The 72,089-nt window shown below is 45.2% G+C and overlaps 2 protein-coding genes and 1 pseudogene across 2 annotated transcripts; 2 read left to right on the top strand and 1 right to left on the bottom strand.

Moving 5' to 3' along the window:
- The first annotated feature begins 2,324 nt into the window (after window positions 1–2,324).
- Window positions 2,325–4,481, top strand: LOC147961153 (uncharacterized; annotated as a pseudogene).
- A 1,147-nt stretch (window positions 4,482–5,628) lies between these two features.
- On the top strand, window positions 5,629–6,192 carry LOC147961152 (uncharacterized). Its single transcript, XM_087533696.1, has one exon. It carries the CDS (start codon window positions 5,629–5,631, stop codon window positions 6,190–6,192), a length of 564 nt encoding a protein of 187 aa, XP_087389822.1.
- An 18,920-nt stretch (window positions 6,193–25,112) lies between these two features.
- On the bottom strand, window positions 25,113–53,223 carry LOC125523917 (BEACH domain-containing protein B-like). The gene is made up of 40 exons (XM_048688982.2): window positions 52,889–53,223; window positions 51,927–51,990; window positions 50,652–50,856; window positions 47,520–47,693; window positions 46,982–47,302; window positions 45,569–45,788; window positions 44,714–44,767; window positions 43,953–44,357; window positions 43,177–43,495; window positions 42,603–43,064; window positions 42,356–42,514; window positions 42,095–42,244; window positions 41,860–42,015; window positions 41,707–41,748; window positions 41,264–41,608; window positions 40,630–40,803; window positions 39,374–39,534; window positions 38,660–38,948; window positions 37,816–38,233; window positions 37,402–37,735; window positions 37,087–37,275; window positions 35,348–35,591; window positions 35,036–35,239; window positions 34,746–34,967; window positions 34,478–34,654; window positions 34,282–34,394; window positions 32,495–32,938; window positions 32,214–32,424; window positions 31,703–31,924; window positions 30,773–31,228; window positions 30,407–30,697; window positions 29,879–30,331; window positions 29,749–29,795; window positions 29,555–29,648; window positions 29,141–29,347; window positions 28,522–28,647; window positions 28,068–28,439; window positions 27,748–27,979; window positions 26,090–26,854; window positions 25,113–25,610 (listed from the first exon to the last, which is right to left on the bottom strand). Exons 1-39 carry the CDS (start codon window positions 53,032–53,034, stop codon window positions 26,157–26,159), a joined length of 9,600 nt encoding a protein of 3,199 aa, XP_048544939.2. The 5' UTR covers window positions 53,035–53,223; the 3' UTR covers window positions 25,113–25,610; window positions 26,090–26,156.
- Between the last annotated feature and the right edge of the window lie 18,866 nt (window positions 53,224–72,089).

Genomic DNA, 72,089 nt, shown 5'->3' with positions numbered 1-72,089 from the left:
ATTGGAGGCGGAGCTTTGCGCGTGCATGGAAGGGATATTGTTGGCGATTCAATGGAGCGATCTTCCTATACTGCTGGAGATGGATTCTCTGGAGGCCGTGGCTATGATTTCATGTGACATCGTCGACCGCTCCGTCTACGCTTCCATCATGGAGATTAAGCACTTAATGTCCCTTAGACAGACTCGTATATCTCATATTGTTAGATCTCAGAACAAGGCTAGTGATTGTTTAGCAGGTTTTGCTAGAACCCAAGGTAGAACCATGACCTGGCTAGGGGCTGGTCCGGTTGAGTTGATGGAGATTGCTTCTCTTGATTGTAAGGACATCTTGATTGAGTAATGCAAGTTATTTATCCCGCAAAAAAAGAAAAAGGAAATGCTGGAAGAAAAAAAGACATGTCAATATGGTGAGAGAGAGGGAACATGCCCACATGGTTGGGCCCCTCACCCCACTGCGTCCCCACGAAGGGGTGCTCCCGCGGGTGGTCCATCGAACATTATGGCGGTTGGAATCGCAGTAGTCGTTTCAGAAAATGAAAACAAGTGGGTTTCGTGATCGGCACGTCATTTTCCCTAAATACCTACACTGGACATGTCGTGTTGCGAATTTATATATCTAGATCGTGGATTGAAAGTTCAAACACATGAAAAGAAAACAACACGGAGAAATATGGAGATCTGCACTATGGTGATTAGCTAATAGACACTTGTAGTGCATTGCGCCCTCCTAACTTTGACATGACTAAACTGCACGAGAAAGTGATAAAAGGCTCAGTTCATCGTGGCTAACTTTTTGTGAACCGTAACAAGAATTCAATAGACATATTGACCCCCTTTAAAGAAAAAGGAAAAGAAAATCATTTTAGAAAAGTTTTAGTCGGTGCGCACGATCTGGCGCCTCCCCTCCTCCCCTGTTCGGCGTGCGGGCCAGCCTGGTCGGGCCGTGCTTCCCTTGGTCTCCGGTTCTGTACAGGAGGCGCTCGTGGTGGCGGGATCTAGTTCGGGCGAAATCCCTGGCCGGCCATGACCGGCCGCGCCGACGGCGACGCCTAAGGGTGTCGTCCCCCTCCTTGAAGGCGTCGGTATGGACTGATCTCCTCACTTCCCAGGCCCGACCCTGATGGGGGGCAGGGGGCAGGCCGTCCCGGGCCCCCGAAAGAGTGGGGCCCCAACGTTTGTGTGTTATTTTCACACCTGGCCACTTGGCATGTGTGACTTGGCAACCCTGCGGGAGGGACCCACAGGCGTGTGCGTGTGTGAGTCGCGTGAGCTTATAAGCTGGCCGCCTGTGGCTGTTGTGGTGTGTGTGATGTAACCAGCTCAACCTCTCACCCAATCCTTCCTCTGGAAGTAAAGTTCTTCTTCCTCTCCAAGTGTCTCTCTCACGCTGCCCTCACCCCTCTCGATCCCTTCTCCCCTCGTTCGTTACAGTTGGTACTCAGAGCCAAAAGCGCCCCAAATTTTTTTCTCCCCGTCGAGCTGGTTGAAGATCGGTAACATCCACCGCGCCGGTGTGTGCTGCTCCGGCAAGCGCACCCGAAATCCATCGCGGGGTTCGATCTCTCCCAAGTGAGACGACAGCTCCCTCCAAAGCTTCAGCGGCGACGCGTCAGGTGTTGGCCGCCATGGACGAGAGCAACAGCAACATCACCAAGATGCTCAAGTCTCTCCTCGCCAAGATGGACGAGCAGAAGGCGATCCACGACAAGCAGATCGAGATTCAGGCTGCCTTCAACGCACAGATCTCGCAGGACGTGCGTGGACTCGCCTGATAGATCGATCTAACCCAGGCCGACGTCGGCGCGACCCGCAAGACGGTGGAGGGCTCTGCATCGCCGTCGGGCTCGGTCACCACCGTGCTTCACCAGCCCGCCGCTCCGCAACAACAACCACCACCGCCCCCGCCGCCTCCTCACTTGCCGCGCATGGCCGCCGAACCAGGCCGCCCTGCGACCGCGCACGCGCGCCTCGGTGACCATCGCCCTCTGTTGGTTCCAGTGGCTCCTCAGGGCGGATTCGCCGCTCCGTCTGTTGTTCCCTCTCCAACAGCAGGCTACTACGACAACGACTACCACAAGCCACCGAAGCACGATTTCCCTCGGTTCGATGGCTCCGCCCCGTACCTGTGGCTGGATCGCTGTCTGGCGTACTTCGAGCTTTACAAGGTCGCACCACACAACTGGGTGGCCACCGCGGCGCTGTACATCGAAGGCCAAGCCGCGCACTGGCTGCAGGAATTTCGTCAAACACATCGCGGCATCACCTGGGAAGTGTTCACGTCCGCTGTGCTGGAGGAGTTTAGTGCCGACGAGTTTGAGGTGGTCATGCACAAGCTGCTGCAGCTTCCCCAGCCTGCCACTGTCGCCGAGTCTCGCGCGGCGTTCGACGAGCAAATGTACCATCTGCTTGCGCTCGACCCGTCCATCAACACCAAGTTCTTCGTCACCCAGTTCATCCTGGGCTTGAACGACGAGCTACGCGCCCCGGTTCGGCTTCAGGCGCCCTCGAGCATCACCAGGGTGTCGGTGTTGGCGTGCATTCAAGAGGAGGAATTGGGTACGACGCGTGCACGCCCACGCATCACGCCAGCGGGACGGCCTCCACCGGCGACGACTCCTCCACAACCACGGGCGGCCGCGCCCAACCGCGCCCCCACGGACGACTACGCACGCGAGCGGCAACTTCGTGACTACCGCCGTGCTAATAACCTGTGCTTCAAGTGCGGCGACCGCTACTCGCGTGAGCACCGGTGCGCCCAGCCCGCCCAGCTGCTCACCATCAGTATCGGCGATCACGAAGAGGTGCTCTCCGACGACACCATCCACGCCCTGCAACTGCTCGACGACCCCGGACCAGCCGTGCAGCCACCCGCTCCTGCTGGGGACGCCCCCGAGTGCTACCTCCTCTCGTCGCACGCCCTGGACGGCACGGACTCGGCGACTACGATCCGTCTAGTGCGCTGGTGGGCAACCAGATCATGTTGCTTCTACTCGATTCTGGCAGTTCGCACAACTTCGTCAAGAAGTCCTTTGTCGATCGCCTCAGGCTGGCGACGGAAGAGATGCCGCGGGTGGACGTGCGCGTTGCCAACGGTGACCGTCTCACCTGCAACCGTATCGTGCCCGGGCTCAAGTGGTGGATGCAGGGGCACACGTTCGCCACACCGATGCGCGAGCTGGACATTAGCGCCTACGACGGCATCCTGGGCATGGACTGGCTCGCCCAGCACAGTCCCATGACGTGTCACTGGCAGGACAAGTGGGTCAAGTTCACCCACGACGGCGAAGAGGTCACGCTCCGGGGCGTGCCCACGAAGGCATCCACCACGCTCAAGGCGATCAAACCCGACGAGTTGCGCAAGATGATCGCGGGGCAACGACATCTGGGCTATGGCCATGGTGGACACGTGCCGGCGCGCACCGCCACCATGGCGTAAGTGTGCCAGCCAGACACCGCTCGCTGATCTTCTGGAGGAGTTCGTCAACGTGTTCACGGCGCCGCATGGGCTCCCTCCACACCGCCAGTACGACCATGCCGTCACACTGGTCGAGGGCGCGGTCCCCGCGAACACGTGCCCATACCGTTACTCGCCGCTCCAGAAGGACAAGATCGAGCGCCAGGTCAAGGAAATGCTAGACGCCGGTGTGATCACGCACAGTGTGAGCCCGTACGCCGCGCCGGTCCTGCTGGTCAAGAAGAAGGACGGCACCTGGCGGTTCTGCGTCGACTATCGCCGCCTCAACGACGCGACCATCAAAAACAAGTTTCCTCTGCCCATCATCGACGAGCTGCTCGGCGAATTGGCCGGTGCTGCGGTCTTCTCCAAGCTAGACTTGCGCGCTGGCTACCATCAGATCAGGATGCGCGAGGAGGACGAGTACAATACGGCGTTCAAGACGCACCACGGACACTTCCAGTTCAGGGTCATGTCGTTCGGCCTCACGAACGCGCCGGCCACGTTCCAGTGCCTGATGAACGCCATCTTTGGTAAGTATGTGCGCAAGTTTGTGATCATCTTTCTGGATGACATTCTCGTCTTCAGTGAGACCATGGAGGAGCACCTGGAGCACCTGCGCATCGTCTTTGAGCTCCTTCGCGCACACCAGCTCTATGTCAAGGAGCCCAAGTGCACTTTCGCCGCTGATCACATCGACTACCTCGGCCACGTGATCTCCAAGGAGGGTGTGGCCACAGACAAGGAGAAAATGAGCGCGATGGAACAGTGGCCGACGCCGATGAACGCCACCGAGCTGCGCGGTTTTCTGGGCCTCACCGGCTACTACAGAAAATTCGTGCCGCACTACAGCATCATCGCCAAGCCACTAACACAGCTGCTCACCAAGAAAGGCTTCGCCTGGACGGAGCAGGCTCAAGCGGCCTTCGATCGGCTCAAGACGGCGATAGTCACCACGCCAGTGCTCGCGCTCCCGGACTTCGACAAGCGTTCTCGATCGAGACGGACACGTGCGACACGGGAGTAGGCGCGGTGCTGGTCCAGGGAGGCCACCCGGTCGCCTACTTCAGCAAGGCCCTGGGAGTGCGCAACCAGCAACTATCGACGTACGAGAAGGAGTTTCTGGCTGTGATGATGGCGATCGACAAATGGCGGTCGTACCTGCAGCGTGGCCCCTTCGACATCCTCACGGACCACAAGTCCCTCTGCAACCTGGGCGAACAGCACCTGGAGACCGAGCTGCAACGCAAGGCCATGGCAAAATTGGTGGGACTGCAATTCAGGTTTCAGTACAAGCGGGGACTGGACAACGGAGCGGCCGATGCCTTGTCGCGCGTCGGCAAGCAGCTCGACCTGGCCGCGCTTTCAACGTGCCAGCTGGCCTGGATACAGGAAGTGCTCATCTCCTACTCCACGGACCCGGATGCACAAGATCGCCTTCAGAAGCTCTCCCTGGCCAGCCCGGACGACGACGGCTACGAGCTGCATCGCGGTGTCATTCGATCGGTGCCAACGCCACGATCCGCACTAAGCTCATCGCCGCGCTCCACAACAGCGCGGTGGGTGGCCACTCCGGTGCCACGGCGACGTACCAGCGTGTGCGCAAGCATTTCGAGTGGCGCGGTCTCAAGCGCGACGTCGAGGAATTTGTGCAGCAGTGTGCGATCTGCCAGCAGGCGAAGCACGAGCACTGCAAGCCGGCAGGACTCCTGGCACCTCTTCCGGTGCTGCCCGCGCTGTAGGAGGATCTCACGATGGATTTCATGGACGGGATGCACGTGTCAGAAGGCGCGGACACAATCATGGTGGTGGTGGACCGGTTCACCAAGTTCGCCCATTTCGTTCCCCTGCGCCACCCGTTCCATGCACCGCAAGTGGCGAAGGCATTCTGGGACAATGTAGTGAAGCTCCACGGCATCCCCGCTTCGATCGTCTCCGACCGCGACAAGGTGTTCACCAGCAACCTATGGAAGCAACTGTTCGCCAGCGCGGGCACCAAATTGCTCTACTCCACCGCGTACCACCCGCAGACGGACGGCCAGAGCGAGCGCATGAACCAGTGCATGGAGATGTATCTCCGGTGCATGGTGGCACTCCCTTCAAGGCGCACTACGGGAGGGAGGCCAACCTAGGGGCAATGCCGGCCTGGCCAGGGACGAGCACGCGGCGAAGACATGGACTGGGCGGCGCACACAGAGCACATCCGCGCCCAGCTGAAGCACGCTCAGCGCCGTTTCAAGAAGCAGGCCGATCACAATCACAAGGAGCGCCAGTTCCAGGTCGACGAGCAAGTGCTGTTGAAGCTGCAGCCCTACGTGCAGCGCTCGGTCATCAGCCGGCCTTGCGCCAAGCTCGCCTTCAAATTCTTCGGCCCGTACACTGTCCTTGAGAAGATCGGTCTCATGGCGTACAAGCTGGACCTGCTGCCCGTGAGTCAGGTGCACCCTGTCTTCCACATATCCCAGCTCAAGCCATCCACACCGGACTACACGCCGGTGTACGCAGAGCTGCCGCGCGTGCTGGACCTCTTCGTGTCGTCGGCAGCACCAACGCAGCTGCTGGAACGACGCATGATGAAGCGCGGGAATGCTGCCATCGTGCAGGTCAAGGTGCGGTGGGGCGAGGGCTCGCCGGCCGCCACCACATGGGAAGATTATGAGGTTCTCCGGCAGCGTTTTCCTTCAACAGCCATTTGGAAGGACTCGGGGGCAAGTTCCCAGAAAGAAGCTCAGTCTTAAGAGGGAGAGAATGTCACACCTGGCCACTTGGCATGTGTGACTTGGCAACCCTGCGGGAGGGACCCACCGGCGTGTGCGTGTGTGAGTCGCGTGAGCTTATAAGCTGGCCGCCTGTGGCTGTTGTGGTGTGTGTGATGTAACCAGCTCAACCTCTCACCCAATCCTTCCTCTGGAAGTAAGGTTCTTATTCCTCTCCAAGTCTCTCTCTCACGCTGCCCTCACCCCTCTCGATCCCCTTCTCCCCTCGTTCGTTACAGTTATCTGTATCAGGCCCATGAGGAAAGATGATTCTAGGCAAATTTTGATGCAACAGACCTGTACATGCGGACATTAGATGTGGGCAAGTAAATCAGCGATTTGCTAAATTGGTGGAACTTCCGTTTCCCTCGCGTAGGTCCGCGCATGACGATATTAGCGATCGGCCTGGCCACATATCACGCACGACAACTCAAGTCCCCAAGTACGAGCGCGACCCTGCCGCCGACACAGCCTCCTCCCGCAGAGCTAGCCCTCCCTCGATGCTTCCTCCTCCAATGGCGGATCGAGTACTTTCATGTTCATCACCATGGAAAGGAGTAACAATACCACCGGCCCTGGCAGGCAGTTTTGAACTACAGATTGATCAGGTTAGCATCTTCCTGATGCATCATCCAACCGAGCTAGCTAGATTGATATATGATTTGTTTGTGGCAGAATTAGGAGATCTAGTGAATTAGCGGAGACGAGTAGGATGTCCTTCTGACTAATTTTTGTATGGCAATCCTTCTGACTAATTAATCTGGTTGTGTTGGGTATGGATGCATGATAGACGAGGGCAGTGGATGTCTAGACTCCATGGAATAATGATGATAGCCAAGCTAAAATTAATTGGAGGATTCATGGTCGATTCAATATAATTAGGTGGCAAAATTTATTTTTAGTGTTGCAAATTATAAACTTATCTCACCTGCGCGGAGATCTAGTGAATTAGCGGAGACGAGTAGGATGTCCTTCTGATTAATTTTTGTATGGCAATCCTTCTGACTAATTAATTTGGTTGTGTTGGGTATGGATGAAAGACGAGGGCAGTGGATGTCTAGACTCCATGGAATAATGATGATAGCCAACCTAAAATTAATTGGAGGATTCATGGTCGATTCAATATAATTAGGTGGCAAAATTTATTTTTAGTGTTGCAAATTATAAAGTTATCTCACCTGCGCGGAGAAGTTCAATTTACTTTTGTTTGCCAAAATATGATGAAATATACAATGGATGGCGTCGATGGCGGAGGACCTGCCAAAGCTCGCGTAGGTGGAGGTCGTCGTTTGGCGTCGATGGCGGAGGACTCGCCAAGGTTGACACCTTAATCTACTCTGAAGATGGACCAGTGGAAGATGGCGACGACGACACATGTGAGTGCGCTGGATCGGTTTGTGCCTCGGACCTCACAGATGGCTCGGTCGGGGTCTCCGGTTTTAGATGTTAGGCTTAGATAAGAGGTCTGGGTATATGGCCCAGCTTGCACCCCTTCATCATATGGATAGGAGTAGCGGTAGATGTTACCAAGATGGTGATTTCAGACATATTGTTGTTCTATTTTATAAGGTCCTCGAAAATAATTAATAAAATGACCGTATGCATCTTCCAGATGCACAGACCGGGATCATCCTTCTTTTTTTTATAAAAAAAATATATGCATGCTTGTGCAATCGTACGTGCTCCTTATATATCCACAAGGATTTTTTATTCCTCCCAAAAAGAACCCAAAATTTTCATCTAGCTAGATTAATCGTGAAAATAAAAAGTATAAGTCATTTACGAGCCTAATTAAGATATACTCACCCACACAGGGCCAAAAATACACGCACAAAAAACTAATTAAGCACGGGAGCAACACCTAACATGGCAGAATTTCTGACTACTTACGATCTTCATCGGATCCATGAAGACCTCTTGTAGATGGAGGAATCGCTAGATGGGCGAGGAACCTCTCCGGTGACCTCACGATCGAGGGCCATCAACAAGAGTTTTTCTTTCCTCCCGGAAAATCAGAAGTTTCCGTCTGGATTCCAGATGGCAACAGGGACGAAACCCATCGGGTTTTGTCTTTCCAAACCCATCCCCACGAGAAAATCGTAAACCCGTCCCCGTCCCCATCATCGTGCGCGGGGCTAGTTTTCTACCCGTCCCCTAAACCCATCGGGTTTCGGGGAACCCACGAGAAAATCAAAATATTTAAACAAACATAATGGCGACAAAGAATAACATTTCAGCAGTAAAACAAGCACATTTCAGCAGGATAACTTGAGCAAGTTTCAACAAAAAAAAAACAATAGTAGATGGTTCAACAGCTATATAGAGTGTATTTCAGCAGATTTAAACAACATACATAGTCTTTAACTTCTTGCGGACGTTGAAGTTGGATGGAGGCTCGGGAATTGGATTTGAAAGCTGTCTGCCTCCTCTTCCACGAAGGCCACGACCTGCTGCCCTTCCACCACCACCGCGCGTAGTTGTAGTAGAGAGAGGAATGCGGTGAGTGGCTGCAGACTTCGTCGGCGGCACCGGCGGCGGCGCCCTTTCACCTGACTTGGGACGTGAAGAGGCTACCATGGGGTTCGTCACTGGTGGCGGCGCCCTTTCTCCAGATCAGACCGGCGGCGGTGGAGAAGACGTGGGGCTCGCCGGCGCAGATCGTGGTCGGCGGATCTTGCGAGATGGGATCGAGCCAGGCGGCGGCTGGGGTCCTAGGTTTAGGGTTAGGTATTATGTGGGAAAGAGAGAGATGAGGGCTCGAGCGAGGGGGAAAGGAGCGAGCGATACTAGCCACCCAGCGAGGGGTTGGTTTGGCCTTCGACGCGGGGGGGGGGGGGGGGGGGGGGGGCTCGGTCGCTCAGGCTCGGTAGTTTTGGGTTGGGCCGCGCCGGAGCTGTGCTTGGTACAAAAAATGTATTTTGCCGGGTTTCGGGTTTGGGGACTACAGAAACGGGTGCAAACCCACGAAACGTGTCGGGTTGTATAATGTGTCCAACAACAGCCCCGCGGGGATGAAAAGACGTTCATCCCCGTCCCCTAATAGGGTAAAAACCCGCGGGGACGCGGGTTTCGAGGGCCCGTTGCCATCTTGAGTCTGGATGGATGGATCGATCGATCGAAATAACAAGAAGGCATTTACGAACAAGCACGGGACCAATAATAAGTACTCGTAGAATTTCTGATAAATTTCCAGGTGGATAGTTGCGCTACAACGAAACTGGAAGAGAAGAAAATTAAACGACAGCTCAAAGATAAATCTCGGACGGCACAATCCTAGTTAATCGCTGCATCTTGCACGGCCGCGGAGATGGATGGATCCCCGCCGTCGCCAACGTGATTAACGTCTGATCCGATATCCTCTGCGCGAGGAACCGGTCCAGCGACCACAGGAGCGACGGGGACTTTCCCCCTGACAGCTCCCTTCTCCACCTCCAGACATATCTTGGCCCAGCGTTCGAGCGCCCTCGCCTTCTCCTCGGTCCCCCAAGCACCGCGAGCTTCTCCTTCCAAGCCGAGGGCGTCGGCGGCCAGAGTGGCAGCCTTCTCCAGCACCTCGGTGCTTTTCAGCGTGAACTCCATCGTGAACTCGGCAGGAATCTGGATAGATAGGAGGGAGAGAGGAAGAGCGAGGTAGGGGATTGGTCGATGGAGAGTGAGGGAGAATATGGGGGTGGAGCTGGATTTTATAGAACTCTGAAGATCCAGAGGTTGGAGAAAATAGTGTGCCGTAGGTTTTTGCGGCTTGCCGAAAAAGGATTTCCCCCGCTTTGTATACAAAGCAATCAACCGATACATCTAACGATAGGTGCTGGGACGGAAGCAGCACAGTCACGCCCAAAAAAAAGAAAGAGAAAACAAGAGAAATTAATGCCAACAACGGTGGGTCGACAAAAAACGAAGAAGCCTCGTGGCCGCTGCACCCACCGGAGATCGTCCACCAAGCTCCGAGCCTCCGAAGCGTCGATACCAATCAACACCTCCAAGAAGAGACGCGACAAGGACGACGCTGCTGTCAAGGGTTTCCCCCGGTACGCTGTGAGGAGAGAGGAAGGGTAGCCCTGACGCCCTTCAGGAAGGTCAGGCGGTACCCACAAGCGCCACCGCGTCGGTGTCGGGCAAGCCAACAAGGATTTCTTCCGATCCCAACCTCCATCTCAGGCACTCCAGAGCTCGCCACCAAACAGATCCTCACCCTGCGTCAACCCGGTCACGAAGCTTCTCACGCCGTCTCACCATGACACCGTGAAGCATGGTCGCACAAAGAAGGAGAGGAGCTGGGACTAGGGCAGCAGTACCATCGGCACGCGGGAGGGCCCCACCTCCACCGCCGAAGACGGTAGCTGACCGGACGCAATAGCAGGGACATATCAGGCCCGTGGTCGCACAGGCCCGGCCGGGATCTCCGAGGCCCATCAAGTTCCCGCCTTCGCGCTGTAGCCGGCACGCCGTCGACGCCGCCGCCCCTGTCCAAGCCGCTCCCTGCCTCCCTGCACAGAGCGCCGCCAAGTGGAAGCACCACCACCACACGCGCCGCCAGCCCCCACCACCAGGTCGCCTGACCGCCACCGGCCGAGCCGCACCACCACCGCACGCCCGCGACGGAGAGGAACCAACATAGCCGCCGGGGGCCCAAAGCCGGACCCCAGCCGCCGCCCACGCCGCCTGCAGCCCGCGCCGCCTGCCGGACGGATCCGGCCGCCATGGCGAGGCGCACTCCACCGGGCAGCCGCCCACGCCGCGCCACGCCCGCCAGGAGGCGCGTGCCGCCACGCCGCGGTACCCCGCGTCTGCACCGTGCCCGCACCCGAAGAAGCGGCCCGCGCCGCCCCGTTGCGCCGGGGGAAGAACAGGCCCCGCCACCGCCAGCGCCGGCCCGACCGCGCCCCCAGGCGGCGGCAAGGGAGGAGGGAGGAAGAGGAGAGGAGGCTCGCGGCGAGCGGATCTGGAGGCCCTCGACAGCCGCCTCGCGGGTTGCGGCGCAGGGAGGGAAACCTAGCGGGGATAGCGTTTGTTAGAAGGAAGAGAGGGATCTGTCGGTGTGTTGTTTCCTCTTTCGGGCACGTGATTAGTTCGCTCGTTCGGGCACGCCTCACTGTCGCCACCACCGTATCGGCTGGTTTTGGCAAGCTGGCAATGGCCATATCGCATGCCTTAATGGAGTCGTGTGCATGGATGTGCATGCGGATCACATAAAGGTGAGAGCACGTGTTGGTGCAACGTAAATGTACCACTTGTGTTTACGAGTAATAATGTACGTGCAATGCAAGTTTATATTAAGTAGGATATTAGTTGCACGTTATATTAGGTAAAATATATCTGTTGCACGTTGGTATTTGGTAAGATATCAATTACTTTTTCACGGGAATGGTAGGATATTAATTACATGGCAGATTTCAAGGGATAGCGTTGAGTCAAACGTGTTTATAACCAATGGCAGTGATGGGTAATTAGAGCGTTAAACATGTTTGGTGCTCAATATTGAAGCAATTTGAACCGCTAGGTAACATGATTTGATGGTCGAGATGATTTAGATCTACCCATTTAGGTCTTTTTATATTGGTATAGATACTGTATTTGTTTGCCTGGTAACAACTGAATGTACCACTCGTATTGGTGCAACGTAAAGCTTTTAAGGATTATTCGCTTTCCACCCCTCGCCCCCCGCGTCACCTCCCGGGGCGGCTCGGGCGGAGCCTAATCCCACCGCCGCCACCTACCACCCCTTCTCTCCTCAACCCCTCGCCACCGCCGAATGACACGGCCGGGCTAAGCCCGCGCAGCGGACAACGGCGGTGGGGCTCTCCCAGCCCGTGACAGCGCGGTCCGTATGCCGGATTTGGGCGGCGGCCTTGGCTTTGTGGCGAAGGGCGGCGCGACGGCCGGGCCTGGTGACGCGCCAGTCTCCTCCATGGTAGCGGTCGGTGTGCGAGGGCGTGGCGCTCTGGTTGTCAACGCTGGTGGCTCCCCGGCTAGGTCTCCAGCTCCGTGACGGCCGGGCGATGGTGGTCCATGGGAGGGCTGGCCGCTGCCGGATCCAGCCCGACATGGTCAGGTTTGGCCGGCTAGCGGTGGTTTCTTCCTACGGCAATGCGTCCGTGTGGTGCTGTGGCTGCAGAGCAGCGTGGCGACCTCCTGTCCGTGAGGGTGGTTTTTCTTCGGGTGGTGCTCTCCGGATGCTGTGATGTGCTGGACTAGGTCGGTGTGAGACTTGCAACATTCTCTTGTGAAGCTCGTTGGCCAAATTGGAGCTGCCATGTCCTTGATGCTTTGTTCGATTGTTTGGCGTAGTTGTGGCCAGGTCGTCCGCATGTGCCCCTTGTGGGGTTTGTATCTAAGTTTTTCCCCGCTTTTCCTTTAATTAACCGAGTAACTTTCTTTTTCTTAATCAATGAAAATGACAAATCTTTTGCCTCGTTTCAGAAAAGAACAACTGCAGTGTTTTTTTTCTGCTATCTCTTGTTTGTTTTGTCGCACGTACCTTCACTAGAAGAGCAAAGCTCTTTCTTTGGATGCTAATCTCGCCCTACCCGTTCGATCACTCACATCTAGTACCCCCGCTGCGCAGTGGATCCAAGCACCTACCCCAGCTTGCCGCGCCGGGCGTGCGGTGCTTGCGCGCGTCTCTCCCTTGACGCAGTGTCGTCGGCTGTCTGCAGCTTCGCTACCCCACTACTGAAGCTCTCCAACGCACCATGGTTCCAACTTTGCCTGCCAGAAGTTTCAACACCCCTTCATAGCCTTTTGATCGACCGTCATAGCATCTGCTAGCTGCACCCATAGCTCCCGCCGCCCGTGATTTTAGCCTGCATCACACCACTCGTCGCCTCGCGGGGACATCGGCGCTGCCAATCCTAGCACCATGTGCCCCTCTGGCTAAAGTCCCAACTATACCCCTTCGTTGGTTGTAGCTTTGGTGTGGACTGTTCATAGCACTGCCATCGCTTCTCTCCCCTATCGCCTCCATCTCCGATGCGACGCCTGCTAGTGCAGCACTGCCGCCCGCTCACAAGCGCCCACCTCGAGTATTTCTCTGAGGTCGGTGGATCACCACACATGTGTTGTTGTTTCCCCCGTGGCTCAGCTAGCAACACCCAGCATGCGTCCCTAGTAGTACCATGGGGCCCAACTCACGCACAATGCAGGTGACGAGAGGCAGCTAGCCTGTAGCACAGGTAAGCCTCCCCCTCAGTGTTAAGAGTGTGTCTATGTCGTTGCTCACAGTAGGTGCTGACCAGTTCACCCTGACCAACCAATGAAGCAGATCGGAGGAATCTAAGGCTGATCGCGGGATAGGAAACCCCGATGGGCATACCACTATAGAGAAGTCATTGGCCGGAGCAGCATAGGGAAGGTCGAGGTTGGCGACAACAGGGCATAATCAATATCGTGTCATGCACGTTGATTTGGGGGGTAAGGTTGTGAGGAAAGAGATGTCCTATTGAGCGAATCCATATGGAAGGGATACGAAAGGGAGAGTGCTAGGATGTTGTTGGCAAGGACAACGAGAGAGATGTTGCACATGGTGGTGATCGATCGTTCGCTCGATCACCATACCTTTCCTTCCAAGATTTATGAAGTCAACACAGATGTGTTGCCATAGGCAAGATTATTTGTCTTCTCTCATAGAAGGAATAGTCCACATTAATCTGCATACATGGCATCAAATCTAGGGTTTGATACCTAGTGTGTTGGAGGTATGCAAGTCCCTGTGATCATCAAGCCATATGTATGACACTAACGGGGAAGTGTTCCCTTCTTTGAGGAAACATCAAATACAACATAGATGCATTGTGGACAAGTCTTATAATGAAGAATAGCTTTGGTGTTTAGCCTTTCAAATGGAAACATCGATCCTAACTTTTGACCTTGTTTTCTACACCTGCTAGTTTAGCACCGCGGCCGTTCAGAACCGCCCACCCCAGGTGTCACTCCAGGGTTGCTGCTTCACCACACACAAGTTGTTGTTTCCCATGGTGGCTTAGTTGACAAAACACAACATGTATCCCTCGTAGTACCATACGGCCTAGCTCACGAGCAGCGTAGGCGGTGAGTGGCGGCTAGCTTGGAGCACCGTGAAAGAGTGTGTCCGCGTCGTTGCTCACAGTAGGGTGTCGACCAACTCACTCTGACCACAAATTGAAGCAGATGAAGAAAACCAAGGGATGGGGGTGGCGAGATATGAAACACAGACGGGCATATGGCTATGGAGGGAGGACGTTGGCCGGGGCAGCGTAGGGAATGTCAAGGTTAGGGACAACAAAGCAAAATTGAGTCAAGTGTGTTGATTTGGGGCAGATAGCCGTGGGGGAAGAGAAGTCCTATCGAGCGAAGGGATATGGAAGGAATAAGGAAGGGATAGCGCTAGGATGTTGTGGGCAAGGCCCATGAGAGATACCTTCCAAGATTTATGAAGTTAGCGTACATGTGCTGCCATAGGCGGGATTTTATTTGTCTTCTCACACTGAAGGAATAGTCCACATTAATATGACACACATGACATCAGATCTAGGGTTTGATACCTAGTGGGTTGGAGGTACTCAAGTCCTTGCAATCATCTAGCCACATGGAATGACACTAATGGGGAAATGTTCCCCACTTTAATGAAACATCAAGTACAACATAGATGCAGTGTGGACAGGTCTTATGATGAAGATTAGCTTTGGTGTTTAGCCTTTCAAAGGGCAACAATCATCCTAACTTTTGACCTTGTTGGCGACGCGGGGACTCCAAATGATGTACAACTTGTATTCCATTAGCTGGCAGGAGATGCCGGTGCAGTGCCCTACAACAAAGATCAAAGGGAAACAAGCTCATCGATAGTCATCAAGGTTATAGCCAGGTACGCAAGCTAAGTTCGACTCCATCCATAACCTATGAGACTAAGGCATTCTAGTGTAGGTTGTGTGTGAAGAGAGCTAGGATAATGGTGGTCTCTGGATCTGAGAAATTAAATGCATATGTATCTAGCGAAAAAATGTGTAGGTGCCATTTCCAACTTTGCACTGGAAAATATGTGCAAACTATTTAGGGCTTTTGTGTTGTTTTGGCTAGGAATGATGAATTTAAGACTTGGCTTATAGGTAGTGGTGATTTTTGTAGTAGCGTTCCTAGGTAGGTGGGACGAGTGCAAGGACATGTAAGCAAACTTCAGCTTCCAGAAAAAGTTTGAGCTCTCAAAATTTCAAGTTCTATATTTGGAACTTTCATAATAATTTGAAGTTGTACATAGAAAAGGAAATGTTGGAAGAGAAAAGACATGTGGGTGCCCACGTGGGTGTCCCCGGACCCCACTGAGTTTCCGCGTAGGCATACTCCAGCCCATGGTCCCTCGGGCGCTCGCGGCAGTTGGACGCTAGAGAGTTCTTTGGGGAAAATAAGATGATTTCGTGCTCGGCACGTCATTTGCCCTAAATACCTATATTGAACATATTGCATTGAGATTTTATCTAAATCAAAAATTCAATGTCTAAACATATGAAAACAAAAAGAGCATGAATCAATATAAACATCTGAAATGTTGCGGATCATATAATAGGCACAGCTCATGTATGCCTGGTGTGCACTTATAACTTCTACATGGCTAAAATCTGTCGGGAAGTGGGAAAAGGCACAGTTCATATTGGGAATCGAAGTATGGACACATGGTCGTTTGAGTCAGATCCAAGGGGAATAATGCCCATCAAGAATTGAATGTAGACATATTTATCCACTTTCAACAAAAAAAAGGCATGATATCCTTGCTTCGTTAGATTTTGAATAACTGAGTTCGCTATCCGTGTGCGTCTACAAGAAAGTTTTCGCCTAGATGTGATGCATCGATCGAAATAAAAAGAAGTCATTTACAGGCCTAACTAGCCCCCCCCCCCCCCCCCCCCCCCCCGCACCAAACTAATTAGACACGGGAGTAACGACAAAATGGCAAGATTTCTGACCAATTTCCGATTGATCATCATCGGAATCACAAGACAAAAAGAAAGTACAAGATGAAGAGGAAAACAAGATGCAGTACTAATTAAATCTACGAAAGCACAATTCGCTATAGATAATTCCAAGAGTGGATAGCCTAGCTTAGTTAATCGCTAGATCTTGCAAGGACCTGGAGGTATCCACAAGAACATTTCATTCGTCCCCTAAAACCCAAATATTTCATCTAGCTAGATGCATCTTGAAAATAAAAAAGTAAGGCATTTACGAGCCTAATTAAGATGTACTTATACACACAGGGCCACAATACACGTACAAAAACTAATTAAGCACGGGAGCAACAACTACAATGGCAGAATTTCCGAGCAATTTCCGGATCAACCTTCATTGGACCCATGATACTCTAAACCGGGTTGGCGAGAATTTTAAGATGAACAAAAAAAAAACAATGAACAAAAAAACTGGTTGGCGAGAATTTTACGATGAGCCTGTAAACCGGAAGAAGAAAGTAGAAAAAGGAAGTACACGAAAAGTAGTTGCACTTGCGCTACAACCAAACTATATTTATTGAGTTCTCCAGGAACGACTAGCCTAGTGAGGAATCCCGGCCGTCAGGTTGGACATCTGGTCCGATCTCCTCTGCGTCAAGAACCTGTGCAGCGACCTCACAAAGTCACGATCGACAGGGACTGCCCATGGCGGCGGCCATCTACAAGAGTTGTTCTTCCTTCCTCCCGGCCGGAAAAAGATGTCATTTACGAGACTAATTAACATCTAGTCTCCCAGGGGCCACAAGAGAAGCACATAACTAATTAAGCACGGGATTGAGAAACAACAAACAACACTACTGGCAAAATTTCTGACAAATTCCTGGGTGGATCTTCATCGGATCCACGATACAAAAAGAGAGTACACGATAGTTGCGCTACAACGAAACTGGAACTGCAGAAAATTAAACGAGCTAAGATAAACCCGGGAAGATACTTGAAGAAAAGGAAAACAAGGCGACGAACTAATCAAATCTGCGACAGCACACAGTTCGCAATAGAGAATTCCAGGAGTGGCTAATCTCTAGATCTTGGCTTGCAGGGCCGCGCAGATGGAGGGATCCCCGCCGTCGCGTTTCATGCCGCCGACGTGATTGACGTCTGATGCGGTCTCATCTGCGCGAGGAACCGATCCAGCGAGCTCAGGAGCGACGAGGGCTTCCCCCCCGGCAGCGGCCTTCTCCGCCTCCGAACACATCTTGTACCAGCGTTCGATCGCCCTCGCCTTCTCCTCGTACCCCCAAGCACCGCGAGCTTCTCCATCCAAGCCGAGGGCGTCGGCGGCGAGAGCGGCAGCCTTGTCCAGCACCTCGGTGGCTGTCAGGAACTCCATCGTGAACTCAGCAAGTATCTGGATGGAGAGGAGGGAGAGAGGAAGAGCGATGTGAGGTCGGGGATTGGTGGACGTCGAGTGAGGGAGAATGTGAGGATGGAGCCGGCTTTTATAGAACTCTGAAAGGTCCTGGGGTTGGTGGGAGAAAACAGTGTGCAGCCTGTGATACGATCGCTCACTGTCGCCACCACCGTATCGGCTGGTTTTGGCAAGCTGGCAATGGCCAAATCGCATGCCTTAATGGAGTATAGGCGTGTATGAATGTGCATGAGGACCACATATATAGAGAGAGGAGAGAGCACGGGTTAATTTCCTAGCTAGAGCACCTCTTGGTGCGAGCGTGAATGCACGACTTCTAATGCTATCTCTGGTTTATTTGGTTGCATGTACCTTCACTAGAAGAGCAAAACTCTTGCTTCGGATGCTAATCTCGTCCTACCCGTTCGATCATTCACATCTAGTACCCCGCTGCCGAGCACGCCGCGCCGGGGCTCGCGCACATCTCTCCCTCATCTCAGCGCCGTCGGCTGTCTGCAGCTCCGCTACTCCACTTTTGGTGCTCCAACGGGCTGCCGTTTCAGCTTTGCCGGCCAGAGGTTGCAACACCCCCTTGATAGCATGTCGGGCGGCCATCGTAGCATCGGCCAAAGGTTCGCTCGATCACCATCCATTTCCTTCCAATATATACGAAGTCACCACAGGTGTGTTGCAATAGGTGAGGTTATTTTGTCTTCTCTCGCTGAAGGAATAGTCCACCTCAATATGACAAGTGACATCAAATCTAGGGCCCTTTTGATCATCCAACCATATCGCATGATATTAACAGGAAAATGTTCCCTTCTTTAATTAACGAAACATCAAGTACAACATAGATGCAGCGTGGACAGGTCTTAAGATCAACATTATCTTTGGTGCTTAGCCTTTCAAAGGGTAACAACTATCCTAACTTTTGACCTTGTTGCCAACGTGGGTACTCCAAATTATGTGCAACTTGTATTGTGATAACTGGCAGGAGATGTTGGTGTAGGCGCTCTGCATGGTGAAGCATGATCAATCAACACAGTGTTCTAGAGCCTAGCCCTACGGGATCGGCAACACCCTGCAACAAAGATAGAAGAGAAACAATCTCATCGATAGTCGTCAAGGTTATAGCGGGCTACACAAGCTAAGTTTGACTCCATCTTGCATCACCTACGAGAGACTAAGGCATTCTGGTGGAGGTGGTGTGTGAAGAGAGCTAGGATAATGGTGGTCTGTGTATCTGAAAAATTAAATCCATCTATCTAGCGAAAAAAGGTGGAGGTTCCATTTCCAGCTTTGCACTGGGAAATATGTGGAAATTATGTGGGGATTTGTGTTATTTTAGCTAGGAATGGCGAATCTAAGACTTGGGTTATAAGTAGGGGCGATTTGTGTGCTAGCCATTCTTTCCTAGGTAGGTTGGGTGAGTGCAAGGACTTGTAAGCAAAGTTCAACTTTCAGAATTTTTTTGAGCTCTCAGAATTTCAAATTCTATATTTGTTCAACTTCCATAGTTATTGGAAGATTTACATAGAAAAACTAAATGTTGAAAAAAAAGACATGTTGCGCTTGCCCACGTGGATGTTCCCCAACCACTGAGTTCCATGTAGGCGCGTTCCCGCGCATGGTCGCTCGTGCGCTTGTGGCAGGTAGACACCAGAGAGTCGGTTTGGGAAAAATAAGATGATTTCGTGCTCGGCACGTCATTTGCCCTAAATACCTATACTGAACATGTTGGACTGAGATTTTGTCTAGATCACAAATTCAAAGTTCAAACATTTTAAAGCAAAAAGAGCATGAAGCAATATGAACATTTGCACTGTTGCGGATCAGCTCATAGGCACGTCTCGTGTATGTCTGGCGCGCAGTTATAACTTCTACACTGGTTAAGGGAGACGTGGACAGGCAGGTTGGTAATGATATCTTCATTCGCGAGACGAGGCAAAAAACCTCTTCTGTGTTTGATCGTATCTCTGAGCAACACGACGAAGCGGCGGACCCTGCCAGGCAGGGCCGCCGGACGCCATGAATCTTGTGGCCTGGAACTGTCGAGGCTTGGGGTTGGACTCGACAGTCGGCGAATTACGTGACCTGGTACGGTCCCACAACCCAGCGGTGGTTTTCTTAAGTGAAACGAAAAAGAAATCAAGGGCTATGGACAGACTCAAATGGAGTCTGGGGTTCTGAAATGGAGTGGCGGTCGACTGTGTTGGCCGGAGCGGTGGCCTAGCCCTCTGGTGGCGGGATCATGTTCAAGTCAAAGTGAGGCCTTGGTGCCAATATTACATTGATGCGGAGGTTGAATGTGAGGGGAAACTCTGTAGGATCACTAGATTTTACGGAGAACCACGGACAGAACTAAGAAAGAAATCATGGGATGTGATACGATATCTGAGGGCACAAGATGATCTCCCATGGATTTGTTTGGGTGATTTTAATGAGGCTCTGTTTCAAACGGACCAGCGTGGGGGTAACCCAAGGAGTTTCTCGCAGATGGAAGACTTTAGAGACTTCCTCGCCGACTGCGGCTTGGCGGATCTCGGATTCTCGGGCTACCCTTTTACATGGGATAACAAGCGGGATGGTCAAGATAATATTCAGGTTCGGCTTGATCGGGCTACATGCAATGATAGGTTTTTGTCCATCTTCCCGGAGACGATGGTCAAGCATATATTGGCGGAGGAGTCGGACCACCAAGCTCTCCTGGTGCATGTGATGGAGACGGCTCCGCAGCTAGGCAGGGGAGCGGACAGACCTTTTGGTTACGAGGAGGCCTGGACTCGCCACGAAAAGTACGATGAGATGGTCACGCAAGCTTGGGAAGCGGCGAGCACTGGAGAACAGGGGCTTGGTGCGGTTTGGAATAGGCTGGCTGCTATGACGGGGTCCATGCAAAGATGGGCTCGGGAGGTCTTTGGCTCAATTCGGCGACAGATAAAATTGCTCAAGGTACAGCTACTGGATGCAAAACAACGAGCTCTTACCACTGGATTCTCATTGGAGGTCCGGGAGCTAGAGGAACAGCTAAGGGAAATTTATGCCAGAGAGGAAATACTGTATAAGCAGCGATCTAGGGTGGATTGGCTACGGGCGGGTGACCAGAACACACGATATTTTCAGAATAGGGCGTCCCATCGGAAGAGGAAAAATACGGTGAAAGCTTTAAGACGAGACGATGGCTCTGTGTGTCGGGTTGATGAGGATATGCGCAACATGGCTGCCAATTTTTATGAAAATCTCTTTACGTCGGATGGTTCCCAGGGTGTTGATGTTGTTTTACAGAACATTGCTCAGCTAGTCACTCCTGAGATGAATGGGTCACTGTTGGCGCCAATTTCAGACGAGGAGATTGAGAAGGCACTTTTTTAGATGGGCCCTACGAAAGCGCCGGGGCCGGATGGGCTACCAGCCCTTTTCTATCAACGACACTGGTCGTTAGTCCGAGATGACGTATGTCGGGCGGTTAAGGATTTTCTGCATGGGGTGGGGGCGCCAGATGCTTTTAACGCAACAGTCATTGTGATGATACCAAAATGCAACTCGCCAGAACTCCTCGCACAGTTCAGGCCTATTAGCCTTTGTAATGTTCTATACAAGATTGCGACAAAAGTTCTAGCTAATAGACTGAAAGTGATCCTGCCTATTCTTATTTCTGAGGAGCAGAGTGCATTTGTTCCGGGACGTCTGATTACGGACAACGTCCTGGTGGCTTATGAGTGTGTCCATGCGATTCGGAAGAGGAAGAGGAAGAAGCCGCTCTGTGCTGTGAAGTTAGACATGATGAAAGCATATGATAGAGTTGAATGGGCTTTCCTCCAGCGGATGTTGGAACACTTTGGGTTTGCACAGGACTGGATTAATATGATCATGCGTTGTGTACGGTCGGCCACCTTTTGTGTGAAGCTCAATGGTGGTTTTTCTAGGGGTTTTTCACCTTCCCGTGGACTTAGACAGGGTGACCCCTTATCGCCATACCTTTTTCTCTTCTGTGTTGAAGGTTTCTCCGCTCTTCTCAAAAAAGCACAAGGAGAGGGTAGCATCAAAGGAGTGTCGTTTGGGAGCACTGGCCCCCAAGTTACACATCTTTTGTTTGCGGATGATAGTGTGGTTTTCCTTGAAGGATCACATGATAATATGGTTATGTTGAAAGATATTCTGGTGAGATATGAGGAGGCATCGGGCCAACGAGTTAATTTACAAAAGTCCTCTATTTTCTTTGGGAGAGGTTTTCAGGAAGAGGACAAGAATGAGCTCAAAGATGCATTGGGTGTCCAGTCTGAAGCTTTGAGCGAACGGTACTTAGGACTGCCAACACTGATTGGACGGTCCAAGGAGGGTACCTTCAAATATGTGACAGAGAGCTCGAAAGGTAAAGTCGGTGGATGGAAGGGCCAAGGGCTGTCAAAAGCAGCGCGGGAAGTATTGATCAAGTCTGGATTACAAGTAGTACCAAACCACACCATGAGTTGTTTTCAGCTTACGAAGAAGATGTGCCGGAACCTGACCTCGATCTCTTCAAAATTCTGGTGGGCGGCAACAAATGGTGAGCGTAAGGTACACTGGATTTCTTGGCGGAAAATGTGTACATCAAAGCGGGATGGTGGAATGGGTTTTAGAGACCCCGAGGCTTTCAATCAAGCACTGCTGGCGAAGCAAGCGTGGAGGATTCTGCAGGTCCCATCTTCTTTGTGTGCTAGAGTGCTAAAGGCACGATACTTTAGCAACAACTCAATCCTGACGGCAACTGCGACCTCGTCTGCTTTGTATACCTTTCGAAGCATCTTACATGGGAGAGATCTACTGCGCGAGGGACTTATATGGTGCATTGGGGATAGTACTTCAGTGAATATACATCATGCGAATTGGATCCCTAGAGCAGGAAGTATGCGCCCTTTGGGGCAGGTTTTTGTTCCGGGTATGGCCAAAGTTGCTCACCTCCTAACTGCGGATGGCAGAAGATGGGATATAAACAAATTGCAAGACATGTTCTCTGAAGATGACGTGAACGATATCAAGCAGATCGCCATTGGGGGCCCTGGTACGGAAGACTACCTGGCTTGGAATTTCACAAAAAATGGCGACTTTGCTGTCCGTTCTGCATATCACTTGCATATGACATTGAACAATGCGACTTCCGGACGGCCGGAAGGTTCAAGTTTTGTGATGAAACATAAGGGATACTTGGCTCTATGGGATACTTCTGCTCCGGCCAAGGCTAAGATACACATGTGGAGACTGATTTGTAATGGCCTCGCTGTGGGGGCTGAGCTGCACCGTCGGAGGATTAAACCCGGTGTTTTTTGTGTAGCGTGTGGACGGGAGGAGACGGTGCTGCACCGTTTTTGGTCGTGTCAACACTCTGCACGGTTCTGGCAGCTTTTGCATTCAGAAAAGGGAGTTTCGGTGGCGACCCCACCGAGTCCGATCGACTCTCAGAGTGCATTACCGAGCTGGCTGCTCGGGTGGCTTGCAGAAGCATCGGATGAGGATAAGGCGGCCATGATTCAAGCGACGTACGGGCTCTGGTTGGCACGTAACCAGGCGAGGGATGGAAGAATGATATCATCACCACATGAAATCATGGAGACGGTAGCTTCCCACATGAGGGATTGGCAGGATGCTCACGTGCGTGACCCTCGCCCGACAATGGTGCAGCCCAAGCAGAAATGGCGACCGCCGGATGGTGGGTGGCTAAAGGTCAACTCTGATGGAGCAGTCTCTAAGGTGAGCAAGAGCGGAGGAGGAGGAGCGGTGATCCGAGACCAAGACGGGGCATTCCCGGCGGGGCTCTGTCATTGTTTCAGGGGCGTTGACGATCCTGAATCGGTGGAGATTCTGTCCTGCAAGAGAGCTCTTGAGGTGGCGAAGGAAATTAATGCAGACAAGGTACACGTCGAGCTTGACTCCCAGCAAGTGGTACGGATGCTAACTAGCCATCAGAAGGAGCTGTCGAGTGCTGGGCCGTGGATACAAGAGATCAAGTCTCTGCTCAATTCGTTTTCCGATTTTAAAGTTACTTGGGTTCGTCGGTCTGCTAATGTTGCCGCGCATAGGTTAGCGAGAGTCGGTGTCGGTGATGAACTTTGTAAGGTTTGGTTGGGGATTCCCCCGGACTGTGTTCTTGATGTAATTTCGGATGAGATTCCGAACGCATACGATTAAATAAAGCGGCAATAGTTTTCCTCAAAAAAATGCACGGGAAAATGATCGAAGGCGCAATTCGTCGGTGCAAGTTTTTGGGGGACCGAAGTATGCTTACTTGGTCATTCGAGTCAGGTCCAAAGTGTCTCATGCCCATCTAGAATTCAACATAGACAGGTTCATCCATTTTTTAACAAAAAAAGGAAAAGGAAAAGGAAAGGCATGATATGCGTGTGCCCCATCGGTAGATCTATTGGTTAGATTTTGAGTAACTGCGTTGGGTACCCGTGTGCATCTACAAGAAAAGTTTTCGTCTGGATATGATGCATCGATCGAAATAAAATGAAGTCATTTACGAGCCTAATCAGCATCTAGTCACCCAGAGGGCCATACATCACACTCACAAAACTAGTTAGGCACGGGAACAACAATAAATTGGGCAAGATTTCTGACCAGTTTCCGGGGCGATCTTCATCAGATCCATGATACAAAAAGAAAGTAGGAGTACAACATAATTGTTCTACAACGATATTGCAAACAGAGGAAAACAAGATGAAGTAAATCTGCGACAACACAATTCGCAATAGATAATTCCACGAGCCGGTAGCCTAGCCTAGTTAATCGCTAGATCTTGCAAGAACCTGGAGAGGAGATGGAGGTATGCTCGCCATCACGTTTTAGTTTCACGTCCGATGCCAGCCCCGCCATGATCGACGTCTGATCGAGCGGCTTCAGCCTTCAGGAGCGACGGATCCTCCCCTCTGGCGGCAGCCTCCTCCACCTCTCGAGACCTCTTGGCCCAGTGTACGAGCACCCTCGCCTGCTCCTCCTGCCCCCAAGTACCGAGAGTTTCTCCTTCCTCGACGCCGGCGGCAACAACCTTCTCCAGCACCACAAGCACAAGGCTTGGTTGGTTCATCGTGAACCTGGCCGGCAAGGATCTAGGTGGAGAGGGAAGAGGGAGAGGGAGCGAGCAAGGTCTTGGATTGGTAGACGGAAAGGGAGAATGTGGAGGTGGAGCTGGCTTCTTTATAAAGTTCTTGGGTGATTAGAATCATTTCCCAATGTTTTTATAGTATTATAGTTCACACACAATTTTCTTACACATCCACATGGAAGACAACTCAAAAGGAAACTCTTGCAAAAGTGCTATAGACCATCGTAGTAGTACCTACTGTCCATAAATGTAGTACACATTAGTGTAGAAACAGAATACAAATTTGTATAAAAACACAAAATTTGCAGTGCATACACTAGTGCAAAATGCAGTAGAAGAATGTGGCTGAGACGAATACAATTGGGACCCGGTTTTGAAGATCTCATAAGAACTAATGCAATAGTGAAAAAGGATTCTGATCTAGACACTTTTTTTTTCTGGAATCTTTTTTATTTTGAGGAATCTAATTTTTTTTTCTGAAGAATCGATCTAGACACTGTTCAAGAGCACCTTTCAAGTTTCAGTATCGTTTTTTTAAAGGCTGACTTCAATAATATGTTCTAGAAGTTTCAAGAACCATGAGAACTGCTGGTCTTAGATGATTTGTACACTTTCCAGATTGCTAGGAACGTAGAATACCCTCTCTACCACAGTGAGGAGTTTGGTGATTACAGAGCACTGACGTCTAATACATACAGGCAAATCATGCTGGGGCTAGGCTAACCCTGGCACCACCCCTCCACTACACAACAATAAGAGTGGCAGTGTGCCGTACCGCTGTAAGATGGATGTCAATTGCTATTGTCTACCCTGAAAATCAATTTGGTACTCCGCTAGTCGGTGTTCCTCATGCATGTTAGTTTTCACTACTGTCAGCTTGGTTGCTCATGGATCGTCGTCAGCACAGCATCTTGAGAATCCTTGTTCTCTGAATCTCGCTCCACGTTATGTACATTATGCATGAGCGTGAGAACTGGTGTATTTTTCTGCTAATAACCTGCAGAGAGTACCAACAGAATTCAGCAGTCAATACTTTCATGACGAATTCTGCGCATAGTTGAGCTAAAGCTAACACTTCCAAATGTTAACTTCTGAACTTGGCAGTTCAAATAGCAGTCAGAAGTACTGAACTACTGAAAATTGACGGAAACCCTTAGAACTAAACCTGAGATTAACACAATCTAACAGTCATGGCTGGAGAAATCTTAGGATAGCTAAATGAGACATTATTTCCTAGCTGTGGTACACTTTTCGTATGCATTATAACTTATAAGCAGTACTAAGCCGGGGTAACTCAAGGTTCAGTTCGTTTTGCTGGTTTAAGAGATGAAAATAGAAGGAAGTACTAAAATATAAAGAGATGGTGTAAAATACACATCATACTTAAAATCATGAGAAAAATAAAGACAAAAATGATATAGGGCAATTGAGTGAGACGAGCATGAGAAAAGACTTATCAATTCAAACTTGGTGTACCTTGTGCTTCAAACTTCCGAGCAAGGGTTCTTGTGAGTGGATTTCTCTCGCTACAAGTTACCACAACTCAACCAGCTCCCGAAGGCTTTACACTTGTTTGTGGCATGCTCCCTCGTCGAATTAGAGCAGTTTCTACTGAAAATACAAGCAAGCTACCGTCCTTGGTTCCTGCTATGAAGCACTCCTCAGGGGTCATAGCTAGAGAAGTGATTGCCTTCCCAGCTCCAGCATACTTCCAAACAATATCAAGAGAATGCATAGAACGCAGAACTATTTGCCCATGCTCACCAGCACAAGCCATGAACTCTCCACAACAACTAAGTTCCATGCAATTGAGACGTCCAATGGACGTTGCCGAAGCAATATGTTTTCCATTGATAGAATGCATGTGCAAGGATAGGTCAATTTCAGAATACAGTACCACCCTTCCATGCCTTGTTGCCACCAACTTTGATAAACCAAAGCCAGATGGATGCCGAATGGATCTGACATATCTCCCTTCACGCAGTGTATGGAAAATACAAGTTCCATCTTTCGATCCACTGACAACAATGTCCAGTTCTGTGCTAACAAATAAACATGTTATGATGTCATCATGACCGCACAAGATATGAACAGGCCTTTCCATTATAATATGATCATTTTCTGAAATTTCAAAATTTGCAGTCCTCATTTTTCTCTCACTTGGTCTGCCTCGAAACGCATGCCAGACCATAACAGTTGTGTCATAACTTCCAGTTGCAACCACATTTCCATCGGATGAAACTGCATCACAAAAGTTTCTAACAATGAAAAGGGGAAACAAGAACAATGACAACTAGGACGAGAAATTTCATAAGAAGCAATATGGAACGACAAGAACCATTTACATTTTAAAAATCCAGTCAACATACAAAAGACAGAAAACAAACAATCGAATGGTCACACAAGGACCCAGAAAATGCCTAATAAAATGAGATAACCAGATCATTAATTTAAAATTTGCTGCTCCGTTTTACTATCCAAATTACCATGCATGAAACAAGGATATGAAGTGGTCAACAGACTTTATTCCTCACCACAAACTACTTCACATCCATTGTGGAAATGCAATCGAGAGAGACCGAGAACATGGCTTATTTCGAGGGGCGCAAGAGCAAGATTTGTTAGCACACGAGGCATATTTTTTTAGGATTGCGAGTTCTTGCATGCAGAGCCTCCAGACCTGCAGTGGTTGCAGTAGGGTTTTGGTCTTCTTCTTTCTTATTCCCTCCGTCTCATAATATAAGATGTTATTACAACAATGTTTATATTATGGGACGGAGGGAGTAGCTTTTAGGCTTCTTCTTTGGCTGTTTACTATAGTTATTTTGGTTCTTTCTGGTTTTGCCGGTTAACCCTTGTAACCTTTTGTGACATGTTTGTGTTCTTCTAATATAAAACGGCCCATATTTGGGTGTGCATGAGCAAATGATTGCAAATTCTGTTACAATTCCAGCTAGGGAACTACAGAAGTAGGCTAGTGCCCTGGGGGTAAGGAAGTCAAGTTGTTTAATCTCCACACTCCTAGGACCGGCTTGGGTACCCATATCTTGGTCAAAGCGAGAGCTACGGACTCCAAAATAATCTGGAAACTTGAAAATAAAATGGATAACATAAACCCGTTAAAATGTCTGTACCTGCAACACAGCCAACAACATCCTTATGCTGCCTGATGCTCTGCACAATTCTTCCATCACTGAGAGAAATTATCTGGAAACTGTTTTCCCAATTTCCACATAAAATCAAATACTTGTCGCTGTTAATTTGCATAGTTGCTAAGAGCTGTCTTCCAAATTTGACGTTCTCAGCCAGGAAAGTGCCAATTTTACGAGGGGAGATAACATCTGAACCAACCCCAAAGAAATTTTCCTACAAAAATAAATAAGTGTTACCAACAAAAGTATATACTAACATGTCAATATTTATATCATTTTATGGTGTTGTAGTCAGGAGAAACCTGTGGTCCAGAAAAGGTGAAATTTCCACCTAACTGCATCCGTGTTGTCAACCACAGCTTCACTGATAATATGAGTCCCTCATTCATCAGTATAATTGTGTTATCCAACAAGCCAATAAATAGTACAGCCGACATATGGCTGATTGTGCTAGAAACACTTGAAGTTAATGTTATTGACTGTGGTGCAAAATACAGTGGATGGGCAATTGGGATAGGAGGCCCTCTTCTTGGATGTTTCACACGAAAAATCTGGATAGGTGTCTGTCCAAAATTCGCAATCTGATCCTCAATAGCATATTTCTGTAACATGTCATCCATGTTTTCCAGATCAACTGCGCCTTCGTATGTCACATAGTAAAATATGTTTGCTGCCTATAAAAGGTAAAATATATAGATCAAATAATATTCCATTGCTAGAGTTTCAAAGACGCTGGCAAAAATAACCTAATTGCACCTCAACGGCAGGCTGTCCCCGTTGCTTGTACCCAAATATGAGATCAATCCAGTGATGGAGATTAGAGCTCACATATTCACTTTCAAGTGCTTCTCTGTTGATGTGAATGAATTCTTCTGGAGAACCCTAAATGTTTGAATGAAGTAAATTATATCAGGAAAAGTACCAAATTACTAAAATAGGATGCGGTTGAACACCAAAGAAATTGAAGATGCGCGTGCAAACCAGTAGACTCTCACTTATAACAAGCATGCTAAATAGAGAGCTACATGAACATCAGAACATGAACTGACATAATTATTCAACAAATTGCTCTTTGCAACATTACAAATTTATGGAGTTGATCTTGTTAGTAGTGATGGTCAAATCAAAAAGATATTTTCTAGGGAAGACTAGTCTAGCAGCTTCCACATAAGAAAATCCATCTTTTATTTAGAAAGCTGGCTCAACTCTCAAATCTTATAACTGAGATGGTACATTACACAGCATGTGAATATTACAAAAGACCAAACTAATTGTCATTAGAATAAAAATAAAGCTATCCTAGTGGACAAGTAATTCATCAAGATAACAAATATGAAAATCATATAGATAACTGACAAAAAGAAGTATCCATTACCTTCGCCCATGGAGGGAGAGCAACATCACCTAAAGGTTCACCATCCTGCTTAATACCAAGATGATATGAATTTGAATTTTCAAGAAACTCAGGCATATAGAAGAATTCAGGAATAAGCTCTTTGACATCACTTGAATTTGATAAGCTGTTTCTGTAAGCGCCATCAATGCTCTGGAAAAGACGATCTGCATGGTCAAACTTGCCACCCTGTACAAGGAAGTGTCAGACAGGCACAAATGCTGAACAATTATCACATATTAAAGCTACTGCTTTATGAATTATGGTGAAAATGTGGCATGACAAGTGCTGTATTAAGTATCAACAGAAGATGAATGACATTGTGATAAGAGAACACAATGCTCAGTTTTGAAAAATATATGGTGAGAAATATTCTATGACAAGCACATTAACAACCTGAAGGCTACGATGCAGGGTTGTAAAAGGTTCGAGCCTGAGAAGGTAATGAAGAACGATTCCCATGCTAGAGTAGTGAGATCCATAATAAAAACTGCAGCAAAAAGATTCATGGTTCTTAGTACAATTGATGTGAACTCAAACAACAACAAAAGGGAAACCAAAGGAACTGTTTTTAAGAGTCAAGATCTAACCTCGGTATATCAGGATCACAGAAATTAAGATATCTATCTTCAAGATCCTGACAATAGCACATTGTTTATGAGGTTCTCATAAGGGATGCTAACCTAGTTCATGAAAATAAGTACTCAACAGTTACCAGACCTTAAATCGTTTCTCGTCCAAAGCACCAACCGGCTTTGAGAGATCCCTAAAAGTAGATGACTTGTTGAAATCTAGATTTTCTGAGGCATAATCAGCCAGAACCCATGGAAATATAGGGTACTGAGTTAAATCATTGTAAGATCGTCCAGCAAGGGTATTAAGAATCATTAGATACTCAAAATTACTGATTTCCCTCCTTTTCCATCTTTCCTTGGCATTCTCAGCTATTTCAAGTGCAACTCGCCTGTCAACAAATGAAATGACACTATTTTTGTCTTTAATACTTCCTTTAGGAAACAAGGCATCATTCCTGAGGGAAACTAAGAGAGACCCGGCCCTTTTAACATCCTTTTGGGAGGAGAAGTTTAAAAATATAGGTGCATTTGAATCATCAAAGAATATCTCCATTGCAGTATACTGTAGTAGGTAGCGTATCCAGTGAACTCCTTTTATCTGAAACACACGGAAGAAAGAAGATGAAAAGAGTGAGCAAGAAAAATAGAGTGACAGAGAGAGGGGTGGACATACCTTCGCTATATTCCACCTCCTGTGATGTTTGATTTTATTAGATTGGTTTTGCATCAAGCCGCCATTGATTCTAATCAAACTGTCTCGACAACCATAAAGTCTCTCCACACAGCCCAGCTCGTTCTTCCTATCAGAATCTTTCTTATCTTTGAATTTGCTGAAAACAGATGATCCTCCAGTCCCTTCAACCAAAAAATCAAAAGAAAAATGTAGAACAGTTCGTGTGATATTTAACTGCCCTGCCAGTTTTCTCTTTGGGGTTACAAGAACACAATGAACTGAACATAGCACCTGGAAAATAGAAAGCAAACAGCAATCAACATCTGTCCAGTACCTTCAGGTAAATTTTATGCTAACTTTTTTTACCTTGGTATAATCACTATCTCCATTAGTAGATGATGTGTCTTTCTTATTCTGAACAGTAGTGCGATGATCTGAGGAATCTGCAGCATTATTCTGGTTTTGGTTCTCTGAAGGACTGTGGGAAGATTCACTTGTATCATTAGTGTCCTCAAATAGTCCATAACCACTATCATCTGTGATTCCTCGCACGCCTTTCAGAAGGAATCGCTTCATTTTCTCAGGAACTTTGGTGCTAAAAGAAGGTTGGTCAAAAAATGGCTCTGTAATTTCATTCCTAGAGGATGAAGGTTGGCAAAGACGTTCATCAAACATGTAATTCCGCTTGAGCTTGAACCTCCGCCGCCATTTATCTTCTGTTTTGTCAAGTTTCCAGTGAGTCAGAGCATCATTCGGAAAAGGGTTTGCAGACCATGGTCCCCTCTCATCAATCAGAGCACGGAAAATATGTATCCACTTATCCTGATGCAAGAGGCAAATAATTACTATATGACTATTTTTGAAGTATATATGAATTGCCCAACCATCTCCATCAGGTCGGACTTTTAGTTCTACTGGTTGGTGCATGGAACTTAAGATGGTATCAAAGTCAAGAGGCCTTGGGTTCAAGTGTCGGCTTCACAATTTAAACAAAAAATTGCTTGCCCTCTTTCTGTTCACGTTTAGACCTAATTGAGCCATACGTCAGAGAGGGTTTGGATTGACCAACCTTCTCTATCAGTTTGGAAAAAAAATTGAAACATCAGTTTGGACAGTTGGCTCTACTGGTTTGTGCATGAAACTTAATAACTACTCCCTCCGCTCAGAAATAAGTGACGTGGTTTTAGTTCAAAAAGGCATTGGAAACTACTCCCACGTCACTTACTTCCGAACGGAGGTAGTATATGTCTTCCAAAACTCAAAAAGGCATTGGAAATTTGGCAGTATTTCACTTACTGCAACAATTTGCTGATCCTCATCAAAAGCAAGTTGAAAAGCTGCTTTTCTACTATCATCTGAGGAAAGTGCAGAACTGATGGAGAGATGTATCTGATCATCAACGATCTGCACCAGTTGTGTCTCTTTAGTAAAACGCTCGTTAAGTTTAGAGTTTAGTTTTTGTAGATTCCTTAAGCGATCAGCCTGAACAGCATGCATATGCTTAACCTCATAAGCAGCCTGAAAAACAAATATGACTTTGTCACCACTTAGAAACAAATATGTGTTCTAACATCGTTCGTACATCCAAAAAAAGAATAAACATATAAAGAACGGTTCATCCCCCTTCCCGGCCCACCATGCTAATAAAATGAAAAGGAAAAGACAAACAGCCATACAGCATGCAGTCAACACCATTAGTTGAAGTTGTGCCGCTTGAAACATGTCCTACTCAATGAACTGCTACAAATTTCTAAGACGGCAACAAAAGGTTCTGAACAAATATAAACATAAGGACCAAGGAACAAACCGTGGCAAGAACACGATCCTTCTGTATAAAACTAAGAATGAACCCAGCCTCTTTATTGCTGTTGACTTCAATAGAATCATCTCTGCCCAAGATATTAGTAACAAGCATGGCCTTGCCATATATGATAGTTTCGAGAATCAAGTGTGATAAAACATGGAAGCGTGCACCATCATCAAGTTGCCCATACTGAGATCGCACAACGAGTAAAGACCTGTACCAAGAAAGGAGTTAGAATAATATTTTACACAAGCTTATAACAAAGCTCGATGTATTCAGCATACCATATTAGAAAATGCAGCTTGTTTTTGCTTTGGTCATCGTCTGCAATGAGCAAGGGAAGCAATGACATGAACTGCAGAACACACTTGGATGCATTTTCCAATCCAGCTTTGCAGAGGTACAGAATAACAAGGTGAAAGAAAATTCTCGGGAATATCTCTTCCCTCAATATCGTTGCTCTGTCAGCAAATATATTCATTTTTGCAATACCACTGGATACAACAACAGCCGCCATTTCTGCACCAGGGACGTTCAGAGACTCGACCAATCCACGTGCCCTTTGCCCCAGGGACGGGGCTACAACATTTTGGGGACTCTTCGGGATCAATTTGCTTGGTCCTTTCCCATTCAAATTACATATAATACTCCATACCTTGTCAAAGAAGCTCCACCAATCATCACTTACTTCATCCCCAGCAGCAAATTGGCACGAGCTCCAAGGAAAACTGATAATTGATATCTTCGTTAGAATATCGATGTGCAGCTCCTCAAGTTTAGAAATTTAACAAATCCGAAACAAATCAAAATCTATGGAAAGGCATTGTTCAGCTTGGGAATAATAGCAGTTTAACATATCAGCTTCAGGTTGTGTATGACTCGAATATAAATATTAAATTGTTTAACTACCGGTCTGAGCTCATTGATGTAAATGCAGCTTTATTTTTCCTTGGAGATAACACCAAAGCTTGGCCTCTCGATGCATAGATAGAAAAAACAGTGGGTCTGTATACAAGCCTAAGACCAGAAAACCCTAGACACACCCAAAAGAATAAATGCTGTTGGCAAGCAGCACAAGCTGTCGCCTCCGATTTGTCGTGTCCAAACAAGCTGATGAAAGAAGGGGAGCCTTGGCGCAGCGGTAAAGCTGTTGCCTTGTGACCATGACCATGAGGTCACGGGTTCGAGTCCTGGAAACAGCCTCTTGCAGTAATGTAGGGAAAGGCTGCGTACTATAGACCCAAAGTGATCAGACCCTTCCCCGGACCCTTTGCAAGCGGGAGCTACGTGCACCGGGCTGCCCTTTAAACAGGCTGATGAAACTTAGATGCTTTCTGTTGAAGAGGCACTCATTACAGGATAAGAGAATATCTTACAAGGCCACCAAAGAAAACATTGATATAAAAGGTAATCCAGTGTTAATTCTGCAGGCGGGAGGAAGCCCTGTGTATCGATCCTGAAACAATGCCATGGTGATCTTGATGATCTGACTGCCTGACATAAGACGCATGGCTTGTTTAGGTCAGGCAATGGTACCTCAGCGAATGGGTTTGATGCTCGGTCCTTTGCTCCCTCGCCTTTGCTGCCTTAGCACCTATCTCAGCACCTGGGTTCGATCACCTAGTGTATGCCATCAGAGCCATTCGGAGGACGGCCATTCTTGTGATCCCTCTTCGGTGTGCCTTGCTTTACCGCAAGTAGTGTGGAGGCCTGAAGCAGTGCAGCCACAACAGGGTACGGCTGAGGCATCTGTGCAAGGAGTGGATGCACTGGGAAAGGAGTGGAGATACGTCGCCTAGGGCGGGGACAGTAGAAACACAACAGGGCTGGCAACCAGTGGTCAAATGGTGGTAACCCCTGACCGTAACCTGGGCTCCTGGCACAATACTGCAATATGCACCTCGGAATGAAAAGGGGTAAAATGGACAGGTAAAGCAAATGCATGTACAACAATACAAGGAGTGAGAATGCAGGTATAAGCAGTACTCCACATCTAGCTACACAAGACTCGCATATTTAGCAATAGTAACAAAGCATTTTATGCAGGAAAACATAGGGAAAGAACTAGTACCTTCTACACTGGCCATTGGTCTCAGCATCTAAAATTTCATTTACTGTAAGCTTAATATCTAATTTCCATTTGTCATCGGATGAAGATTCGTCTGTAGTGCTAGGAGATGGAAACTGTAAATGAAAAAGAACAGTATTGAAATGTGTGTATAGAATAAATTATTTTCTGTTTCATAGAAGTATGCTTCAAAGTTTACCAAGAGTTTAATTCCTATTTGATTGACAAGCAACTCCTGGATAAGCTTCAAAAGATGTAAGACATTATCACAGCCAGGCTGTGAAAGGAAAATATTTTCTTCCGAAGATGTCTGAAGCAGGCTCCCAACTATATCATCGAGTATGTCCCGCAGCAAATAAGAACTTGATAGTTGTCCCTGCAGATTCATTAATCCAAGTAATGTCATCAGAATCGGACAAAAGATATATGGTACCAAGCTGTTCATATAAAAGGAGATAACACCAAACCTGGTCAAATTTCAGAAGGAAAAAATGAACTGTATCTTCAAGCTGGTGCCAGCCACCTTTTACAGAGCTCAGGTAGTATGAAAGGACCAACGAGTACAACTTCCTCACAAGAATTAGTTCGTTGATCTCCACATTGTCCAGTTCAGCTTTAGGAGCTGGTTTGTACTCCTTAATTACATCCAGATTTGTCGATGTCTCAAGCCAAGAGTTCCAACCATGCTCCTGATAAAATCATCCCAGGATTAACACGTAGTGAGTAATTTATATAGAGCTAAGAAAGTAATCAGTACCATTAATGCCTCGATGTTCGTAGGGTTTGAACAGAGTAAACCAAGAAGCTTAGTTAAGATTCTCATGCGAGCTGAAGAATCTTGACAAGACTGCATATATTTGAAGATGCAAACCAAAATCCGAGGAAGGAAAAATTGATCCAAGCTTGAAGCGTTGGAATTTGTATCTTTTGATGGATCAGACTGAGAATGTTCTTGTAGGACCTATACAGGGAAAACAGCAGACCACATTTGCAGTTTCAGTTAATTACCAAAAGTTATGGTAAAATAATAAAATGAAACAGTAACATGACACAAAACTGTCATTATGACCTGTTTTGGACTGGTTCTACCCAGAAGAACATCGAAAAAAGTTGCACTAGAATTATCTGAGGGTGGAAATCTCAAGAGCCGTTCAGATATTACATGGAAAAACAATTGAGGTGCTGATATCATTTCTTTTCTAGATTTTCCTGTGGGTAAGGTAAATAATATTGCTCCTTTCTTCTCTGATGGAATCCCGACCAAAAGCTTTCCAAGGAGCTGAAGCCCCAACAATCTGATTGGCTCAAATTCCCTGAGAAATGAACCAAGTCAGATATACCAAAAGAAACATACTACCTACGTTAAACAAGTACTCCCTCACTCCCAAAATAAGTGACTCGACTTTATACTAACTTTGTACTAAAGTTAGTACAAAGTCGAGTCTCTTATTTTGGGACGGAGGGAGTATGACATACCTAGATATTATGGGTTCTCACAATCATGTTTTTTGTAGTAACATACAAAATCCAGTGATGCAATGCACAGAAGATGGAAGGTAAACAGATCGCCGCAGAAACAAAAAGGTTCTTGCAAACAAAACTCTAGTTTTCAGCCCAGAACTTTGGCACAAATCCAATTAACAACAACGAACTACGGAAGCATCTATATTACGACCATGAACTATGAAAATAGTTTACTTTACCCTCTCGACCTAATTTGAAGTGGTTTAAATCTGATGTGGACCCAGTAGACAAGTCTATGCGGGTCCAAGAAGAGATTGACATCCTCTTTACCTCTCTCTTTCTTCTTCCCCAAAATGAATCAGTCTATATGTAGGGAACATCACACCCTGTTCCATTTAATGAGTTCTGTCACTGAACCTTGGACTCACTATTAAGAATTTTTAAGAATGACAAAGAGCTCAAGGGAGAAAAATTGTTCACATAGATGCCAATGCCACATCATTTAAAACACACGTGTGGCACAAATCTCAACCAAAACCACCTGCCAGACCAAGCGAGAGGTAAATTGAACTGTTCTCCTAGTTCAGGGTTGTAACTAAGCAATTTCCTAGTTCAGGGTTGAAAGTCAGTCTTTTCTAGAGTTCGCGGTTGAAGACTAAAACATGGAGATGGATGTCTATGCTACAAAAACTTGTACATGGAAAATGTGGGTGTCGCTGAATAAATTACACATCAGTGAACTGAAATTGTGGTAAAGCGAACTCCCTTTTTTTCTGACCAAATGGACAGACATTTCTGAAACATGAGTCATTCAATACTGCAGGAAGCAGGTCAGAATACAGTAGTGATAGCACACATGCAGAGCATCGACAATAAAGAATTCAGGGGCATCAGTGACAGTCATGACACACCATGTTCAGCTAGGCCCTTCTATATGGTTCAAGATGCTGAGATAGGCAGAAAATGAGCTCTAGAGCCTTATAATGGTGCATGAATGTTACACAACCACTATCCTCACCATTCAATCTGCTCCAATATTCATGTGGTCCATTTTGTTGTTCATTTTTCGTAATTTGCAAAATTCCTTGAGGGAAATCATCACAACCAAATAACTGAGTCAAAGAAAATCACAATCTCTGGAAATTTTCTGTGTTGTTTTGTGGTTTATCAAGCATCCAATTACTTTACACAAGCAAGCAACTAAATTTTTAACCATGGTGAAGTACCATCAGGTCTGATTTGCGTGATAAGCAACATCTCGATTTATATGTTGTGTATTAGTTAGCACAAACTAATGTACATAAAGAAATTAGCTCTGGATAGTGATCAATGAAAATATATTACCTATTAAGAAGATTTAAGAAAATGCAACAGCCACCAAGGACATTTACGTGTTCCAAGAAAGATGACAAAACTGAATCATGTGAAAGAGCGCGAAGGATCATATTCAGTATGTCCTCGATGCATGCTACGTCTTGGCTCCTCTCAACAAATGATATAAGAGCTCCTATATCAGCTGGAGAAATTTTGAGCCTGTGAAATAAGTACAACTATAAGATATCTACATAAGAAATCAAAGGAAAGGGGGGGGGGGGGGGGTAGAGAGGAGAAAACATCTAAACATCTTTAAAGGATTCTTTCAAAGTTAGACGTACTTACTTTATGCTCATTTCTGCTAAATTCAGAATCAGAAGCCGAAGCTTGCGGATTTCTTCTATCTTAGGTCTCTCTCCAATAACTTGTTTAGTAATTGGATGCAGCAGCTTTGAACCAATAACACACTTAGAATCTATCTTTTCCCAATAATATTGGCGCACAATGTCAATAATCCTCGGAAGTCCACATAGTAGTGGTAAAAATCTTCCATCCGTTTCAAAATATTGTATCAGTAACATATAAAGATCTCTCTGCACTTCATAGTTTGAATATACCCATATTTCTGGATTCAAATAAACTCGTGAAATAGCATCTTTCAGAAGAACTTTAGACATACCTGAATATGCAGAAAAAATATTAACAATGTGTAGCTTCGTCAGACACACAGGAAAAAATATTAAGAGAGAGAGAGAGTACCGCAGTTCCTTAACACATCGAACATATACTTCACTGCAGGAAGTGTTTTCATATTTAACAGCTGAGGTGGAGCAGCTTGAAGCAAGAAACCCAGAATGGATAACCCAGAAAGAAGATACATCTGTTGTTGATTCGATACATTTCCATCCAGAACAGATGCGACAAGCTCAATAACCTCAGCTGCCAATTTATCATTGATGACAGATGTATAACAATATTGCCCACCATTAGTTACAGCGTCACAAAATTGAGTGAAGAGAGGAAAAAATACAGAGACTCCTCCAACACAATAAATAATATCCTGTGGCAAGCGTCGTGAACATAACTTTGTCCCGCTGATGATTGTTGCTTCAACTGTGCTTTTGTCAGCACTATCAAGTGTGGATGACACACTGAACAAAGTCTTGCTGTCACTAGCCTGAGAATACGTGGGAAAGAAAAATATTCTGTAAGTCAGTCTGAATTCATTGTAACTCCAAAGAGCCCAAAATCTGCTCAAGGTTGCCCAACATGGAGCAATTTGGACACATATAGCAAACTACATGTTTTTTTCCCAAACTACAGTTTGTGCAGAGTTGCTATGTTTGGTTCCCTTAAGTTTATAACTCCATATGCGGTCCAAACTTTCTGAAACTTTTGCAGGGCCAATCCCATTTCCTGTTACACTATCTACTACTCCCTCCGTCCCAAAATATAAGAATGTTTTTGACACTACACTAGTGTCAAAAACGTTCTTATATTTTGGGACGGAGGGAGTACACACGTGGGCAAACACTACCTGGACTGGAGTGTTACACTTGATGAAATAAGTACAACGTCATGCTTATCAGAAAGAGATTGGAACCTGTGCATTAAGACCAAAAATAATCTTTGATGAGATGCCGTCTCGTGCGTCCAAAATTCCCCTGTACAATGAATCGTCGCCATGGAAGGAGTACATATAACTTGGTCCCAGATTATATATGCCTTTTATTTGCTCTGAGGAGAGAGCATCAGAAAACACATAAACTGGGCCCATTTGACCAGTAAAGGCGGAAGTCCTTTCAAAACCAATAGAATTAGGTTCATCGCCAAGAGGCGTCAGTTCTGTACCGATGGTGCAGCGGGTCATTACCTCGTTGACTTTCGCATACCTAAAAATAGCAACAAGAACTTATGAACAATATTAACAGTATCTCTTCTTTTCCAGAAAAAATAATAATAACATGGCAACATGGCATTGTCTAAACTAGGAAGATATCCAGACAAATTCACTCTATTGCAAAGTCTTGGGAGTTCCATATGTTGCATGGGTGCTTTGAGCCAGACTACACTATGGGTCTACCAATTAGAACTATACATGAGTGAATGCTTTAACATATGAAAGCACATGTTGAAGAACCTATCTTTCATCGATGTAACAAGATGAATAAATAATTACTTATACACAATATTATGTAAGAAGTTTTAATTGGAAAATATGATTAGAATACATTAATGTAGCCACATATTAGGCCCCAATGCAAAATAGATGATGCCAACATCATTGTAAATTACGGATGAAGAATGATTTCCTCACCTACACTTCTCACATGATACTAGCTCCCCATCAACATAGCATCTCAGCTGGCTTCCTCCAGAAAAAGCCCTTCCTATTGTATGAGTAACAGAAAGGAACTTCCACTCCTTCGGTGGGAGCTTGAGTTGTAACAAAACACACTGATGTTTTTTATTGATAGACTGCCAAAGCAGGGAAGAACCAGACTTTAGGATAGGATACAAAAATACATGGCCTACAAAACAAACATATGGCTACCATGGTGGAAGCAAACATGAAGACCTTCATCATCTGAAATGCCTGTGGCCCAAGATTTAGACCAAAACTAGATGTTGTCTTTCATGGTTAAAGGCAATGTGATCTATTATTACCGCATGGGCTGGCATGTCATGAGTAACACGAATAAAAAGTTCTTCCTCTGCCCGACTTCCACCCACATTGAGCATGGGTACATCACAGTAACCCGTCAATATATCAAATTCTCACTGCCTTATTCTACAGTAATGGGTATAGAGTTAGAGGGGAAGGGAGTGTCCACAATGGCAAAACTGCTCTGGAGCCAATGCTACAGGGTTAATTTATTTCGTGTTTTTAGTTTAGGGGGATGGGATATCTGGTTTTCTAGTTTGGAGAGGTATGGAAATCTCTGCAGGTTTAGAGTAAATATGAACAATTCCTTTCTAAACTCAACGATATTTTGCATCCACACAATGTAGAATGTAGTTAAAGAATTTTTTTGGATGCAACAGATTTACCTCTATAAATAACTAGTCACAACTCATAAACATCGTATGGAGCTATAAGCAAGAGAGAATCAGTGTAATCACATCAAAATTGCTCAATTTAGCCAACATTAGCAACGCATATTTAAAATTATGGCATAGAGGAACTGGGGTTTTCTCTGAACTTTTATGAAATTAGTAAAAATGTTGCAGTGAAGTCGTTGTTTTTTTCGAGAAAACGTAAAAGACTTATGCGTTTCATTGCATTGAAATTATCGTGTCAATTTCCATGAATCCCCATTGAGGCTGTTATTGTGTCAGTTTCCACGTATTTGTGTTAAAATCGGGAAGTTAGATAAACTGTGTTGAGAAAATTATCAAGTGATGTAGTCAAAATGGAGATTTTTGATTATTTGATAGGGCAAAGAAAGATATGGTTCTATCTATATGCTAGCTAGCTAACAGAAGCCATTAATCTGATAAAACTGTTTCACAACAATAACTGCAATTCAAGTACCTGATTTGACTAAAGATGAGGTAGAAAAACACCATTACCTCATATACTAGAGCACTTTTGCTAAGCATGGCTGAGCACCCCCTTCCATCTTCTGTGGAAAAGGAGAAAAGGCCCATCATACCATTTTCTGGGAAGTTTTCTACCCTCAACCAGCAAGAAAAAGATAGTCCTCTATTATAAGGCCATTGAAATGGAGATTTTATTTCTATACCCTATCAAAGAAAAGGAAGATGTCAGACCATCACCACATTATGTATTGTGTAGTATCTGTGACATATAAAATGTTCAAAAGGCACATGAAAATGAAATAGATAAATTGATGTTAGTGGCAGAACATCATCGTCAAATGTTATATGTGCAACCATAATTAACTCCACTCAAGGTAAAATATGTCTAGAAACATACAGCAGAAGACATGTACAAGTACTAAAATGGCAGAATTTCATCCGCAAAAGGCTAGGAGATCATTAGGAACACTCACACAACTTACTACCGTGGTTGCATAGCCACACCTTAGTGGTGTCAAACTCCCCACAAACCCATTTTCAGTGCAAAAAAAACTAATTTTCACCCAGGAAACACTGAGAGTTCAAAACTTCACAGCCTGTCACTATTAACATGGATAACAAAACAAACAAATTATAAGTGACAAATAAATATGACAGAACGCACAGAATCATGGCCACTGAACTCAAAAAAAGCTTCTGGGCCCTTTTCTTTGAGCATGTGGCTGAGACTTCTCAAAAGCAAAGAAGTGTGCTTCTGCTTGGCACTAATCTTCTCGCTGCGTAAGAGGGCAAAAATTTTCCGAATATCTTTCCCACATATGCTGTGTGCGCCAATAATCTGAATCAACTCTGCAATTACGCTAACTGTATCATCCTTCTCTTCTATTGAAAACCAATCAAGAAGAACACTAAGCAACCCTGCTCTGAAACTAGAAGTTCTATTTGTAATGGATTGCTTCAGCAACTGCTGCAATACAACAAGCCCATAATGCTGAAGTGATGTGCTGCTCTGCCAATCAGAAATTGCTGATGTTACAAAAAATGTAAACCATAAATTAAATTTTATCAAAGGATGGTAATCACATCTCTGTGTGCGAGAGAACAGACCTTCTGTAAAATGTTCAAAAGTAATACAACAACGTCTTCGTTCTGAGAAATAAGTTAAGAAAACATTTATGAGAATGATACAAGAATGAAGCACAATAATTAACTGGGCCCAGCAATGATAACATCATGTTAAATTGGTTCAAAGATACTAGCCTTTATTGTTGTTTTCTCATTTATCTCAAATTTCCCATCAACTAGCATATTAAGCAATGCATCCAAGAGCCTCTCACTTGGCAACCATTTGTAATAATCCAATAGCAAGCTCTGTAATGTTTGATAACCCACACCAACTAGCACTCTGAAAGCGGCCTGAAAAAAGACAAACCAAGACTAATTAGCACAGCAGACAATAAAAAAAGCTTTAAACAACATACAACCATATGATTACCTTTGAAGCATTATTTTCTTCAAGCAGTAATGTTAACGTCTCAAGGACATTAAGCACCAAGCGCTCACCGGTTGCCTCATTGAAAGTTCCGTTTAACAAAGAGATAATATGCAGAAAGCACCCTTCGTTGCGAAATAGATTTTGATAGTACTAGGCAAAAATGGAGTATAAAAGTTGTCAACATATTATGTCACTTATAGTAGAAAACAAACACTACTGCTATTTCAACTGCTATATTCCAAGAAATATACGAGAACCTACCACGCGGTCCATCATAATGATCTCTCTCATGCTGACCAGTAGATCAATTAACAATTCCGAATTGACCTTTTCATTTTTATTTGCTTGTGTGAAGTTCTCTAAATATTTGGAGCATAGATGCAACTTTGCAGCATGATCTTGTGCTGAGGATGGAGGCAACTGGTTACAATAAATTATAAGAATAATTTAGCTCCAAAAGTTATAACAATATTAACAGAGGGAAATTTGAGATAAAACACAGTTTTACCCTAAATAAGGCAAGAACTTGCTCCAGTACTTGTTTTCGTAGGCTCTCTTCTTCAAATAAGTTGAATAAACACTCAATACATTCAGCATTGTGCAAAACTAGAATTCTTCCATCGCTAGATATAGTTACATAATCCTTAAGGAGGTTTACACCTAATTTTAGGCATGTAAGAGTGTGATCAGTTCTGTCCTCAGGTGAAGTCATCTCAATATTTTTTGTCTGAGAATCATCTCTATCGATGGTAATTTCAGGACGAGGCAAATTCCTGGAGTTTCGTAGTCCCTGTGCTTGAAGGCATGTGACCTTAAGGACTCTAGTGATTGCATCCAAGGATTTGAATGAAGCTAAAGTTTGTTCTGTGGCGAGTTGTAGAATAACACGAAAGCATTTAAGAAGAATGCTAGCCACCACCGCATCTGAAACGCAATGCTCAAGTGCATCCACTAGTGCTGAGCATTCTGGCTACAAAGAACGAAAAGAATATAATAAGAAAAGAACTCAAAATAATAAAAATATCATTATTACAGATAAGAATAATATAAAATATAAGGTAACAGAAGTGAAAAAACTGTACCAGATTATATGTGTTTTCATTAAGTGTTGCAGCAAATTCCAGAAAGGAAATAGCTTCCACTTGAAGAATGTTAACATCAATCCAATATGAGCTTTGAGAATCAGTTGCTGTCCTATTATTTCTGACATTGTCATTTTGGTTCTCTGTACCAATATGAAATTGGATGTCTTCCACAGATGACCCAACATAGAAACAGTCTTCGGAGAATATCAAGTCCCATACACCTTCCTCTCGAAAAGCTGCGAGTAGAGCTGGCGCTGAAACAAGAACCCTTCTGAATGTACGGATCGTGTAAATTTGAATGGTTTTGGCTAATATCCTGTAGTGTGAGTCACATCATACAGGGAGCATTTTGTCATTAAATGAGTTGGGAAAAGGTAATCTTCAAAGCTTCAAACATGATCTTCAATGACTCGACTTAAAAAAAAAAGCAATCTTGCAGTTTCTGTTGCATCAAACTAATCCACTGCATACGTAACAGTTGCAGTGTACACTAGAACAGTTTTCTATGGGGTGTACTACAGAATATTGTTAGTCACTTGCCCAATAACTAATAGATTGAAGTCGGGTTTGACTGACATATTGATCATTGCATGTAAGAATTTAACTTCAGAAAATATCAGCTAAACTCCATATGGTTGCTAAAATAAATTAGCTTCAGATATCTTCCATGTAGCAAATGAAGCAGCTAGGTAGCATTGAACAAAGTAACAGAACACTGTAGTTAACTATTGTAGCTGAAGAGAATATTCATGCCAGTACATTTTAAAACTTACTTTATATGGCTTGGTAATTCCAATTCACAAGCACAAGCTTTGATGCAAAGAAAGACTGTTAGGAGAACCCTTATCATCCATCTCACGGATTGCTCCTGATAAGCTGATGGGATGGATGCCGAAATTTGGTTGATAGCAGTTTCATCAGAACAGCATTTTACGACATTTGAGGGGAGAATAAAAGAGCAAAGGGCAATGCTCAACTTTAGGGAATAGTCATTCCATTCTGTTATCTTAAGAAAATGAACTGGACCAGAGATAGAATTTAATGCAAGAAGAGTTTTTGTAGTATCCTTTTGCCGGTGAGACTCCTGAATCATAAATGCAGGCCAACTGATGCTATTTGCAAATTTATGCACCAACCCATTTTCGCATAAAAATTCCAAGTTGTTGATATTGCCAAATCTGAACAGCAGTCAAGGACCAAATATGGGGAAAATACTAAAACAGTATAATATCGAAGTTCAAATGCACTATTAAATTATTCAATATTATTGTAAGTCTTTTCTTTCAAAGAAAACACAAAAGGCCTTGCGTCTCGATGCATTGATAGAAGGAATAGAATGTGATCACCAATTTGTCAAGAAAATGCATAAACAACACTCTTTTTTTTTCTTGGTAGAGCATAGCCAAAACGTACATTAATCTGTTCCAATGATAAAGATTAGCACAGCATATTGATGCTCTTTATGTTTAGAGCGTATTAATATTCTGAAACATATTGTGATCACCAATTAAAAGTAGTTTAGAGCACAGGATACACTGCCTCACTCAGAATTTCCAGATATAGTAGCTGCAGAAGAAGAATCTCACCCCTATAAAAGCATGGTAATGTCAGAACATAAAAGTGGGGATAAAATATATAAGGTGAGCTAGCACAGTAGAGCTGAACTCTTAACCTAGCAGGTTCTCATCCTAATATTTCACAGCAGTTTTTTCAGAAACAAATTGTTCGTTGCAGAACTTCCCTATTATCACCCGTAATAGAGCTTGCAAATTTCCCAAAAAGTTGTACAAGCAATTGGCAGAAAAAATAATGAAAAAGTTATAAACAAATATAAGATGTTTTAGGTCACTAAAATAGTGACCCAAAATGTCTTACATTTGTTCACAGAGGGAGTAAATAACAGTAAACACTAAGTCTGATATATGAGTGTGTATGATTTAAAGAACTGCAACTGTATGTTCCACATTGTCAACCACTCTGCCCCATAAATTTGTCGGAAAAAAATAGATATCAAATTAGAAAAGTAATATTGTAGATAACATTAATATTTTGAAACTGACACTCAAAAACGAAAATGCCAAACTTAACGATTTCAAGTAAATTTTAGTTTGCAATTTGAATATGGAATGGATATAGAAATTCCACATTCACATTATAGATGTGCTAAAATTAAATAAAATGGCATCTTTAACTTAATAGTGAATTTTGATACGATTTTTTGCAAAGCAATGTTGCATTTCGACTTTTACGATATAATTTAACTTGGAACTAGAAAACTCTTAGGTATATATAGTTTGCATCTTAACCAGAATGTTTGCCATTATGGGTATAATACGAGAGCATAAGGTAAGGAAATATGAAATGAAAAACAGAAGTATTGTAGGTGCACCTTTCATCTCTTGATATAGATGAATGCTTTGAAACTGAAAATTTATTTGAAGGAAGTCCTAGTCCATCCAGTAGAATTTCCAGCCCACCAATGCTTCTGAAATGATTCTGTGCATGGGTACCAGATATAGTTGATCGAAGGGTGGACAAAGTGGTAAAATGAAGTGAGAGATCAGTCCACTGCTCTTTCAAATTCAGCCTCTGAATGACCCGTAACAGTTCTGCAGTAACATTTCTATGTTTTATCAAATAATAAAAATGATAGAAATTCAATAAGAGACATATGATGACATTGTAAATTACAGATGGATCCACCGGCAAACATCTATAGGCATGCACTGCGTGTGGTCCATGGTGCTTATGACGATGAGGTTAGGGAGGACTGGATTTTCTACTCTCGGGTGTACTACACCCGAGTTAGCAAAAAAGTTGAAAAAAGTTCATCAAACGAAATCCAAAAAATCTGAAATTTTGCTACATCAAACTTTATCATATGTTTGAGGTTCTTGCCAAGTTTCATCGAAAAATAACATCCGAGGAGCTCTCACCGAAAAAAACAAAATCGCTGCTGAAAGTTTTGTGCACTGTTTGAGCAGTGATTTTGTTATTTTTGGTGAGGGCTCCTCAGATGTTATTTTTAGGTGAAATTTTGTAAGAACATCACACATCTGATAATGTTTCATGTCCCAAAATTTCAGATTTTTTGGACAATGTTTGACCACATTTTTTCAATATTTTGCTAACTCAGGTGTAGTACACCCGAGAGTAGCCACTACTTTCCGGTTAGGGAGACAAGGAGTTGCAGCAGAGTTCTGATTTGTTCTTAGCACCTCACTCTCATTCATTGATATAAATTTGTGTTTGTTAATAATTTGCAGCTTAATAGTTTATTGACTATCTTTAGTACTCCCTCCGATCCATATTAATTGACGCTGCTCTAGTACAACTTTGTACTAAAGTTATACTAGAGTAGAGTCAATTAATTTGGATTGGAGGGAGTAGTGTTATTTTGTTCTTCACTACTTTTGTTCTTAAACACAAAAGACTGAAGTAGAAGTATGATTTTCCATCTAGCAATAAAAGGCTAACTTTAATCAGTGAACTGTGCAGACAATGTCTATGCCCTTTTCTGTAATTGGTATCCCTTTACACATCAGGATTCTCCCTAAGTCCTTTCTTTAGTTTAAAAAATACCAAGTATAAATCATCAATGAGGAGTAATTAACACAAGGCTCCTAACAGAAAACCTTCAATCATCGACATTTGAAACTTCTAGAATCTATTGTCAAGGAAGAACGAAGGCTTTATATGACAATCCAGTAACGTAGACAACAGATACTACTGCACTAATGTATGTTTGAGAAAAAAAATTGCAGAACTTCAATTTTGGTAAACAGCTAAAGGGCAACTTTACCTACTAACCGATTGACACAACCAGCTTCCAGCACAAGAATAATAGCCTTTTGCTGCCAATGTTGAAGTGCATCAGAAATAGTGTTTTCTGGAATACTTGGAGAAACCGTAGCCAAATAACTGCTCGATCGGACATATTTAGTGGTATCGACAAAATGGGGGTCCCTTGTAGCAGTTGGTTCCAACTTCATGAAATTTGAAATTATTGTGATTATGCATATGAGTATCTTTAGCATCATCCTTGTATTTTCTACTGCTTGATCTGAAGATTGGTCATCTACAGCATGCAAACTGTTCAAGGCTTTCAGCTGATCAACAGCGGCTGAATATAACAAAGACGAAAGAGTTATTTAAAATTTTGGATAGTGATCCATCAGAATCAGATGCAGGAAAGTATAGGTAAGCTAGCAAGAAATAATGGTAAAACTGGAACATTTAGTAACGAAAATAAGAAATTATAGTGAACAAGTAATCAGAACAAATATCCAGCACCCAGAGATAATTCTCGGAATGTACCAACATCTGAAGAGAAATGCTACCTTTTAGTAGAGAAGTAACCTTCTGCACGCCACCATAATAGCTAAATACTCTACAATTATGCACGGAGCGAGTCAGAATAGTCAGGCACTCCAGGACATGCAATCTTTCAGCGCTTAATTCCAGGGGTTCTAGTTGGTCCGAATGCTTTGGAGAAGATTCTGGACTGGTGCCACCTAATAATGCAATACAAGAGCAGATGTGATTCCATTTATCACAGTAAGAGCCAAAATCACAAACAGTTCCATAAAAAATCAGCAACACATTCCCATGTAATAGTACATGCTCCCATAGCATTGATGTATTTTGGTTAAGGCATTTGCTCGTATAACCTCACTAGAACTCGAATTTATCATGTACAGCACTGCCTGCGGACAAATGCCTGAATACTGCAGCGATAATATAGTATGGGTGGTGGTCTGGTATGACATGGATGTTGGGGTAACATTGATTAATGATAAACTTGGTATGTTAGCGGCATTTAGAAATAGAATTTTTCTCTTTTCGATATATTAGCTACTTAAGACCATCCTGCACACAAACATAACAATGAAATCCTATAAAAATTGGTCAGGATTTCCGCAACGAAATAGATTCCACAACGGAGGACAACACACCCCAGCCCAACTGCACAACAATAGAAAAGTAGTCCTTAAGCACACTGACTCAACAAAAGAAGCAAAAGGTGTTGGACTGACGGAAGCACTAGTTACTAGCTGACACCTAACTTAAGTAGGTTACTTAAAGCCATAGGATTAAAACTAGGGAACTTTTGTTATTGTCTCTAAGTGAAGCTCTATGATTACTTTTTGTTGTCGGACAATGCACACTCTCTTCTCTTTGGTCACTATATTATGTCCGCTAACAGCATCAAAGGACCATGCTACCTCTCTTACATTTGCTCTGAAAGTATAAAGATCAAAAAAGGAGAAGTTAGCCCTGCCTACTAGCACTACTGCTGGCAAGACCATTCTACTGCTTTGCGTTTACTTAAATGAGTCAAACTACATGTGACCTAAGGGCATCTCCAAAGCCGATCCACAAACCGCCCGCATACGTCCGGACTGCGCGGTCCGAGCGTGTTTTACCAATGTCCTGTATCCATCCGCCGACTGGTCCGAACGCACTTTTTCCCGCAAACCCGAGACAAACCGGGGGGGGGGGGGGGGGGGGGGGGGGGGCTTTGCGGGATTTGGACAGCAGCCACGTAGGTCTCCGAGTCTCCGACACCCCCGCCCACCCCAAACCCCACCAAAACCCCTCTTGGAGCCCACGCCTCCATCCTCCCTTCTTTGTCTGCATCCGTTTTCTCCCTTGCCATCGCCACCGCTCCACCACCCCAGCCACCCCGCCACACCCCTACTGGAAGTCGACAGGTCCATCACCTTCGACGGTACACCCCGGGCTCAACACCGCTGCTCCTCTACCGGGTTCCACACTTCTCTGTCCGCCGCACGGGTACCATCCGCTTGTACAATACTCACCATGCCCGGCATCTGTACAGTGAAATGCGCGTGCTAAAAAATGTGTCCCTTCTTCTTTGAAGCAATGGATTTGGATATGGAGTACATATACGAGCACTATGTTGAGTCATCTGACGGCTTGTCCGACGAGGACTACATGGATGAAACAACGATGATGCAGGCGGTCCTTGCAGACGTGGAGAAGAGCATGTTCTCAATTTCAAGGGATCGATCAAGGGTCATCGAGTGCTCAACCGCAAAAGGGCGCGCGGCCATTTGACGCTGATGGACGACTACTTTGCCTCCAATGCCCTCTTCGCTGACAATTTTCACAGGCGCTTCCAGATGCGCAAAAATGTCTTCGGTCGTCTCTACCATGGCGTCCGGTCCTTTGATGACTACACCATCTTGAAGGGCGACGTGGTAAGGATTGGGTTCTCTGGTTACCAAAAGTGCACGGCATGCGGATGCTTGCATATGGCATGACTGGTGATTCGCAAGACGAGTACCTACGGACATCTGAGAGCACATGCAGAGATGTCATGGTCAAGTTTGCAACTGCCCTGGTCGAGGTGTTTGGACCTCAATACCTTAGAGAACCAACTGTGGCAGACACCGAGAGGCTCTTGGCAATCTCAGAAGTAGGAGGGTGGCCAGGTTTGCTCAGATCTCTTGACTGCATGCATTGGAAATGGAAAAACTTCCCAAAAGCTTTACAAGGGCAATATCATGGTCATGTTAACAAGCCCACCATCATTCTTGAAGCAGTTGCATTAAATGATTTTTTGGATTTGGCACGCTTTCTTTGGCATGCCCGGGTCTCACAATGGCATCAATGTGTTGTAGCGATCGCCACTGTTTGCTAGGCTGACTGAAGGAAAAGCTCCTCCTTGCCACTATAATGTCAGTGGGCATGAGTACAACATGGGCTACTATCTGGTTACGACATCTATCCTCCGTGGGCTACCTTTTGAACACCATCTCTAACCTAGTTTGTCAGAAAAAGTCTCACTTTGCTCAAAGACAAGAAGCAGCTAGAAAGGATGTTGAGAGGGCAAAGGATGTTGAGAGGACATTTGGAGTTCTGCAGGCACGTTTTGTAGTTGTTCGCGGGCCTGCTAAACAATGGGATCCAGAGACCTTGTGGGAGGTGATGACCTGTTGTGTGATCATGCATAAACATGATCATGGAGGATGAGGGTGACCATGCTACTTGTGATAGCCTGGCTTATTAGGGATGATAGACTACTCATATCAATAAGGAATTTCTTCTTTTCCGGGAGCCCATTCGGACAGAACTCCAAAGTTAAGCGTGCTCAGCTTGGAGTAGTGTCAGGATGGGTGACCGACCGGGAAGTTGCTCCCGGGTGCGCACGAGTGAGGACAAAGTGCGCAGAAAAGACTAGTATTGATCTGTGGGGCCAGTCTAGATCCCGCCAGGAGTGACGACCACATGGTCCAGCCCTACAGGTGGAGTAAGCATTAAGAAATTTGGGCCAGCATGTTACAGTTACGATCTTTTCTCAACACCTAATTCCAAACTTCTCAAGTCCCATGTTGAATAGAATCAATATACTATGAACATAAATAGTAGGTGGGCTCTTGTATAGCGTGACTTGAGAAGTGGAGCGGTATCCCACTATAGACTCATCATATAGTAGAGGCACTTACTTTCAGTGATAGTTGAAGTTATTAGAGAAATTTCCTGGATCAGAATAAGAATGACCTCAGAAGGATGCCCATAAGAGCATCCAACGACTGTTTCATCAGATCCCAATTCTTGATCAACAAATTCTTCAATATGGTATGGACCCCAGTCTCTGAATGTTTGTACGAATTGTAAGACAAAAATTTGCAGTGATTTCTCCTTTTCCTCCTGTAAAAATTATTGCAAAGAGATACAAGATATAGTACTGACTGAATTGCTAATAAATACACTAATTAGTTTATCATAAAGCACAAGTACATACAGCTATGTATAATACTTAACAGAAATCTAATCATATTTATCAATCATTCTTGTTACTGTTAAGCTTCATGCACTAGCCAACACTGGTTGAAGAGGGGAACGACAATTTTTGGATAAATTGTGAAGCCAGGACTTGAACTCAAGACCTTGGACCCTGCTACCATGTTAAGCTTCATGCACTAGCCAATGCAACCAAAAGTCGTAACCGATGGAAAGAGCTAGGCAATCCACATATACACTTCAACACCCCTCTCACGTGTGACGTGGAAGTCAACACATGAATAGACTCAGAGGTATGGCTCAAGAGGCTTATATACAAACACAGATGGGGGGCAGCAGCAATTTTTGAATAAATTGCGAAAGCCAGGACTTGAACTCAAAACCATGTTAAGCTTCATGCACTAGCCAATGCAACCAGAAGTCCAAACTGATGGAAAGGGCTAGGCAATCCACATATACACTTCAACAGTTACAACACTTAAGGCTTTGAGTGTTATATTTCTTGAAAAACAAAGTTGTACATTGTAGCTTGAAACGACATGTGTGAATACAATTATCATCATACTGGGAGTAGCTCTAGTTCAAAGTGCAACTCAGCTTGAAAGTTAAGCATTCAACCTTGTTAATTACAACACAAACCAACTCTAAGCCCAGTGGACAAACAAGTAGACACAGCCAAATGGAAGTATTAAACTTCACGTTTGGCTTTGATATATAAGTTTATCTGTAGATATTCTGTGTATTTGATACTTCTCACGTGTTGCACTAAGACAGAAAATTACTCAGTAATGAAATGGATAAGAACCGAAACACAAACATTAAGTAAACATGACTAGTCCTTTATCCTCTTATGTTACATCTAAGTATAGAGACAATACATCTAACAAAAGTATGAGACTGGACATCTTTGTCGGGTGTACATTCCAAATTATGAAAAGGGTTGTTCAAGAGAGAACTAGCAAGCTTCAGGGGAATACCTTATCATGGGCATTCTCATACTTCTGCCAAAGTGTACTTAAGACTCCCTCCTCAGTGCTATCACTAGAACGAAATGAAAAATAATGAGAAACAATCATGCTGATGTGCACATAACAATCAAGTCATTTGATGATATATTTTCTGTATGAACCCTTACAGACTATATGATACAATGTCAAATGTACCAGAATATTAAACAATTTCCTAACTGGCAAGCATATCTTGTGCTGTTCCACATAATGTCATTGAAGGCATGTATTATGTTGCAGCAACATATCCTAATTTAAATAAGAAAGGAGTTCATGGAGTTAAAATCAATCAATGCATTACTGTCTTTAATGCTTTTGTAACATGAACACCTGCTCCACGGTCCATGGTAGCCATGGTTGCACACTCAATGTAAACCATATGTATAACCATTTTATTTTAAAACAACTCGGAAGCGGCCGATGTATTATACAGGGAATGCAGGCAAGTTAAAAAGGCCCTAATGCTAGTAACCAGACAGCAGCAAGTGAATAAATGTGGTTTTCCTTAGGTGGAATGGAATGCTTTCGCCTGGCTGATAAAGCCCAAAACTGGAACAGCAAATGCAAGTAGTGCAGCTCAGGATATGAGCTTACAGTACAAGTTCAGGCTCAACTCAGTGAATAAATTTCATAGCTCTTCTCTAGAAACAATTCATAGCTGGACACTAAAACAAAAGCCCCAGAACTACTCAGAATCCACACTGAGTTACCCCGGTCGTGTCGGCATCGTTCTCATGTAACATGCATTTCCCACAGTTCATGAACCCGTGGACATTACTGTGACAACAGAGACAGACGAAAATCGCACCCAGATTTCTGCGACCGAACACGCGCCGGCTCCCATCACTAGAGGCTAGGTCACGTACGGGCAAGTGGGGATACGCGCGCGAATCGACACAAGCCGCATGTCCCAATGCGGGACGATGTGATACCTGAAGACGACGCGGGGCGCGGGGGCGTCGTCGAGGTCGGCGCCGCGGAAGGAGCCGCCGCGGACGGAGGGGGAGGGGGGCGCGGGCGGCCCCGGGGGCTGCGGCGACTTGCGGAGCAGATCGGCGACGCCACGCACGAGGTTCATCGTTCGCGTCCGGCCGACCGACCCGAGCCTGCGGCTACCAGCACCGGCGCATCACCACCACCGCCACCACCGGCCGGAGAACTCGATTCGAATCCGGGCGAGACGCGATCTCGATGCGGGGGGCGGGGAGATCGCGAGCGAGGGGCGGAAATTTTCTCCGACGGGAGTGTGCGTGCGGGCGTGCGCCGAGCTCGCGCCTATGTTTAGACCCCGCGAAATGGAGGGAGAGTGGAGAAGGGGACTGGGATTTGGGAAGGGGGAGGGGTCGCTCCACCCTCGTGCTCGCGCCTTCCGCTGTTTACGCGGAACGGAGATGAAGGCGTATTTTATATGGTACGTTTTGTGTTTTTTCAGTGCATCCTTTTCCTTTCCTTCTTGGACGGTAATAATTGACGAATGATCCATGAAAGACAAATACGACCGGATTGTGTGAGATCCGTCGGAGACAAACCTTCGCACGTCCATCGACGATGCTAGAAACACCATCGGGACGGGGCTAGGCAGGGAGGACATTATGTGGAACAGCATACCACATTCTATCTTCAGAGCCGCCGCCTCGCCTCTCTAAGCAGGACACAAAAATGTCGCATTTTTAGTGATGTCATCGAATGGTTACTTCGACACGGCCGAGCAAGCTTGCATGCGATGTCTCCAGCTGATTTTAAGTGTGCATGGATGCATATGAGATGAAAATGCCGATGTTAAAGCTTCATCAAAATTTAAAATTCAAAATATTTTGTAACTCAAATCGTCAATCTAATTTAAAATCCATTTTCACCATTGAATTCATTGCAACGAGACCTACGAAAGTGGATCGCATGTTGATATGTTTTCATAATTTTTTGGAGGTTAAAAGCTACCATGTTGCAATTTGTAAGTTACAAAGTTGTTCATGCTAAAGTTGCCGGGTACGGAGTTGATACTTTTTTGCAACATTTCAATTGTTTTTTCTATGTCGGGAATTATCACCCGGTATTGAAAGGGTTACCGGTATTGTTCATATGCTACCATTAGCGTATAGTATGTGGGTTGTCAGTCTACTCATCTATATCAGTTTCAAAACTAAATCTTGTCACAACTATCCTTATAACTACATCACTCTCAGGGAGTACGACCTAGCATGCGCACTGAACAACTGTAGCATGTGATCGAAAGTATATCTATGTTGAGAGAGATGGTAGACCGAAGCAGAGATTATGTTTGTCATCTAGTGTGTGAGTGTGACATTTTGAGTTTATAACTTTGTGAGAATCAGTGATGCAGATATATTTTTCTTATAAATAGAAATTTTATTTACTGGTAATATAGCATCAAATGGATACAAAGCATGACAATCGACACCTAACCTCTGCAAAGCTAAGCTTAGGATGTACACATTCAAGACAAATAGTCTAACAAATGAAAAACTATATGTTATCAACAGAAAAGTCACATGGGATGAAAACTATATCTTGTTGAGGGAAGTGGTGGACTGATCTAGATATTATGTTGCCACCCATGTTGGATAAAAATCTCCCGGCCACTTGAACTCATCGTGTACACACCGTCTTGAACAGCGGTGATACTTTGTTCGATGGAACATAGACCGCATATGAAGCCAATGGGTACATTAGAAAATAACATGCATAGGAGAAGAGTTTTTGTCACTAAATAATATCTAAGGGAGACACTCCTATCCTTATTAGCTACTAAACTTATTTGGTATCCCGTCAAGCCAGTGTTCATTTTGAATTTGACCACAAAGAAAGTGGAAACTTGCATTGAAAATTGAGGTGTTTGATTGTCTAATCGTGAGTACAAAAAACTTTTGTCCTACATATGTATTGCGCAACATGGTTGCCAAACACCATCCTTAATGAGTAGGTTGAACAACCATTACTAAGTAAGACATCATTCTTAATATGGAGTTCCTGAATACCAAAACCCCCGTGGTCATTTCTATTGACAAACACACTCCATTTGATTAACTTATAGTTTTTGTTTTCATTGCCCTCTTGACAAAAAAACCTAGATATAAAATAATCCAGTCTTTACATGACTCCTTTGGGAGTTGGAAAAATGAAGCATGTAGAGGACCATGTTTGTGAGAACATAATTGAATAAAATCAGTTCTCCAACAGAGAGCAATGAGGCATATATGAGACGTGGTATTACTTTCAGGGTGGTTGTCGTAAATTCATTTCATCAACACATCAAACTCACAATATTTGGAATAATAATAAACTCTATTATCATTTACTTTAGAATAATCAAACGTTTAACAGTGGGGAGATGCCATGGCTCATTTTTGTAAAAAAAATTGCTGATTACTGGTATATTATGCATTGGAATGACCTTGTGCGTGCATATAAACACATTTCAAAGGAGTCCTCTTTTGGAGGAAACCAGCTTCATCTCTTATAATCCTTTTTTCCCAACCCCTCTCGAGGGCGCGATCGGGCGAAGCCCGGTCGACGTCGGCGCCGGCGGGGTCCTCTCTTCTTGTCATGCATCAGCCCCAGTACGGGCCAGACAGTTGAGCCAGAATGTAGCACTAGACGCCAGGCGCGGCAACGCGGCGGCCCACCGGAGTAGTGTTGCAACAGCGGTGTGGCATCGTGTGTCGGGTGGCGTGGTGGTGCGGGCTGGGGGTCGGGGACGACGGTCGTGATTTTGTGTGGCGGCTTGGTTAGATCTGGCCCCGCGGCGGCGCGGGCCGCGGGCACCTTGGGTAGCGGGCGGCTGCCTCTGCAGCAGGCGTCTTGGCCGGTGGAGGTGGCGGCGCAATGGCGGTGGTCGTCTCCTCCTCCTCTGCTAAATTAGCTCTCAGATTTGTGGCTGGTGGCGAGCCCTATGTGTGAGAAATGGTTGTTGGGCGCACCGCATGTCCGTGGCTGGCCGAGGTGGCAGGGGCGCTCTGGGAGGGAGACAGGGTTGTCTCCCGGTTGCTGTCGCTATGAGCTGATGGTGACCACAACCCTAGTCCCTATTTTGCATGGTGGGATGGCTGCAGTGTGGCTTGCAACCGTCGGCGGCCTTTACCCTGCCTAGTTCCGGCTGGCGGGGCCTCGTTCTTGCCAAAGGGATCATTTCTGGGTGGAAGGAAGTGCCTTCTGCCCGTTTACCGGTCAGCGGCATTTGTTGCCGATGGCATGGTTTGTGGGCAGTCAAGGATGCCAAGGCCAGGGTGACAACCCTGGTGGTGGTGAGCTGCGTTGCCCGTGGGTGGGGTGCGTGGCTCGGGTGCTGGCTAACTACCATGGCCGGAGGGCGGCATGGTTGCTAGCATTTGACGGGTTGTGGTGTTGGTGCAGAAATCTATCCATACCATGTTTCGGGAGCGATATGGGCTAGCTGGGTGAAAACTTTGTCGAGTTTTGGCCATACCGATGGTGGCGGCGCCTACGGGCGTCATCTCCTTCTTGAAGGCACCGTCACGACTGCTCCTTGCCCCCCGAGATGCTCCAGGTGAAAACCATGATCCTATGGATCGGGCGATGGTGGTGCTCTGATGACCCACAAGTATAGGGGATCACAACTATCTTTGAGGGTAGTATTTCACCCAAATTTATTGATTCGACACAAGGGAAGCCAAAGAATACTTATAAGTCCTAGCAGTAGAGTTGTCAATTCAACCACACCAGGAAAACTAATTATATGCAGCAAAGTATTTAGTAGCACGGTAGTTTGATACTAACAAAAATAGTAGTAACAGCAAGCATAACAATTTTGTAGTGATCGTAACAGCAGCAGCAATAGTAGTAACTTAGTAAAGATAATATGATCAAAACGTAGGCATTGGATCAGCAATGGATATTGAGTGTGGATAACATTCATCATATAATAGTCACAACCTAGATCGATACATAATAGCTCTAATTCATCAACTCAATGTAGGCATATATTCCGTATGTAGTCATATGTGCTTATAATAAGACCTTGCATGACATCTTTTGTCCTACCCTCCCGTGGCAGTGGTGTCCATAAGGAAATCTAAGGGATATTAAGGCCTCCTTTTAATAGAGAACCAGAACAAAGCATTAACACTCAATGAATACATGAACTCCTCATACTACAATCAATACCGGAATGCATCCCAATTATTGTCACCTTGGGGTCCGCGGATCGTAACACATAGCAGGTGCATACAACTTGTAAGATAGGATCCAAAACTCACTTATATTCATAAAAACATAATATGTTCAGATCTGAAATCATGGCACTCGGTCCCTAGTGACAAGCATTAAGCATAAAAAAGTTATAGCAACATCAATCTCAGAACATAGTGGATACTAGGGATCAAGCCCTAACAAATTGACTCGATTACATGATAAATCTCATCCAACTCCATCACTGTCCAGCAAGCCTACGAAGAAATTACTCACTCCTGGTGGTGAGCATCATGAAATTGTTGATGGAGAAGGGTTGATGATGACGATGGCAACGAATCCCCCTCTCTGAGCCCTGAACGGACTCAAATCAGCCCTCCCGGCGAAGAACAGGAGGTGGCAACAACTTCATATCATAAAACGTGATGAAACTTTCTCCCTGATTTTTTTCTGCACAAGACGGGACTTATAGGACCGGAGGTAGGGAAAACGGAGGCTCAAGGGGCCCACAAGCTCATGTGATGCCCCCAAGCTCTGTGGTGGCCCCCTCTAGTAGATCTTTTTATTAATTCCAGAAAATTTCTCCATTTCAGCCAATTCCGAGAACTTTTATTTCTGCACAAAGACAACACCATGGTAGTTCTGCTGAAAACAGCGTCAGTTCGGGTTAGTATCATCCAAATCATGCAAATTAGAGTCCAAAACATGAGTAAAAGTGTTTGAAAAAGTAGATACGATGGAGACAAATCATGCTCCGGTGTCGGATACGTCTCCAACGTATCTATAATTTTTTATTGTTCTATGCTATTATATTATCTATTTTGGATGTTTAATGGGCTTTAATATACCTTTTTATATTATTTTTGGGAATAGCCTACTAACCAAAGGCCCAGTGCAAATTGCTGTTTTTTTGCCTATTTCAGTGTTTCGCAGAAAAGGAATATCAAACGGAATGAAACCTTCGGGAGAGTGATTTTTGGAACAAACGCAATCCAGGAGACTTGGAGTGGACGTCAAGGAAGCATCGAGGAGGCCACGAGGCAGGGAGGCGTGCCCCCACCCTCGTGGCTCCCCTGACCGACTTCTTTTGCCTATATATATACTCATATACCCTGAAAACATCGAGAGCACCACGAAACCCTATTTCCACCGCCGCAACCTTCTGTACCCAAGAGATCCCATCTTGGGGCCTTTTTCGGAGCTCCGCTGGAGGGGGAATCGATCATGGAGAGCTTCTACATCAACACCATAGCCTCTCCGATGACGTGTTAGTAGTTTACCACAGACCTTCGGGTCCATAGCTATTAGCTAGATGGCTTATTCTCTCTCTTTGGATCTCAATACAAAGTTCTCCTCGATTCTCTTGAAGATCTACTCAATGTAATTCTTTTTGCGGTGTGTTTGTCGAGATCCGATGAATTGTGGGTTTATGATCAAGATTATCTATGAACAATATTTGATTCTTCTCTGAAATCTTTTATGTATTATTTGTTATCTTTGCAAGTCTCTGAGAATTATCAGTTTAGTTTGGCCTACTAGATTGATCTTTCTTGCAATGGGAGAAGTGCTTAGCTTTGGGTTCAATCTTGCGGTGTCCTTTCCCATTGACAGCAGGGGCAACAAGGCACGTATTGTATTGTTGCCATCGAGGATAAAAAGATGGGGTTTATATCATATTGCTTGAGTTTATCCCTCTATCATCATGTCATCTTGCCTAATGCGTTAATCTATTCTTATGAACTTAATACTCTAGATGCATACTGGATAGCGGTCAATGTGTGGAGTAATAGTAGTAGATGCAAAATCGTTTCGGTCTACTTGTCGCGGATGTGATGCCTATATACATGATCATGCCTAGATATTCTCATAATTATGCACTTTTCTATCAATTGATCGACAGTAATTTGTTTACCCACCGTAATAGTTATGCTATCTTGAGAGAAGCCACTAGTGAAACCTATGGCCCCTGAGTCTATTTTCCATCATATAAGTTTCCAATCTATTTTACTTTGCAATCTTTACTTTCAATCTATATCATAAAAATACCAAAAATATTTATCTTATCTCTATCAGATCTCACTTTTGCAGGTGGCTGTGAAGGGATTGACAACCCCTTTATCGCGTTGGTTGCAAGGTTCTTATTTGTTTGTGTAGGTGTGAGGTGACTTGCGTGTAGTCTCCTACTGGATTGATACCTTGGTTCTAAAAAACTGTGGGAAATACTTACGCTACTTTACTGCATCACCCTTTTCTCTTCAAGGGAAAACCAACGCAGTGCTCAAGAGGTAGTAAGAAGGATTTCTGGCATAGTTGCCGGGGAGATCTACGCACAAGTCAAGACATACCAAGTACCCGTCACAAACTCTTATCCCTCGCATTACATTATTTGCCATTTGCCTCTCGTTTTCCTCTCCCCCACTTCACCCTTGCCGTTTTATTCGCCCTCCTTTTCCATTCGCCCTCTTTTTCGCTTGGTTCTTGTGTAGCTGTATGTCGTCATAGCTAATCCTTCTATCATTGTTAGTACTCCTGATCATGAAGTTCTTAATTTTAAACAAAGGGAGGGAGAAAATCTAAAAGATTCTTGGCATAGAATTTGCAATGTTCAGAATAGATCTACTATGAAGCAATCCACTTCCGTTCTTCTTCGCAATTTTTATGTAGGCATCACTCTTTGGAACAGATATATTCTTGATACCATTACCGGAGGGAATTTCTTGGGTAGCCATACTTTTGATTCTTATAATGCTATGATAGATTTATTTGGCCCACCACCTCTTTTGGTTAATGGAACTATTTTAACTTTGGAACATGTGATGCAAAGGCTTGAAATTATTGAAAATAAAGTTGCCTCTGTGGAGTTGATTGAAAATTTGGATAAAAAGATCCACAACCAAATCACCCAATATGGATCTAAGGTAGGAGTTACTCTGAAATTTTTTAAACAAAAATAACCTATAGTTAACGAAAAAATAGATCAAGGTTCGACAAGAATTGGTAAACTTGAGGATATTATTACCAATTTAGGGTCTGCTTTTTCATCCGTTAAGAATACTCCAAATCCTCCTACTACCAAGATTGCCAAATTAATGTATGTTCCTAAAAATAAGGGTGAATCTTCTAGTAAGGAAAATGCGGATCTCAAATCAATAAGTGTTCACCCCAACTTCTTCGCTATCATTAAGGAACCTTTTGCCACGAATGAATTTCTTGATTTCTTGCCTAGGAGTTTGATCATTAATAAAAAGAAGGAAACTCCCAAGGGTTAATACCTAGAAACTCCCAAGTTTGATCATTAATTTCTATTGAATAATTGCCTACCAAAGATGATAATACCTAGATCTATTCTTGTTTTTATGCCTAGCTAGGGGCGTTAAACGATAACGCTTGTTGGGAGGCAACCCAATTTTATTTTTGTTTCTTGATTTTTGGTTCTTTTTAGTAATAAATAATTCATCTAGCTTGTGTTTAGATGTGGTTTTATGCTTTTAATTAGTGTTTGTGCCAAGTACAACCTTTGGGAAGACTTGGGGGAAGTTTTTGCGATCTTCCTGTAAAAAACAGAAACTTTAGTGCTCACGAGATTTGCTGCCATATTTTACTGGAGAGTGAGATTAGGTTGATTAATTTTTCAGATGATTAATAGACAAATTCTTCACGTCCACCAATTTATTTCAGAATTTTTGGGGTTACAGAAGTATTCGAAACCTACAGATTACTATAGACTGTTCTGTTTTTCGACAGATTCTATTTTTCGTGTGTTGTTTGCTTATTTTGATGAATCTATGGCTAGTATCGGGGGGTATGAACCATAGACAAGTTGGAATACAGTAGGTTTAAAACCAATATAAATAAATAATGAGTTCATTATAGTACCTTAAGTGGTGGTTTGTTTTCTTATACTAACGGAGCTCATGAGATTTTCTGTTGAGTTTTGTGTTGTGAAGTTTTCAAGTTTTGGGTAAAGATTTGGTGGATTATGGAATAAGGAGTGGCAAGAGCCTAAGCTTGGGGATGCCTAAGGCACCCCAAGGAAAAATTAAAGGACAACCAAAATCCTAAGCTTGGGGATGCCCCGGAAGGCATCCCCTCTTTTGTCTTCGTCCATCGGTAACTTTACTTGATGCTATATTTTTATTCACCACATGATATGTGTTTTGCTTGGAGCGTCTTGTATGATTTGAGCCTTTGCTTTTTATTTTACCACAATCATCCTTGCTGTACACACCTTTTGGAGAGACACACATGAATCCGAATTTATTAGAATACTCTTTGTGCTTCACTTATATCTTTTGAGGTAGATAATTTTGCTCTAGTGCTTCACTTATATCTTTTTAGAGCACGGTGGTGGTTTTATTTTATAGAAATTATTGATCTCTCATGCTTCACTCATATCATTTTGAGAGTCCTTTAGAACAGCATGGTGATACATCTCCAACGTATCTACTTTTCCAAACACTTTTGCCCTTGTTTTGGACTCTAACTTGCATGATTTGAATGGAACTAACCCGGACTGACGCTGTTTTTAGCAGAATTGCCATGGTCTTATTTTGTGCAAAAATAAAAGTTCTCAGAATGACCTGAAAATCAACGGAGAATATTTTTGGAATATATAAAAAATACTGGCGAAAGAATCAAGGCCAGGGGGGCGACACCCTGTCCACAAGGGTGGGGGATGCGCCTACCCCCCTGGGCGCGCCCCTTGCCTTGTGGGCCCCCTGGTGCTCCACCGACCTCAACTCCAACTCCATATATTCACGTTCGGGGAGAAAAAATCAAGGAGAAGGATTCATCGCGTTTTACGATACGGAGCCGCTGCCAACCCTAATCTCTCTCGGGAGGGCTGGTCTGGAGTCCGTTCAGGGCTCCGAAGAGGGGAATCCGTCTCCATCGTCATCATCAACCTTCCTCCATCACCAATTTCATGATGCGCACCGCCGTGCGTGAGTAAATTCCATCATAGGCTTGCTGGACGGTGATTGGTTGGATGAGATTTATCATGTAATCGAGTTAGTTTTTTAGGGTTTGATCCATAATATCCATTATGTTCTGAGATTGATGTTGCTATGACTTTGCTATGCTTAATGCTTGTCACTAGGGCCCGAGTGCCATGATTTCAGATCTGAACCTATTATCTTTTCATGAATATATGTGAGTTCTTGATCCTATCTTGCAAGTCTATAGTCACCTATTATGTGTTATGATCCGTTAACCCTGAAGTGACAATAATCGGGATACTTACCGGTGATGATCGTAGTTTGAGGAGTTCATGTATTCACTATGTGTTAATGCTTTGGTCCAGTACTTTATTAAAAGGAGGCCTTAATATCCCTTAGTTTCCAATAGGACCCCACTGCCACAGGAGGGTAGGACAAAAGATGTCATGCAAGTTCTTTTCCATAAGCACGTATGACTATATTCGGAATACATGCCTACATTACATTGATGAACTGGAGCTAGTTCTGTGTCGCCCTATGTTATAAATACTGCATGAGGAATTGCATCCAACATAATTATCCATCACTGATCCATTGCCTATGAGCTTTTCATATATTGATCTTCGCTTATTTACTTTTCCGTTGCTACTGTTACAATCACTATAAAACCAAAACTGCTACCGTTACTTTTGCCACCGTTACCACTAGTATCATATTACTTTGCTACTAAATACCTTGCTACAGATATTAAGTTTCCAGGTGTGGTTGAATTGATAACTCAACTGCTAATACTTGAGAATATTCTTTGGCTCCCCTTGTGTCGAATCAATAAATTTGGGTTGAATACTCTACCCTCGAAAACTGTTGCGATCCCCTATACTTGTGGGTTATCAAGACTATTTTCTGGCGCCGTTGACGGGGAGCATAGCTCTATTCTTTGAAGTCACTTGAGATTTATATTTTTTGATCACTGTGAAGAACTTGAAAGATGGAAGAACCAAGATTTATCCCTCAACTACGAGGGGAGGTAAGGAACTGCCATCTAGCTCTGCACTTGATTCACCTTCTGTTATGAGTAAACTTGCGACACCTACTCCTGCTACTCATTCTGATATGTCGCATATTATTGAAGATGCCACTTCTGCTTTGCATGATACTTATGATGAAACTACTTCTATGCTTGATAATACTATGCCACTAGGTGAATTTCTTGATGAACAACTTTCTAGGGTTAGAGAGAATGAAATTATTGAAACTGATAATATTGATGAAAGTGATGATGAAGATTCTCCCCCTAGATATGAATTGCATGTTGTGCCTGAGGGTTATGTTATGGATGAAGAAACTACTAGAGACTTTTTAGCTTGGAATGATAGGTATGATCTTAAGAAATTATTAGCTAAGCTTAAACAAAAGTCTTTGAATGCTAGAATGAAACATGACCCTGCTTTTGCTACTTCACCTATCTTTATTACTCATAAGGATTATGATTTCTCTGTCGATCCTGAGTTAATTACTTTGGTTGAATCTGATCCTTTTTATGGCTATGAATCTGAAACTGTTGTGGCACGTCTTACTAAATTAAATGATATAGCCACACTGTTCACTAATGATGAGAAAACTCGCTATTACTTTATCCTTAAGTTATTTCCGTTCTCATTAAAGGGTGATGCTAAAACATGGTTTAATTCTCTTGATCCTGGTTTTGTGCGTAGTCCCCAGGATATTATTTATTACTTCTCTGCTAAATATTTCCCCGCTCATAAGAAACAAGCAGCTTTAAGGGAAATATATAATTTTGTGCAAATTGAAGAAGAGAGTCTCCCACAAGCTTGGGGGAGGCTTCTCCAATTACTTAATGCTTTGCCTGATCATCCTCTCAAGAAAAGTGAAATACTTGATATCTTTTATAATGGACTAACCGATGCTTCTAGAGACCACCTGGATAGTTGTGCTGGTTGTGTTTTCAGGGAAAGAATAGTTGATCAAGATGAATTGCTATTGAATAATATGTTGAGTAATGAAAATGATTGGACACTTCCTGAACCAACTCCTAAGCCAACTCCGAAGAAAAGAGGTATTCTATTTCTCAGTCCTGAAGATATGCAAGAGGCAAAGAAATCTATGAAAGTAAAAGGTATTAAAGCTGAAGATGTTAGGAATTTACCACCTATTGAAGAAATACATGGTCTTGATAACCCTACACAGGTAGTGAAGGTAAATTCCCTCTATAGGTTTGATAAAGGTGATATTCCTCGTAATAAGTCTGCTAGGCAATGCTTAGATGAGTTTGATAATTTTATTGTTAAACAAGAAAACTTCAATGCTTATGTTGGTAGACAATTGAAACGCAATGCTGATATGGTTGAACACTTGAGTGATTATATGTCTAGAGTTAAAGGTGAACTTAAACTTATTAGTAAACATGCTTCTATGGTTACCACTCAAGTAGAGCAAGTACTTAAGGCTCAGAATGATTTGCTCAATGAATTAAATAATAAGAAAAATGATAATGCTGTTAGAGTTATGACTAGAGGGGGTAAAATGACTCAGGAACCTTTGTATCCTGAGGGCCATCCTAGGAGAATTGAGCAATATTCTCAGAGAACTAATGTTGATGCACCTAGTTCTTCTAAGAAGAAGAAGAAGAAGAAGAAGAAGAAGAAGAAAAATGATAGGACTTTGCATGCTTCTAGTGAACCTGTTGTTGACACACCTGAGAATCCCAATGATATTTCTATTTCAGATGCTGAAACACAGTCTGTTAATGAATAAGAACCTAGTGATAATGTTAATGATGATGTTCATGTTGATGCTCAACCTAGCAATGATAATGATGTAGAGGTTGAACCTGCTGTTGATCTTGATAACCCACAATCAAAGAATCAATGTTATGATAAGAGAGACTTTGTTGCTAGGAATCACGGTAAGGAAAGAGAACCATGGGTTCAGAAACCCATGCCATTTCCTCCTAAACCATCCAAGAAAAAGGATGATGAGGATTTTGAGCGCTTTGCTGAAATGATTAGTCCTATCTTTTTGCGTATGCGTTTGACTGATATGCTTAAAATGAATCCTTATGCTAAGTACATGAAGGATATTGTTACTAATAAAAGAAAGATACCGGAAGCTGAAATATCCACCATGCTTGCTAATTACACTTTTAAGGGTGGAATACGAAAGAAACCTGGAGATCTAGGAGTACCAACTATACCAAGCTCCAATAAAAGAAACTATGTTAAAACTGCTTTATATGATCTTGGAGCCAATGTTAGTGTTATGACTCTCTCTTTATATCGTAGACTTGATTTGAATAAGTCGACACCTACTGAAATATCTTTGCAAATGGCTGATAAATCAACTGTTATACCTGTCGGTATTTGTGAGGATGTATCTGTTGTGGTTGCAAACGTTACCATTTTAACGGACTTTGTTATTCTTGATATTCCCGAGGACGATAGTATGTCGATTATCCTTGGTAGACCCTTTTCGAATACTGCAAGGGCTGTTATTGATTGCAACAAAGGCAATGTCACTTTTCATGTTAATGGTAATGAGCATATAGTACACTTTCTGAGGAAACAACCTCAAGTCCACAGTATCAATTCTATTGGAAAAATTCCAACAATCACTATTGGAGGCTTTGAATTTCCTCTTCCTACTGTTAAGAAGAAATATGATACTCTTATTGTTGGGGATGTGCATATCCCCGTTGAGGTAACCTAGTGTTATTCGAAATTTCTCCGGTTTCATGCGATTCGAAATGAGTTTGTTAACAAACTTGATCAACCTTGTTAGTGGATTCCTTTTGATGAGCATGAGATGGATGAAGTTAGAAAGCACAACCTTCTGTACCCTCTTTTTACTTTCTGTTATTTATATTAAATAAAGCAAAAATAGTATTTTCTGTCTATTTTCTGAATTATCCTTGCAATAAAAAATACCCCGAAAATAAAAGTTCTCCAAATGTCGTGAAAATTTAATATGATTTTTTCTAAAATATTTTAGAATTATTGGCACTGAGAACACACCAGGGGGACCCACCATGTGCCCATGAGGGTGGAGGGCGCGCCCTACCCCCCTGGGCACGCCCCCTGCCTCATGGACCCCACGTGGATCTCCTCCACTTATTCTTGCACCCACATACTTTGTCTTCCTCCAGAAAAAATCATCCACTAGCTCAAACCCGAGTTCTAGCTCATCTTGCTGCCATTTTTGATCTCCTTGCTCAAAGCTCCATTCACAAAACTGCTTTGGGGGATTGTTCTTCAGTATGTGATTCCTCCAATGGTCCAATTAGTTTTTGTTCTAGTGTTTTATTTATTGCAAATTTTTTCTGCTTAAGTGACCCTGTTCTTGAGCTTGTATGTCAAATTTATGTGGTTAAAAGTAGTTTTATTGCATGATATAGCCTCTAGGCACTTGTAAGAGTAGTTGCTATCAATCTTGTTGAGTTTGGTTCACTTCTATTTTAAGTTACTAAAAATTTCAGAAATTTTTCAGAGGAAGAAATATGTTTAGGAAAATGTACCAAGGTGGTTCCTCAAGGAAGCAAGGCCTAAGGCCCGCGATACGAGAGCCGGACAATGAACTACCAAGGGAAGCTCAAGTGCGGCCTTGTGAATGGCTGTCAGAGGATTTCATGGTCTAGGCAAGCATCAAGGAAGAATTTGACGCATATGTGCGTAACGCTGATCTTGAGAGCTTCATGTCAGATAAGTGCTGGTAATACCTCTATTTAACTGATTCATTTGTGAGAAGGTTTAAATTTACATCCTCGCGCAATTCTCACAATGTCCTATTTGATCTTTATGATAAATCTTATACCATGGACTTAGAAGATTTTAATACTGCTTGTAAACTCCCGCAGTGGGGTAGTGCTAGTGAACCTCGCAAATCTGAATTTAAAGAATTTCTTGCTAGTATCACCGTGGGGGAATCTAGAGAAATAACACAAGCTACCATAGGGAGCATTCATTTTCCTGCCATACATTATTTTGCTCTCTTCATGGGTAGATGCATTAGCGGTAAGGATGAGGCATGTCACATGTGTGTTCTCGATCTTAGTGTTCTCAAGAGTTCTGTATTGGGAGATAAACAATACAACTTGGGGGCTATTGTTGCACGTAGGTTGCATCTTAATAGTTTAACTGGAGATTTATTTGGTGGAATTTATGCAACTCGTGTAGCTAACTTTCTTGATATACCCATACCGGGGATGATATTGAGTTGCCTCCTGCTTATCTAGATTATAATGCTATGGTTCGTCATCAGTTTGTTGAGAGGAACGATCAGTTCCTCTAGTACCAACTAATCTTTGACAGACGGCGCACCGTCCATGTTGCTCTCCCTGCTCCTGCTTTCTTTGATTTTTAGACAAAAGGGAGATATGTTATAACCAGGGAGGAGGCGAACAAGTACGAGAGGAGGACGGAGGCAGCCTGCCTCCAAGCAGTAGCTCGTGAGGCAATAGCTGCTGCATCCCAGTACAACCCCTGCTACAACTTTGATCCATGGGCATATACCAACTTAGGCCAAAAGCCTAAGCTTGGGGGAGTATGTATTTCTCACCGACATTACATTCATGTTCACACACTCATTCTAGTTCTCGGTGCTCATACTTTTTCATTGTATCATCCATGCTAGTTTATTTTCTTTTTAAGCTTTCTTCTTGTGTGTTTGAAAAACCTTAAGAAAAACCAAAAAAATTAGTTGTAGCTTTTAGCTAGTTTGCTTTCCTTGCCTTTAGTAGTAGTAATTAAAAGAAAATCCAAAAATATTTCTCGTTCTTCTTTTGCTTGTTGGGAGCTTTCCCGTGTAAATAGTTTTGTTTCTTTTCTTTTCTGTGGGGGTCGAGAGGAGAAGACCTTAATGAAAATGTTGAGTGGCTCTCATATGCATTATTGTTGATCCAACAATGAGCCCATATTACCTTGTCTTCTCCCTTGAATTGAATTCTTGCAGATTCCAGCTTACACTACAAAAAAAGACACATCCGTGACATTTTGGGCCGAACGATTTTTTTTTCTGTCATACATATGACACTTCTATGACGATAATTGTGACAAAACCCGGTATCATCATAGATGTGGTGGGCTCCTACTTCTGTGACAAAAAATCATGACAGAAAATGGGCTTTTCGTCCTGGGCGGGCCGGAGACGCAGCTGCATGACATTCTTTGGGCTGTCCATGACGGAAAAAACCATGGTAGAAGCGAGGGGGAGGAAAATTTCGGGGAGTTCCCGGTTACGGTGGGAGGTCGCAGGCCGAGCGATGCGCGTTTCTCTCGTACACGTACGCGCGTGTGTGTGAGGCGTTGGCTCTAACTAAATCCGACCGAGGAGTTGGGCTCTAACTGAACCCGAGCGATTGCACTGCAGGCTGCGCGTTACTGAACCCGAGCGATCGATCGATGCCTGTTAACTGAACCCGACCGAGCGATTCCTTTGCTACTGCTGCTAACTGAAGCCGATCGATTGGATGAACAGTGAGCGTTGCGGGAGGGGGGATTGGATGAACAGTGAGCAGTGGCGTTGCCTCTGGATGAACAGGACCCCATGGTGTGGAGGGCTGGATGAACAGTAGACGGTGGAGGGGTGCCCGTGGAGGGGTGGTTAAACAGGACCCCGTGTTGTGGAGGGCTGGATGAATAGTAGACGATGGAGGGATGGTTGAACAGTAGCCGGTGGAGTAGCACGCGGTGGAGGCTGGATGAACAGGAGCCCGTGGAGGCTGGAGGAGGTCGACGGTAGCCCGTGGAGGCTGGAGGAGGTCGATGGTGGAGATGAACAATATCCCGTGGAGTCCCGTTTTGCGGTATGCCACACCCCTCCCGATGAACAGGACCCCCGTTTTGACCGTAGCGCTTCATCACAAGTCCGTTTCGTCTGTTTTGCGGTACGCCACACCCGTCCCGATCAACAGGACCCCCGTTTCGACCGTAAGAGGTCCGTTTCCTCCGTTTTGCAGTACGCCACACCCCTCCTGATCAACAGGACCCCTGTTTTGACCATAGGAGGTCCGTTTCCTCCGTTCTGCGGTACGCCAGGCCTCGTTTCCATCGCCTGTTCCGTCCAAGCCCTCCCGATGAACATGATCACGCATTCCGTTCCGACCCAGCCGGTTGGCTCCCACGCGTTCCGTTGCCTCCCGATGAACACGACGCATTCCGTTGCCTCCCGATGAACACGACGCATTCCGTTGCCTCCCCATGAACAAGATGCATTCCGTTGCCTCCCCATGAACACGACGACGACGCTGTTTCTCCGTTCCGACCCAGCCATGTACACAAGCCCCGGCCGTACGTATGCGCAAGTAGGCGTTCGAGACCCCGCTCGTATGTACACATACGTGGCCGTATTTTCTTTATTGCACCCTGGCCGCTGTACGTACGTGTACATGCTACGTGCATGCCTCTACTACGTGCACGCCTCTACTATGACACGTGCGCGCCTCTACATCGACCAGTATGTACGTACACGTTCGCGACCAGAATGACAACGCTACGTACGCTTCGACTAGGTGGGTTCGGACTGTCAGGCACTTCCTTGCGTGCGAAGGTGTAGCCGGTGGGTCCCAGCAGTCAGGGGGGGAACATTTTTTTCACGAAATACGGTGGCCCGTCCGGTGGGTCCCCGCTGTCAGGTGGAGGAATAATTATTTTGCACGTAATAAGGAGGCACTTCCTTGCTGCGGCCGTGCACCCAGCTGTCAGCCTCTCCACCTACAGTCCACGTTCGATGGAAGCCGTTCCTTGACCACGTTGACCATGCCGCGCCGAGAGCACCAGGGCGGTGGACGACGGCGAGGCCTAGGAAGGGGAAGACGCGGAGCCGGGGAAGACGCGGCAGTGGATGCCCACGCGTAGAGGAGTACGACCGTTCACTGGTTCGCTGCGGTGTGAGGCTGCCGTCGCCGCAGAATAACAGGGGGTGTGGGTGAGTAGAGGGATGGCCTGGCCAGTGGTGGGAGTAGTAGGGGGCGGTGAGGCCTCCGCCGCATCACAGCCGGCCACGGGACGCAGGAGCACGAGGCACGACCGACGCTGGTTTGGGCGGCTGGAGCAAGAAGACCAGAGGTTGAAGAAGCACTACGGCCGTTGGATGGACGTCGTACGGTCACTGGAGCTAGAATCGTGCATATTGAGTAAGTTGACAAAGCCCTCCGTCCCCGTCAACTTAGTAGGCCCACAAGTCAGCCTGCCACTGTACTGGGTCCCAATTAACAGGGGGAGTATTCATTTTTTTGTTCGTAATAAGGAGGCACTTCCTTGCGTGCGAAGATATAGCTGGTGGGTCCGAGCTGTCAGCGGCGGTAACGTTTTTTTCACGAAATACAGAGGCCCTTTCGGTGGGTCCCTGATGTCAGGTGGAGGAATCATTATTTTGCGCGTAATAAGGAGGCATTTCCTTGCGTGCAGCCATGGACCCAGCTGTCGGCCTCTCCACGTACAGTCCACTTCAGATGCATGTTGGTCGTTGACCACGTTGACCAGGCCGCGCCGACAGCACCAGGGCGGTGGACGACGGCGAGGCCTAGGAAGGGAACGACACGGAGGCAGGGAAGACTCGGCAGTTGTTTCCCATGCGGGGGGGGGGGGGAGTACGACTGTACGAGGGTTTACTGGTTCGTCTACCATCACCGGAGAATAACAGCAGGTGTAGGTGAGTAGAGGGATGGCTAGGCCAGCGATGGGAGTACGGTGGGGCGGTGAGGCCTGCGCGGCAGCACAGCCGGCCGGCGGGAGGAGGGAGCAGGCAGTCCCGCCGGCGCTTGTTTGAGTGGCTGGAGCAGGAAGAGCAGAGATTGAAGAAGCACGACGGTCGTTCGATGGACATCGTACGGTCACTGGAGCTAGAATCGTTCATATTGACTAAGTTGACAAAGCCCTCCGTCCCCGTTAACTTACTAGGCCCACAAGTCAGCCTCCCACCATGGTGGGTCCCAGCTAGCAGGGGGAGTATTCATTTTTCTGTGCGTAATAAGGAGGCACTTCCGGTGGGTCCGAGGTGACAGCGGGGGAAACATTTTTTTCATGAAATACGGTGGTCCATCCGGTGGGTCCCAGCAGTCAGGGGCAAACGTTTTTTTCGCGAAATACGGTGGCCCGTCCGGTGGATCCCAGCAGTCAGGGGGGAAACATTTTTTCCGTGAAATACTGGTGGCCCGTCCGGTGGGTCCCTGCTGTCAGGTGGAGGAATAATTATTTTGCGCGTAATAAGGAGGCACGTATAGTACTCTTCCGATGGAAGTCAGTCGTTGACCACATTGACCACGCCGCGCCGAGAGCACCACGACGGTGGACGATGGCGAGGCCTAGGAAGGGGACGACGCGGAGCCGGGGAAGACGCGACAGTGGATGCCCACGCAAAGAGGAGCACGAGGGTTCACTGGTTCGGCTGCGGTGTGAGGCTGCCGTCACCGCAGAATAACAGGGGGAGTGGGTGAGTGGAGGGATGGCCTGGCCAGCGGTGGGAGTAGTATGGGGACGGTGAGGCCTCCGCGGCAGCACAACCGGCCACGGGAGGCAGGAGCATGCGGCACGACCGGCACTGCTTTGGGTGGCTGGGGCAAGAAGACCAGAGGTTGAAGAAGCACCACGGCTGTTGGATGGACATCATTGACCATGCTGCACCAAGAGCACCAGGGCAGTGGACGACGGCGAGGCCTACGAAGGGAACGACACAGAGCCGGGGAAGACATGGCACTGGGTGCCCATGCGGTGGAGAGTACGAGGGTTGACTGGTTTGGCTGCCGTCGCTAGAAAATAACAGGAGGTGTGGGTGAGTAGAGGGATAGACAGGCCAGGGATGCGAGTATGATGGGGCCGTGAGGCCTGCCCAGCAGCACTGCCGGCCATGGGAGGCGGGAGCAGGCAGTTCCGACGGCGCTGGTTTGGGCGGCTGGGGCAGGAAGATCAGAGACTGAAGAAACACAATTGCCGTTAGATTGACATCTAACGGTCTGACGCTGGTAGAGTCGATTGTTGACTAAGTTTCTTTTTTGAGAAACCTTGTGTACGCATGAACT

The sequence above is a fragment of the Triticum urartu genome, chromosome 7A (genome assembly GCF_056163025.1).
Source record: "Triticum urartu cultivar PI428250 chromosome 7A, HENAU_Tu73, whole genome shotgun sequence".
NCBI classification, from domain to species: domain Eukaryota; kingdom Viridiplantae; phylum Streptophyta; class Magnoliopsida; order Poales; family Poaceae; genus Triticum; species Triticum urartu.
This window is presented reverse-complemented; position numbering and strand designations above follow the sequence as displayed.

Coding starts and splice junctions, on each gene's coding strand:
- LOC125523917 (XM_048688982.2), bottom strand. CDS start 53,034: ATGAACCTCGTGCGTGGCGTCGCCGATCTGCTCCGCAAGTCGCCGCAG. Junction 37,276..37,401: donor TTAGCAGAAATGAGCATAAA/GTAAGTACGTCT, acceptor CTTATTTCACAG/GCTCAAAATTTCTCCAGCTG. Junction 28,440..28,521: donor GGGGACAGCCTGCCGTTGAG/GTGCAATTAGGT, acceptor TACCTTTTATAG/GCAGCAAACATATTTTACTA.
- LOC147961152 (XM_087533696.1), top strand. CDS start 5,629: ATGGACTGGGCGGCGCACACAGAGCACATCCGCGCCCAGCTGAAGCAC.